General features: G+C 39.1%; 1 protein-coding gene and 2 pseudogenes across 1 annotated transcript; 1 reads left to right on the forward strand and 2 right to left on the reverse strand.

Moving 5' to 3' along the window:
- Positions 1 to 1699: 1699 nt before the first annotated feature.
- On the reverse strand, positions 1700 to 2941 carry LOC148109340 (uncharacterized; annotated as a pseudogene).
- SPRY2 (sprouty RTK signaling antagonist 2) lies at positions 2494 to 7290 on the forward strand. The gene is made up of 2 exons (XM_045811064.2): positions 2494 to 2632; positions 5490 to 7290. Exon 2 carries the CDS (start codon positions 5541 to 5543, stop codon positions 6486 to 6488), a length of 948 nt encoding a protein of 315 aa, XP_045667020.2. The 5' UTR covers positions 2494 to 2632; positions 5490 to 5540; the 3' UTR covers positions 6489 to 7290.
- A 14912-nt stretch (positions 7291 to 22202) lies between these two features.
- LOC123800986 (glyceraldehyde-3-phosphate dehydrogenase pseudogene) lies at positions 22203 to 59682 on the reverse strand (annotated as a pseudogene).
- Positions 59683 to 72089: the final 12407 nt, after the last annotated feature.

Genomic DNA, 72089 nt, shown 5'->3' on the forward strand with positions numbered 1-72089 from the left:
GCAACTTGGTTTTGGCCCCCAACTCCTTCCTATTGGTAAAAGCTAGAGTTCTTTCAAACCTGGGTACCTCATCTCGTATTCCACACGGAAGGTATCCCAGGAGATGGTACGAAAAGCTATCTGTTTCTTATTCATTTTGAAGCAGCCGACCTAATACACGATTTAGACCGCAACCTCCCTCCCCTGCCCCCGTCCAGTACTAGGTAAGAAGATTGCACTGGCCCCAGCCCCAGCCGCAGCACCAGCCCCAGTCCCAGCCCGGCGCCGAACAGGCGCCCCCTGGTGGCCAGATGACCCATAAGCGCAGCAGCGCCTACGTTCACCCCGAGGCTTAAAAGACTTGGGCTTTGGGCGAGCTGCCCGGGCCGTGGAGGCCCGGTCGTCCCATGCCCTCAGCCCTGGGGACACGGCGGAGCGGGCCGACGCAGCCTCGTCCACCCGCACCGAGGGGTGGGGGGTGGGGGGTGGGGGACGTAGGCCAGCACCCGGAAATAACGCATGCCACTTCCCCTGCCATCTCTTGTTCCAAACCCAGGGCGAGTGGGGAGAGCCCTAGAGAAACATGGAGAAGGCAGGACGAGAGCGCAGCGCGGCGGGGAGCGCGCCCGGGACATTCTAGAGCTAGAGCTCGAGGGAAGGCAGCGACTGCCAGGGCAGCTGCAAACGGATGTGAGCTGGAGCTGGACCCGGGGAATCAAGCACTATTTCGAGAACTCTAACCCCGCACGAGGGCAGGTGCTATTCGGGAGATTTGACCGTACTTCCCTGTAAAGTAAAAACATTCTGTAAATTATTAGAATCCAATATCAGGAGTGGGGGGGGGTAATTTCCCACCGTTGCTCCCACGTGCAAGCACGTTTCTTAGTAAATGAACGGCAGTCAGAGCAGTGCATATCTATGCATTTTCTATCTTTATATTTCTACTTTTTTAAGTGGGAAAATGCAGACCGCTTTCAAAGCGTACAATAGGAGCTTTTTCGGAAATGTTCTAGGTGACAAGGGGGAGTCAGAAATGAAGGATGACTTCTGGTTAAGTGAAGGAAATCTGCAGTGAAACAGTGAGCCCCCTACCATTTCAGAAGCCGTCATGTCGACCTTGAGTTATCGTGTATGTGTTATTAACTAATTTTAAAAAGGCATAGACTGTAGAATTTCCTTCAGCTATTGAGTCAAACAAAATAGATCCTCAAAAAACCTCCATCTATAGCTAACTCTCCTTTAAAAAAAAAATCTAATATTAAACTAAAAACTACAGAGCGACACAATCAAACGCAAATCTCGGTCAGAGCATAAAGTACTTGAAACCCGAATCTGCATTCCGTTCCTCTCGTACACGGCTCTGAGGTGGGGGAGGCGGTTTGTGCTGGTGCCTGGTGTATAATCGGGTTAATCCAGTAGACAAAGAATAAACCAATAGCCCTCCCACCTCACTTCCCGCTCCCCTTCCCCTCCCCCCTCTCCTCTCCCCGTCGCCCCCTCGAGGGGGAACAGAAAAGGGGAGAGGTGGGCTTGAAATGGATTCCGAATAAACTCTTAAAACCTACAACTTGTTTTAATGCTAACACTGCGTGGCCCGGATTAGTTTTCAATGTTCATTCCCTTTTCCCAATGGCAAGGAGAAAGTTCCATAAGTCAGTCCGAGCCTAAGGCTCGTCCTCATGGCCTCTGGGGAAACCTTAAGGTCAGTGTTTCCTTGAAACTAGATAAACTGACCCCGCCGTGCCCAGCCCGGCCCCGCGGGCGCCCCGCGTGACGGCGCCCGGGCGGCAGGACCGGCCCCGGGACGCGCGGGGCGGCGCGGTTGCCCTTTTGAATGCCTCCTGCGGCTCGGAGCGCTGGCGGGCGCTGAAGTGTGAGTGAATGTAGCCCCGCGGAGCCAATGAGCTGGGACCGGATGCGATATATCCTCTGGGACAACAACTGCTCTGTTCCGCCTCGGATCCACATGACGCCATTTACTGCTGCCGCGGCCGCCGCAGAGCTCCCTGCCTCCGGAAAGGCGAGGGCGCAGGCCAACGGCGAGCCCCCCCGGCCGGGCCCCAGACCCTCCTCCTCCTCCTCCTCCACCTCCTCCTCCGCACCCACCACCCCCGCCTCGGCCTCGCCGCCGCGCCTCCACAACGCCCAGTCTGCACCGCTGAGAGCCGCGCGGCGCAGCGCGAGCGGAGGAGAGGGGCCGGCGGAGCGCGCAGCGCCCAGGCCCCCGCGCCCGCCCGGCCCGGCCCGTGCCCCCGCGCCGCCTCCGCTGCGACGCGGCCGGGGCCGCACGACTTGGCCATCTGGCTTTAGATTTTCTCTAAGGCGGTTTTCTTTTTCTCCTTCGCTCGTCTACCAGGAAAAGAGACTAACCGTTGGCGCTTCGGCCTCCAGTTCATTGAGAAAAAGGAAATACTCCGCGTGCGTTTCTAGAAGGGGGGTCGCCCCCAGCCCCGAACCCCGGAGTGTTCATCGGCTGGGGACTTGGCTCCGGATTTTCCTCTCCTTTTTTCCTCCCGCCGATTGCTCGGAACTTGGACTGAAGCAGAGTTTGGAAAGAAGGGGCGAAAAGTTTGCATCGGGACTGGATTTTATTTGCACATCGCTGGAAGACGAGAATCCAACGGAGAGGGGTTGGTGCAAAGCCGCGATCACGGTGAGGCACGTTTGGCTCTTCCCCTCCTGGCGTCTTGGCCGGCGCGTTGTGGGCAACATGGAGTAGGTGCAGCAGGACCAGGAGTGGGGTCTGTCTCTCCTCAGGCCTCCCTTTCTCTAACCCCGCAGGTTCCCCGTGGGGATCCAGGGAGCTGCCTGTGGAGCTGCCTTGCCCCGGGCTCGGCCTGCCTCGGCGGGGGCTGCAGTGCGCGCCTGGTACGGTGTCCCCAGCCCCGGGACCCCACGCGCCCCCGCTCTGGGGGGTTGGGGTGGCGGACTCCTTGTCGCGGGTCGGCTGCTGGCCCTGCATTGGCGGCGAATTCGGCGCTGAGAGCGGGAGAGGGAGGGGGAACACTTTGTATTTTCCAGGTCCCCGTTGTAGGCGCCCGCATTTCTAACCTGTTCTTCTCCGGGAAGGCAAGTCCTGGGTGAGACTGTCCCGAGGCAGGGGCGCCAGCGGGACCGAGGGCGCGCGGGTCGCTCGCCTCATGGGGGCAGCGAGACCCCGCGGGTGAAAAATGGGCAGGGTGCCGGGTACAGAGGCGAGCCGGTGCGGGTGGAAGCGTCGCCCTACCGGGCGCCGCGTCTGCGGTTCGGAAGTGCAGCTCTCTCTTTTTTCCGTTCTCTGTGGTCGGCCTGGGTCACGCTTTTTTTATTTTTGGAAGCTTGGGCTGACCTAGCACAGGAAGAAAGTCATCAAGCGGTCGCGATCGTTTTCCATTACCTGAAAATAGGTGGCAAGAGGGTGGTTTTTTTTTAATTTCCTTTGATTCGCTGATCTACTTTTTTGTTGCTGCTCCTGCCTTGAATTCGGAAATTGTGTGTTTTTACAAAGCGGTTTCTGTGTTTGCCCCACCCTTGTGCTGAAGTCCTTTCCCCTTAATCCTTAGTCTGATCACACACTGTTCTTAATGGGGGTTTCTAAGCACTTTCGGGGTGGGGAATGGGGAAGCATGGGGGGTGGGCGGCGGGAACTGCGAAGGAGGCTAGGAATGGACAGCAATTATTTTTGTTTGAAAAAAAAAAATTCCCCCCCAACCCCCAAAGATGCTACTTTCCACTGCAAGCAAATCTTCGCGGAAAGTTTCCAGCCCAGGGATCTGCGTCCTGCACGCCTGGCTTGTGCAGTGGGGCCCTGGGAATTGCCCTTCCTTTAAAAAGCAATTTTCCTTTCGCTTTTTCTCTCCACCCAAAAGGAGATGGGGTGTGCAGGTTGCAGGCAATGACCCTTCGGTCAGTGCATGGTGGAGTCGCCCAGTGTGCGTGGGTTAGACCTCTGTCCGGGCGGTGTGTCTAAGGCATGGCTTTCGGCGTCAGAGCTTGAATCCTGTGCCCGACATCTGAGGGCCTTTGCCAGAACGCCCTGCGGTGGGCTGCGTGACCTCTGCCTGGGGGTGGAGTGGGCTCCCTCTTGTAGCTGGAAGGCAGTTCTCTGGGGTGGAGTATATTTTAGCCGGGAGGTAGGGAGGGGGAAGTGTGCTCTAGCGTTTCAGGCACGTCCCCTTCGGAGGCGCCCGCACCCCCCCCCCCCCTTCTAGTCAGTCTTGGGATTGTGTGCAGCGGGAGGGCAGCTTGGCCCCTGGGCTGTGTCAGTCTCCCCGGAGAAAAGTCCCCTGGGGCTCCGACTGTGTCCCACCTGCTGGGGACGGTGTTGGGACGCAGATAGAGCCGATAAACGGAGTGAAAGCAAAGACAACGTTGTCTTGTCTGCCTTTCTGTTGGAAGTTGGAAGTGAGATCCGGTTTCCAGTTCTGCCTTGTTCCGAATTGGGAGGTGTGTCACCTGCCTGTGTTTTTCTTATAAAAATCGAAGACTGGATAAAAGCACACTCTTGCCCGTTTTTGTTCACTGTAGACTTGGCAAAGGGGATGATAGTTTTGAAATTTATAGAGGGATTGCAATTTAAGCGATTACATGTCAGAATGATAGATTTGAGACGTGACACGAATTTTTGAAACACTTCCTGTTATCCCCAGTTTAGGTTCTGAACTATTTAGTTTTTGGAAACGGGCAAAGCAATTAAGATTTTTGACATAATTTATTTTTAAAACAGGGAAAACAGTCTTTTAGCTACAGAATTAAAGATGCCTTCTCAGGCTATCAAGCTGTAAAATATTTGATCCACAAGTTGTTGAGAAGTTGAAAATAAGTTCCTGTCTTCTTGTTGCTGGTTGTTCTTGTGTTCCTGGCACCTAACAGGATTTGAATGGCTTTGTTTTTAATTTATAACTTTTGCTACTTTATAGTTAATAATGCATGACTGTTGTAAAATTTATAACTTCCTGGGGGGGGCGAATATTTGCTTTTTGGCAAGTCGCATTCATTCTATGGTCTTCTAAAAAGTTGCATGGTTGTGGCTAAATTAGAGTTACAGGTATTTGATGTAAAAGCAGACAAAGTAAGAACCAAGAATTTCTAGGCTGCATTTATTGATGTTTAAGGCAAAAATGACCACGACAAAGTTAAACCTATCTCAGATTTTGAAAATGTATTCAACTTTCGCATCTGTTGGCAGCAAAGATGTGTTCTAACGTTATTTTCTTGAAATCTTTACCTTGAACCTGAACCTTGCAGTTTTAGGTTTATTTGAATAGGATGTCATTACTTAGGTGATTGAGACAAAGATTAGCTTTGTGTCACTACACATCGCAAGATTAAAGAATTGTCAGTCCCCGGTCATAATTTTTACTTTTTGGTATGGCATCGGATCATATGGTTATTCTAATACCCTTCCATCGCCACTCCATTTCAAATCCTGTTTCTCTGGGGGAGTGGAAAGTGAAGAGTTAATTCAGGTGGGCGGAGAGTGGGAAGTATCCTGGAGTGTAAACCCAGCTCTTTCCTCTTGGTTTCTGCAGGAATTCAGATGTGTTCTAAGCCCGCTGGAGTGACCACACTTCCCAGACCTGATGGAGGCCAGAGCTCAGAGTGGCAGCGGGTCGCAGTCCTTGCTGCAGGCACCCCGTGACGTTGGCAGGCAGCGTGGGGAGCCCGACCCCAGAGATGCCCTCACCCAGCAGGTACACGTGTTGTCTCTGGATCAGATCAGAGCCATCCGAAACACCAATGAGTACACAGAGGGGCCTACTGTGGTCCCGAGACCTGGGCTCAAGCCTGCTCCTCGCCCCTCCACTCAGCACAAACATGAGAGGCTCCACGGTCTGCCCGAGCACCGCCAGCCTCCCCGGCTCCAGCACCCACAGGTCCATTCTTCTGCACGAGCCCCTCTGTCCAGGTCCATCAGCACAGTCAGCTCGGGGTCTCGGAGCAGTACAAGGACAAGTACCAGCAGCAGTTCCTCTGAACAGAGACTGTTAGGACCATCTTTCTCCTCGGGGCCTGTTGCTGATGGGATAATCCGTGTGCAGCCCAAATCGGAGCTCAAGCCAGGTGAGCTTAAGCCCCTGAGCAAGGAAGATTTGGGCCTGCATGCCTACAGGTGTGAGGACTGTGGCAAGTGCAAGTGTAAGGAGTGCACCTACCCCAGGCCTCTGCCATCAGACTGGATCTGCGACAAGCAGTGCCTTTGCTCAGCCCAAAACGTGATTGACTATGGGACTTGTGTGTGCTGTGTGAAAGGTCTCTTCTATCACTGTTCTAATGATGACGAGGACAACTGTGCTGACAACCCATGTTCTTGCAGCCAGTCTCACTGTTGTACACGTTGGTCTGCCATGGGCGTCATGTCCCTTTTTTTGCCTTGTTTATGGTGTTACCTTCCAGCCAAGGGTTGCCTTAAATTGTGCCAGGGGTGTTATGACCGGGTTAACAGGCCTGGATGCCGCTGTAAAAACTCAAACACAGTTTGCTGCAAAGTTCCCACTGTCCCACCCAGGAACTTTGAAAAACCAACATAGCACCATTTATCAGGAATATGACAGTGATAAGGATTGTTCCTTTTTTTTTTTAACACATATGCAACCAACTAAACAGTTATAATCTTGGCACTGTTCATAGAGGGTTGGGATATCCTTTGCTGTTTGCAGTGAAATGCTTTTTGTCCATGTGCCATTTTAACTGATATGCTTGTTAGAACTCAGCTAATGGAGCTCAGAGTATGGGGTACAGAATCCGGGGACCCACGTGTTGCATAAGCTAAAGCAACAGACACTCCTAGGCAAAGTTTTTGTTTGTGAATAGTACTTGCAAAATTTGTAAATTAGCAAATGACTTTTTTTCCATTGTTTTCTCCAGAGATAATGTGCTATATTTTTGTATATACAATAATATTTGCAACTGTGAAAAACAAGTGGTGCCGTACTATATGGCACAGTCACAAAATATTATACTAATATGTTGTACATTCGGAAGAATGTGAATCAATCAGTATGTTTTTAGATTGTATTTTGCCTTACAGAAAGCCTTTATTGTAAGACTCTGATTTCCCTTTGGACTTCATGTATATTGTACAGTTACAGTAAAATTCAACCTTTATTTTCTAATTTTTTCAACATATTGTTTAGTGTAAAGAATATTTATTTGAAGTTTTATTATTTTATAAAGAAGAATATTTATTTTAAGAGGCATCTTACAAATTTTGCCCCTTTTATGAGGATGTGCTAGTTGCTGCAAATGAGGGGTTACAGATGCATATGTTCAATATAAAATAGAAAATATATTAACGTTTGAAATTAAACTGAACTGTTTTGTCTTATTTTACCTTTTCTTTTTGTTTGTTTTGTGTTTTTTTGAAGTGAAAAAAACCCACATTTTATGTTAAGACTAGCATTTCAATGAAATAGTTTGACTTATCTACAATGATCACTTATCTACAGTGATTTTTTTTTTTTCCCTAGATCATTCTAGCAATCGGGAGGGAAATAACTGAGCATTTGACTCGGTTGTATTAATCCTGAGATCATTGTTCCTCTTCTTCCCTTTTACAGATCTGTTGGCTTTCTTCTGTATGTTTAAAAAAAAAAAAAATCTTCAACTAATTCTTTCTGGAGACTTCCCTAAAAGATTAACAATTGGATTTTTTTCTTTACATATGGAATTAAGTATGAAGAATAGCCATGAGGCTAATTCAAGACCAGAAAAACGAGTTTAGTTCAACATTTATTGAATGTCCTCTGTGTCAGGTATATCAATGCTTGTAGCTGAGGCAAAAATGTTTTGACTTTAGCTGATTATGGCTGTTTTTTCCAGCCTATATGGTTTTAGACTTATCACCATGATGCCAAAAGTTTCTTGTGTTAGAAAAGACATGAAAATTATAACTTGTTTTAATTCAGGTGTTGGATATCATAAAATCTCATCCTATATTGGCCTAATAATTGAAGCCCAAGGAAGCCAATTGAGAGGCCCTGTCTTATTTAATCAGATTATCCAGAAAATTGTTCAATTCCACTTTGGGAAAAAGACACAATAAAGCAAAAAGCCAGTGTGTTTGCATTTGTCTTTTGGGAGCAAATACACAGTAAGCTGCTGCAGCCCATCTTGACAAATACTAGGTCTTCTTACTTGTAATAAGTCACTGCATTAATTAGTCACTTTGTGGATGATGATTTTTTTCTTTGGAAGCACAACCTCTTGCTGCCAAGAATCACCGGAAGTCTAGAAAATGATTTACCTATCATTGTTTAAATCTTGTTCCCTGTTCTGAGGCTCCTTCTCTTAAGAGGTCTTATCCTAGTACAGGTTGTCTTCTGTTTTGTTTTTTTAAAATTAGCTTTCAAGGTAATATACGGCCTCTTAAACCAAGACATTGCTCTAAGGAACTTCAAAGTCCTCTAAACTTTCTCCAAAAAACAATGTTAAATTAATTTAGAAATTATTTATTCTACTTTCAACTTTGGAATACTGAGCATTGCAATTCTAATACTCTTAGATTTATTCCTGATGCTCTACGAGAAGTTAATGTCGGAAAGCAACATTCATTGTACAGTTGTCAGGATTTGTAAAGCACAAAAATTTTGACTAATTAGCTTTATTCCTCAACAACTGCCCTAGGCACGGATTGGATGTATTCAGTATAGAAATTGCAAGTCATTTTTTTCAGCATACGAGCAGCTTTCCAAGTGTTTCTGTAGACGCTGTATCAAATGCAGTGGGGTGTTTATTGAAGAAGTACGTTAAGAACCCTCCCCCGTGGTTATTCCGATTTGTATGGTGTGGCCTAGGAATTTGTATTTTTAAAAAAATCACTCCACTAGGCATGTATAGTTTGAGAACTACTGACCTACGAATTGATTCCTAATTTAGCGTTTTTTTAATAGAATGGATGTAAAGCATAATTGACTAGTTTGTGGAACATATTAATAACCAACTAAAGTTAGGTTTGTGTAAGTGTATAAGTCCTGATGAAAATTATTTAAAGATAAATAGGAAAATTGGATTCCTCAAAAAGCTTCCAATGACACTTAAATGTTTAGTATATATACCAGTATAAAATTCATTTTCAGAATATGGAAAATTAAGTGTTCATATCTAAACAGACTGAAAACAGCTGGTACTCTTGAGTATGTGAAAGAGTTTTTTAAATGTTCCAGGTCATCTCACTGAGATGGAGGAATCACCAGTTCAGGTTTTTAATCTCTATAAAGTTCATGAAGATTCATATATAAATACAATGAGTTTATAATCCAGTGGCCATTATTTTGATATCATGATAGGTTAAAAGTAGAATGATACAGCAAACGTGTCAATTGATTGCTAAGCATCTAGGGAGATCTGAGCTATATTTTCTGGTTTCTTGCCCCCCCCCCTTTTTTTAAGAAACCTGTACATTCTCTATATTGAGATTCATTTAAGAATGATAACATGATTGTTGTTAGTTAAAACATTCATTTATGTGTATGGAAGAGGAGATTTTTTTTAAGGCCCTGTCAAATTTCTATCCTGTTGGAACATGCTGTGGGAATTGTCCGTGAAAGAAAGCCAAAACCAAGTGCAGGAACTCCCAGCCAAACTTTTGGCATAACTTCTTTCTCCAATACACTTTGTCTCAAAGATCACTTGTCTCCAGGATGTGTAAGTTAAGATATTGATGATGCCAGATAAATGAATTTGATCTTTGCACAGTGTTGTGAGGTGACTGATGGGCAGTTGATGGGTTTGGTGTAATTTATTAACTCGAGCAGATAGGTCAAACTTTTCAAAGGTTTAATGGGTTTAGAGTTTCACTTGCATTTATATCCACAATGGGCCATTTGCCTCCCTCTCTTAAGTGTGCACAAGGACCAGATACAGGTGCAAAAGTCTCAACTTTGAAAACTGGTTAAACTGTAGATCAAAACCAGTTTGTCATCTTGTGCAGTAGTCTTCACGCTATTTTAGTAAAGAAAAATAAAAATAGGGCATTAACTTGTTATATCAATATTGTTTCAATATTGGTTTGCAATACTCATTAAGGCGAAAGTTACGTTAATTTCTATTTTAAACAAGACAAGTTGCCTTATTTCTCTGTGACATACCAAGGCTGGGCTCCATCAATTGAAGACAAGAGCAGAATTTTAAAACAAGGCCTAACTGATGAGAGCGATGTTATACATCTGGAATATTTAATCACTGGTTTGGTCATTCATGGGAGGATAAAGCTGTCAGACTATATTCATCCTATACTTGGATTTTATTTGGGTGTCACAGCACCACCCTGCTTACGTCATGAGACAACCATGTGAGTAATGAGAGAGAGAATGTGAACACCACTAATGATAGTGCACCTCTGGTCAAAATTAAACTTGAAATATTCACTTGAGAGTCAAAAAAAGAAAAAAGGGAAGACAAACACAGCAAATAAAAGATTAGCACTGAAATTTATCCATGGCTAGCAAATGTTTCACATTTTTATCTAAAACTGCATTTTGATTGACCTGAAGAATTTTTAAGAGCCAGGCTTATTTGGCAACTAACTTTTTTTTTTTTCTTTTTTTTGAATAAACCGTTAAGGGAAATTAGAATGAAGCCTGTCACCTAGGCCTCTGGTTTGGCTAGAGGAGGCATGTAAGACTTCAGCATACCTTAAAGGAGTTTATTTCTCAAAACAATTCTAATGCACAAAGAAGAATAAATAATTTGGCTCAATGCAAGGACCCACTTGGAATGGAATTTGGGCACCAAAATAATTTGGCATTTCTGTTCATTTGAATGTCTACTCTTCACAAATCACAGGGCTAGTCGATGCAATACAAAAGGGAAGCATTAGCGGCTTTAATGTGAGACAGGACTTTCTCGTAGCAAAGGCGCAAGGAGCTATTAAGAGTACAGAAATTGGAAAAACACTGATGGTTCTCAACAGGGGGCTTGGTTGCATCTTTGCAATGGTTAGAGCTACTGAAATGCCAGAGTTTGCTAAGACAGATGCAACAGAATCAATGTTACTTAACAAACAAAACTATGTTCACCATGTTCATACCCTAATTCCTAAATGAAACGTGGCAATATTCGATTAATATTTAAACAGCTATATCTTGCTATGTTTATTCTTAATTTTAAGAGTCATGATTCACTAAAACCCTTCCCTAAAAAAAAACAGGGATAAAAAAATACATTTTTAAGATACACAACTAAGAACTAGGTTGATACGATTCATCAATTCTTGTTCTTCCAGTGTTTTCCCGAAATTTACCTCTTGTCATTAACCCATATTTTTAGCTTGCTTTGGTACCCAGAGAAGGATACACTCGTGAAAAACAAATTTTGGGTAATCAAGCAGAGGAAAAGAAAAATAAAGGTGTCTACCATAGTGTGAAGGGAAGTGGGTGAGCTTTGGAACAATTCTGCCCTTGCCAAAAAACAATCCCTGAGACCTGGCTGCTCAGGTTCCCGTGACTCTCAAAGCCTAGATGACTGTCTCTAGCACTCAAGTTAATCCACCTTATATATTTTGAAATGGGTTTGTGCTCCAAATCGCATCTGGTTTATTGACTTGCATTAATAGGGTTTACAGTCAAGCAGGGCTCTGGTAAATACCACATTTGCATCAACTCTCATTACTCCCAAGTTCTTCATAGGCTCCGTGCACTCTTTGTAGCCCAAACCTGGTTTTCTTGCTTAAAAGTAGGCACAAAGTAGCCCTAATATCTAGCTGCTCATACCAGAAAACTGTTCCTGAGACTCATGTTGGAAAGTCATCTTTATAAGTTCAGAACAGCATTTTAGGATGCAGATCTGTTGGTCACTGTGAACATTATAAAGCCTGGTGACCAAGAGGCCTGGCACGGGTCAAGCAGTAACACATACAGAGCCTTGGGATACACAGTATGTTGGCAAGCTAATGACTAGGATGTCCCAAGGAATGTCTGTCTCTGACCTGTCCCTCTGCTGGTGAGGAACCGTCCAGGGGCAGGAGTGACCACATGGCCAACATCTGCATTCAGGTCTAGATGTCACCTGGATTCTGACCTACACAATTAGGATATGGCCTCGCTGACTTAGATCCAAACATTCATCAACACTATACCTTTACACTTTAACTTCGGGAATGGATTCTTTTACAGGCGATTGGTCTGATTGTGGTCATCTGTGAAAAGGCACAAGAAAAGAACCCAGTAGTGTGTCTTCTGGGCCTCTGCCCTGCCACATGAGCAATCAAAACTATGGGCCCAGCACGCAATGACTTGGTCCTGAGTTAATGTTTATTGTGCATCTTCAATATAAAGGACATTACAGTTAAGTGGGGGAGAAAAGCATTCACTGGTTCTGTGTCAGTGAACTAGTGAATTAAGAATGATGCTCATAGGCCCTTCAGAAGCTAATAATGGAGGACTTAGATTCTAAGTCATAGCAAATCACTGGTAGCATTGCCGATGTGCTGTCCTGGGCAATTCGATCCCTCAAGGGATATTTGGCAAGGTCTAGAGACATTGTTGGTTTTCAATACTGGCGGGTGGGAGGGAGGCACTACCGGCATGCTGCAGGTAGAGTCCAGGGATGCTGCTAAACAATTAACAATGTCCAAAAAAGAATTATTTAGCCCCAAATGCCAATAATGCTGATTTTCAGAAATCCTGCAATAGCGGAAGCTGGGGGAGTGGTGGAAGAATGTAATATATCCTCTGACACATGGCAAGGAAAGCTGTCAGCTGTGTGAGGGAGGGTGAGGTCAAAGGACATGGGGAAATTGCTGGCACCAAAACTTTGGAATTTCCATTCTGAGTGCTAAGCCTCTGAAATTCTTCTAATGGAAAAATGTCCTACATTTGTAAATATCTATGTATGTGCAATATACCTACTTTTCTGTAATACTTGAAGTTCCTGGACTTTGGAGATAAGCCCCTCTGCAAATGCCCTCCTCTGTTACTTATTAGCTGTGCAGCCACAGGCAAGTTACTTAACTTCCCCAAGCCTAATGTCTTCTCTGAGAGATAGTAACTCTTGACACAAAGGTTGTTGTGAAAGTTGAAGAGATACGTGTAAAATATTAACCCTTGGAGATTGGTACAAAGTAAGTACTAAAGAAGTATTTACTATTATTTTGTATTTCCGTTGATTTTTTTTTTTTTAACCTCAGGCACAATGTTAAATCCTGGAGATATAAGACAATATCTCCTGCCCTGGTAGAACTTGTCTGTAGGACAACGAAACAAATATTTACTCTAGAGTATAATACATGTGATAACAGACTGAAAATACATATGTAGAGGAAGTGATTAACTCTCTCTTGGGTGTGGTATGTGCGATCAGGAAAGTTTCTCAGAGGCAGTAATGTCTGCAAAGGAACTTGAATGGTTCTCTAAAACTGAGGCAGTAGGTAAGGAGTCCACAGACAGCCAGGTGTGAAAGAGGAAGGGACTCTTTCTTAAATGTAAAAGAAGAAATAAGAATGGACATGAAGCCAAATGGATTGATAAATTTCAGATAAATGGTTCTTTATAAGAGATTTTATTCCTGAAAATTAGCTTCTAATAAATATGTATGTATATACGTGTATGTGTATATATACATGTACTCAGGATGCACATCTTTAGAATTTATTGATGTTGTAATTGTTTCGGACATTTCTTAATGGACATAAATTTGTTTCAAGTAGCAAACTTAGTTAACTCTCCCATAAAATTCACAAGATCACTTTGTCACCAAAAAAAAAACCACACTAAATGAAAACCCTACTTTAGGATGATTCTGTAAATGAAATCATTAGTTAAACTACTCTGGTTTTAATTAATATGTGGTATGAATACTATCTTTTATCTGAAGCTATTTGAAAGCTCTTGGAGAAAAGGTAGATTATCAATCATTTTAAATAATACACTAGTTTAAAAAAGATGTTGGGTGGTTAAGATTAAAGATCTTTTCAGAAGCCCCTTCTTTCTAGACGTATCTTTGATTGTTACTAGGTACTACCATGTTATTTTCTTCCCACCTACCTAGGTAGTTGACAAATTGAAGCATACATTTAAAATAAACTTGTACTGAAAAAAGACACGAGTAAGTCCCTTTGTAAAGGAATGAAAGTTTTCATATAACAAATTAATAATTAAGCTAGAAGTCTGAAATGAAAGTTTATGAAACTATTATTGTTAGATATTAGCCACCTCTAAGATATTAAAAATGTAAATTTCATATGGCTTAATAGGAAGGACATTGGCCATGTATCTTAGTGAGTTGCTTAACCTCTCTGTGGCTCAGTTTCTTCCCTGCAAATAGTAGGTAATAATATATACTTCATAAGTGGCCTGACAGTGAAATGAGGTACTACCCTTTAAATAAAGTACCTTGTTAATGGGAACTGTTAAATAGTTATTGTTAATAATGTAGTTATATGTTCAATATACTGTAACTTCTCCATAGAGAATGTATGCATGCATATATGTGTGTGTATCTGCATCCATGTGTTTCTGTGCACATATAGACTTTTGCAGGATTACTGTTGAAACAAATACCTATGTCAACAGATTTATATACTTTTGTTTTATCCAATGTTAATTTACTTTGAGAACGCTATCAGAAAGAGGAACTTCTAGGAATTTATTCATAGTCCCAAGTACTATATCTTTACATCGACAACATCATGATTGGATTTATGGCAATGCTACCAATTTAGGTGTTGTTTTGGGGGGAGAGGGGTAAAGGAGGTGAGGCTAGTGGTAGTTGTCCATTTGGGGAGAGCCCAGAACTGGCATATAGGAGATACTCAATGAAGATTGTTGATGAGTGAATGACTGAATGAACTCAAAGGAAAATAAAGGTATACTGAAGCTGTCTAAGAAAGAGAAGGTATGAATAATAATACGTGGTAAAATGTAAATATCAATTGAATGGTCTAGATATAGTATAGCTTTTCAATTCTACAATGAACATTTGTATGCTTATTCATGCATCTCTGAAACCAGGGTGCATCTTACAATGAATGATGTTTTACTGTTGTCGTTAGCTAGATAGCAGTCATGACATACTTATCATTCAGTTTGCAGGGCTTAACTTTGATCATTGCTACTCCTATTAGTCTACTCCAACTGAGTTAATATGCATTGTTGATTCCACACATGTTGAATTGTTGTTTAAAATATCTTCATGAAACAGCATAGCAACAAAAAGTTATGTACCCAGAAAGCAAGGATATTAAGTATCGTGTTATTGGGCTTAAATTTAATAGTAAGGAAAAATATTTGTTACTGGAGAAATTATTGTGGATCAAACTTTTCTTGCAAAAAACAAGTGCTTTATAGGACCTTAGAAATGGAGAAGCCCAAAGTACATGAATAGATGAGAGAAATTTCAAAGCGATGCTAATATGATCAATTTATGTATCTCAGCAGTCTAACAGTAAGATTTTGTCATGAATTTTTCAGCAGTACATTCACTTTTTTCTTGGTTCAAAAATATTGGTGTTTGTTACAATTCATGGTGTCTTAAATTTTCAATCTGGTAGCAATTTGAGATATTTACAGAAATGAGCAGTGTTCAACCACGGTACTGAGGACAGATGAAATTTTGCCTGGCTCTTGAAACAAATATGTACTGAAGAGGTGTTCTGGAAAACCAAAAATCAGGATTGAGGAAATCCTGTTCAGGGGAGAGAGAATGGATGGGTCTGGCTGAAATGCACATTCATGTACGGGAGAAGTGATAATGAAGACTGGAAACAGATTTGGCCTCAACTCTGAGGAATCTGAGTGTCAAACTAAAGAACCTGGATTTTATCCTAACATGTCTTCCAAAATCTATTTTTGGCCATCCCATAACATTTTCCAATTGACAGTAAAAATGATCCTTCAAAAGTGTGTTGTAAACATTTTGATCCCTCTTTAAACAGATGTGATGACTTCCTTTTGCTCTTTGAACAAAGTTCCAGTTCTTTCAAGACCCTGAAAGATCTGGTTCTTCCCACTCTGATACCTATCCCTCTGCCGCTTTATACCCTAGCCACAGGGTTCACCTTCTCTCTTTTTTCTGACATCAGTTTCTTTCCTTCCCTCCACACACCTTTCACAAATAGTATTTCCTTTACATGGAATCTTTTCTGTCCTTAACCCTCATCCTACATCCATTCACCTGGGAAACGCTTCCTCTTCCTCTAAGATATACTGAAAATGATACCTCCCAGGGAAGCTCCTTCTAACTCCTAATCTAGATAACATTCCCTCATAATTAGCTGTCATATTATTCAGTCTTTTTCTTTCATAGAACATAATGCAAATGTAGCTATATAATTATCTGTGCGATTATTTGTTGACTATTTCTCTCCATTAGACCTTTTTTATTTGGTTTACAGCTAGGTTTCCTGGGCTGAGCCCAGCACCTGGCATGCAGGAAGTGCTCAATAAGTATTTTTTGAGAAATGAATGAATGAATTCAATAGAGAGTAAAGATATACTGATGGTTTCTAAGAAAGGAAAGATATAAAGAAGTAGTCATTTTGGAAAATTCTACTGATTATTTTAGGTGGAATAAATTACATGAGTAAGAATTTAGTTGAAGGAAAACTTGGGACTTCCTCCTTTCATGGCTATTTGTGGGGGCAGCTGTGCTAAGTTACTGCTCTTCCTTACTTACACAACCATCCTTCTACTGAACTCATTGTCAAGTTTTTAAAGACAGAAATGAAGGGAGCAGTGGGTAGAGCATGTGACTTTTGACCTCAGGGTCGTGAGTTCAAGTCCCATGTTGGGCATGGAGCCTACTTAAAAAAAAAAAGAGAGAGAGAGAGAGAGAGATGAAGATTTCTTTCTGTCTGTCTTATCACATACCTGGCACAAAATAGGTGTCTCTAAATATCATTCAAATGAATTTTTTTAGGTTTATTTTTTTTAGTAATCTCTACATTCAGGTGGGGCTCAAACCCTGGATCTGAGATCAAGAGTCATCTGCTCTTATGACTGAGTGGGCCAGGCGCCCCCTGAAGGGGATTTTATTAACACAGCCCAACCATTACAGAGATGAGTCATTGCGATTTTAGATGTATACATTTCTTACTCTAGATGCTCAGGACTCTTCAAAACAATTTTTTTCCCTTAGCTGCGCAGCTTCCGCATCTATTTCATGAGCCCAAACAGAAATATGGACTAGGCTTTCCTAGTGCCAATGAGTTAGATTACAGAATTGGAGAGTTTTATCCTTTTTTTGAACCTTCAGTAGTAGTCAAATAGAACCAGCAACAATTTCCCTCGATAGCCCTTCCCGGCCCCAGAGCAGTCAACTAGCCTGAAGTGAAAGTATCCTCAAATGCCATGAAGACACACACCACGTCTAACAGAGATACACTTATAAACATAAAACGAAAAGGAAAAAAGAAAGAAAAAAAGCAGCGTTTTGAATTTCGGATCATCCTGGGTAGGACTTTTCTAACTTAACTGTGTCCACTGTTAAAATGCAGGTTCCAAACAGGAGATCAAGGCCAGGATCGGAGATTCTGCCTTCTCACGAGCTCCTAGTGATGCTAGTTGTACACATCCTGCAGGTCTGCTCTTCACCCTTGGACACGGTATTAGTCAGGGTTGTCCGGAGAGACAGACTCAATAGGATACACACACACCCCGCACACACCGGCATGGATTGAGATTTATTTTAAGGAACTCACTAGTGACTATGGAGGCTGGCAAGTCCAAAATCTGCAAGATGGGCCAGCAGGCTGGAGACCCAGGGAAGAGCCAGTATTACAGTCCAAAGTCAAAGGCATCTGCTCTTAGAATTCCTTCTTTCTTTTTTGGAGGAGGTCAGCCCTTGGAGGCCATTCATGATTAGATGAGGCTCACCCACATTATGGAGGGCATACTACTTCACTCAATATCTGATGATTTAAGTGTTAATCCCATCCAGATTACACCCTCCAGACACACCCAAAATAATGTTTGGCCAAACATCTGGACACTGTGGCCCTGACAAGATGATGCATAAAATTAACCATCACAAGCAGCAAGGATCTAGGGAAACACTCGGTTCTTAATTAAAATAGCTATGGCTGATTGTCTTTGCCTTTAGAGAGAGAGAGAGCATGCAGGCGGAGGGACCGAGGGAGAAGGAGAGAGAATCCTCAAGCAGACTCTCCTCTGAGCACTGAGCGTGAAGCCTGAGGCAGGGACTCAATCCCAGGCCCCCGAGATCACCACCTGAGTCAAAATCAAGAGCCGGCCACTTACCCAACTGAGCCACTCAGGTGCCCCACAAAAGAACAAGTTAACGTCTAAACAACCTATGAGAACTTTGGTGGGTCTCTAGGGAAGCACCAAAACATTATTTTGTTGCGATATAAACGTGACAGTCAAAATCACTGACTTTGGAACTTGAGAGATGGCATCTCACGCGGGGGCCTCCCCTTGCTGGCTGGCTGGCCGTGGGTGGTTACTTTTTACTCCGAGCATCAACTTACTCACATATAAAGAAGGATTAAGACAATCCTTTTTGTGAATTGTTTTATTATTAAAACTATGCTAGATCACCATTGTCTTCTTTAAGTTTCTGGAAGTTGGAGAGGCCAAGGGATATTGTATCCCCGTATCTGGCATGGGCCCTAGATTTACAGCATTTGCAGCACGAACACGTGCCAATAAACAAAGCACTTAATACGTGACAGCTCTGGATGTTAGGGAGCCACCTCACTTCCTTTGCAGGGTTAAGTAGGATACAAATAAAACCATTTTAAATTAAATATCATTATGTGCCAACACACCCTACCTTCGTTGTTTTTTTTTTTTTTTCCCCTTGAGTTCTAGACCCAAACCTTAATATGGAGATTAGGGCCACATCTGTGCAAAACACAGCGATCATTACATTTTATTGAACAGAACCCTACTGTTGACCTGTTGCTTTCACATACAGTATCTCATTTTGATTTTTGATCCTCACAGCTAACCCCGGGTGGCTTGTAGGACAGATATTCATAGTACTATTCTACGTAAGAAGAAATTGGAGTTTCTGCAGATCAGAGAATTGTTCCAAATCATACAGGAAGCAAGTGAAAACATCTTTACGCCCAAATTTTGATTCCAAGTATCATGTTCTGATCATATCTGAGTTATTTCTTCCTATCAGTGCTTGCAGAGAAACATCTCCTGGATGCATTCTGGGGGTACCTGGGTGGCTCAGTCATCTGACTTGATTTCAGCTCAGGTCATCATCTCAGAGTCATGGGGTCAAGCCCTGTGCTGGGCTCAGCGCTCACCAGGGAGCAAAATTGGGATTCTCTCTTCCTCTCCCTTGTCCCTTCCCCTCTCTCTTTCTCTCTTAAAAAAAAAGAGACAGCCAGCGAGAGAGGGAACACAAGCAGGGGGAGTGGGAGAGGAAGAAGCAGGCTCATAGCAGAGGAGCCTGATGTGGGGCTCGATCCCATAACACTGGGATCACGCCCTGAGCCAAAGGCAGATGCTTAACCGCTGTGCCACCCAGGCACCCCACAATTGTGACTGTTCTAATCAGACTCATCTAAAAATGGAGAAAGTGCTATGGATTTAAAAACGAAAACACTAAATTCCATACTCTATTTGAAGTTGATAGATATGCTAACTAAAGTTTGCCGAAGGAATGTACTGGAGTTATAACTGGAGGCTTCCAAAATTCTAGGATATTTACTACTGAGTTATTTTTTTTCTCCCCTGTAGAAGATGAAAAGACGTTGACCTACTGAGTGTGGCAGATCCATTTTTATTGTTTTAATTTGTTGCCAGAACAATCTCATACATTTTTAAACTCTAAGATTCAGATCTGCAAATGTGCTTATTCAAAAGAACAGAAGAAACTAAACTTTTTCCAAGTTCAACAGATTTGCAGGTACATTTAAATACATATAATTATCTGCTAGTCTTTTCACCCCTCCCCCATCTGCCCAAAAAACAAGTCTTTCTTAGGACTTCAAGTTTATTTTTTTACAAGAAAAGTCCTTGTGCATACATTGAAGAGAGAGATGAGGCAAGGATTTGGCTTAAAAGGGCCAAACCTTCCCTTAGTTACCTGATGAAATCCTTGCCACCAAGCCTAAACTTTAAGTAGCAATTTAAACAGTAAATAAATTCTGCTAATGGTTATTAGATTGGTAGTTGGAGAGGTTCATAGAGGGAGTAATTCTAATTAAACAGAGAACACTGAAGAAAGTTGAAACGTTTCAAGAGCAGATTTTGTCTCCCATGCCTCATTAGGATTATAAAATCAGCTTCTAAAGTGAGGACAACCTTTCAAAACACTGCTTTTTTGCTATAAAGAGGTTGTATAACCTTCATTTCCAAATTTTGCATTTCTTTTCAGCAGCAAAGGGTATTTTTATTGCACAAATCCAATTAAAACCATGCTAAATCACCACGTCCTATTTTAAGTTAACAATAACTTATCTCCTGCTTAGATACATAAAAAGGCTGACTTCAGCCATTGTAGCAAAAAGTAAGCATTCCCAGTGGTTCTTATATAGGGCCTGGAGGAGTGGGGGGTCGGGCTGATTCACCTTCCTCTTCACCTCGTCCTCTGTACCCAGAGCTCACCCATCTTGTAGCCCACTAAGTATAACTGGTAAATAAAAATAGATGAAAATGGTGGTAGAGTCACTAAGTAATTGATTTGGTCTGCCTGATGGTCAGTCTTATCAATTCCAAGTTTAATTGCATGATTCATGAAGTTAAAACAAAATGGATGAGGTGCCTGGCTGTCTCAGTCGATTGAGCCTCAGACTCTTGGTTTTGGCTCAGGTCAAGATCTCAGGGTCATGAGATCGAGCCCTGCATTGGGCTCTACGCTCAGCTTAAAGTCTGCCTGTCCCTCTTCCTCTGCTCTTCCCCTTGCTCACATGGTTTCTCTCTCTTGAAAATTAATAAATAAAATCTTTTTAAAAATGGCGACTGAGTTTTGTGGTCATAATAAACTATGGAAGTTTACAGATAAAAACTGTGTACTTGCATTTGTTGTGTCCCTTCTCCGCTACTATAAGTGAGTTAATATAGCTCGATAGCCCTGCCTGGAATCTTTGACCCATGTTTGTTCAGCAAACATGAGAGCATATAGGAGAGACTGTAGTGTATTCCTTTTCTAATGTAGTGTAATCATAATCATTGAAAAGAAAGGCTTAGACGCTGAGGAAGAAATCACTTCCCAAATTTTCGAAGTAGCTTGCTAGGGGATCTCTCTGAGTGTGGAAGATACAGGAAAAACCCCTGTGTTACTCTCCGCTCTGAGTGTCAGGTAATGAACCTACCAGGTATCACAGCCAGAAGGAGGACCAAGTGCCTAGCTTGATCTTCCTCCTGCCTTCACTCAGTTACTCCCCACTCTGGTTGCTCCGTGAAGAACCAGAACAAATCATACTATAGTTTTGTCATAGATTTTGGGAACATCATCAAGGTAGGTTGATCCATTGCAGGGATATACACGCCGGTAGGGAGCACACCTATAGCTAAGATTCCTGTGAGTCATCTTATTTATTAGTTTATTTGCTTATTTTACTAAGGGAGTAATTCCCTACAAAAATACACAGTCCATTTGTTTATTTTACTTATTCATTGGTACAGTGTCCCAGAAAGAGCATGAGCTTTTGAGTCTGCAATACCCTAATTTGACCCCTACTCTGCCAGAAGAAAACCATGTAACCTTGGGTATTGTAACCTCTCTGCATTTCTTCATTCTTGTTGAGGAAAAAAGTAATACTTACTTCTCACATTTTATAAGAATTCATGATAAGGTTGGTGCATTTCCAAGCATAGCACCTAGCTCATGTGGGTGGTAGATGAGCGTTCTTTAACCATGGTTTTGGTGTTTCAGCTTTAGATTTGTAGTTAAGCAAGACCGAGAGGCTGAATAGTGTGAATAATTCTCTTCCTACAATAGTGCCCTTCTTATCCTGCTCACAAGGAAGGAATGCAGTGAAAGTCAATTCCCTTTTGAGGAGTCACGTTGTTTCTCTTTCCTGGGGTGACCAGCATTCCCAGGAGTTGCTCATGTGTCGGGAAGGCAGGTGCACTAAACTCTGGATGCATCCCTGGATGCTGCTTTTGAGACACTAGGATGTAGGCATTATCTGAGGCATAATCACGTGGTAAAGATTCTCCCAGTTCAACCAACCCTAAGGTCCTGCAGAGTCTGCCAAATATAATTGATGGGAACCCTTCCCTTTTGTAACCACTCTATTCTATGCCCTTAGGGACAATACACCTACACCAAGGGTCAGGACCTTATCTTGGACCTTGAAAAGGAGTTCTGGGGATCTAGCACAATCAGATCCACTTGCGATACATGCAAAGCAAGGGCAGTATGGAGTCCTGAACCACCAGGTGGACGTAATTCATCCTACAGCCAACCGAAAACGAAGCTGCAGTAACCACACTAGCTTTCTGTTGCCTTGCACCCTCCCATATACTTTGATCCGCCGCCATGAATGCAGTCTACCAAAATAACAGGAGCCAAGGAGTAACTACATAACACGTCCTAGAGTGTGTCCTTTCCCAAGATCATTATATTGCTTGTATGATTCCAGATTTACTTCCCCCCACCCTCACTCTTTTTATCACCTGTAAGAGTTGAAGCTTGTGAGTATAAGCTGCTCTTTGAAAGAGAATGATAAGGATGTTGTAGGTCATGGAAACTTGGAGTTTCATGAAGTAGTTCAGCAGAGACATCCTACAGACAAAATCCCAGGGCAACAAGAGTGCCTTATAAAACAGAACTATTTTTTAATTGCTTGATTGCCCAAAGAAAGGCTTTGTTCATCTGTATAATACAATAAGTTACTGGCAGTAAATATTCTGTGCAAAGCACAGAATATTGGTTGTGAAGCTATCACTCTACAAAAGGCATTTGTAGTATATTCCTCATAAATCAGAATATGCGGAGTAAATGGAGCAACAGTGAGGAGAACCGGATTCTCATCCTGATTCTGTCACTATGTAACAGCAGACAAGTCATATAATTCATTTTGCCTCCTGTGAAGCAGGAGAACTGGATTAATATTACATGGTCACCAAAATCCTTTACCGAAATAATCGGTTCTGATTTGAGCAAATATAGAAATTGGGAATAGCTAAACTCTTGCACTGTTTTCCTGTCTAGTCACCAAGAAGCAATTCGCCTTCAATTTTTTTAACCACTCACAGCATCCCCAAAGTGTACTCTCAACCTGTGTTATCCAGAAACACAGTAAACTAAATTTTCAACACAGAATGCATGGCTATCCTATAGATGCATTGCACTGGATTTATATATGCCATAAATAATAAAAATAAAGGCAGGCTGATTGTCATTATAAGGGACATTTGCTCAAATGAATAACTCTTGCTTAGAGAATATATTTCTTTTAAATAAAATGCTACTCTACTGCTTGAAAGTGGCAATTTTCAAGAGGTATCAAAATTGTTTCTCTCATCAGTAAGCGGTTTCTTGTTTTTCTTTTGTTTTTGCTTTTACTGAAACTAATATTTCTGCCCAGATTTCTTCTTTTAGCCTGAAAGGTCTAGAGTAGTCTCTAGAGTGGGGCAGGAGCTCCTCAGGTGTGTCCAATGAACTACTGGTGTGTAAAAAAACCCACACCTTTAACTTTAAAAATACTAACAATTACTCTTTCTTAATACTTCATATAGGGATACACACTAGTGACTTGAAAAGTCTCATCCAAGTGTCAGACATTCCCTTCACGCTTGGTGAGCAGGGTCCTGAGGGAGGGTGGAACTGCTGGTACTTTGCTTTTAGCATGCACTGACATATGGCAGTCGTGTGCTCTAGGTTAAATGCACTTGCCCACCATATTATCCAGTTTAAACTCCAAACTGAGTTAGAGAAAAACTTACAGCATGACTTGGAGGAGGCCTTTTATTATCTACAGGATTTTGGGAAAGTGTCTCAGGTTTCTTATCTGTACATTGGGGATAATAATAGTATCTGATACATATACTTTTTGTGAGTATTAAATGTGTATGTATTTGTGTTTGTGTGAGTGCCCTTTAAAAAGTGTTTGGCAAATAGTATGCACAATGATAATGTGTTAGACATTCATTCATTCATTCATTCATTCGTGTTGTTACTACAACATTTCCCAAACTTTGTTCCAATATATTTTTCTGGAAAAGTGTCTGTATAAATTTGAGCAGTGCTGCGTACTCCTCTTTTCTTGGAGATTTGCAAAACAAATTACTATGTTAATAGTTTTGAGACTTCCTGAAGTAGAGGAACCTGTTTGATTTTATTTAATTCTTCATTTTTCAGATGCATTTTGCCCCAGAAGCCATTTTTTTTTTAAAGGGACACATGAATATATCTCAAAATAGAGTTTGGAAAAAAATGCCTTTCTTATCATTTATGTCTTGTTTTAATACTGTTCTGCTACCTATACGTCATGAAGATTAAAGTTCTAATGGGTTGATACCAACCCTCAGTGTCTAAGATCCATGCTCAGAGGACACTCATGTACATGAGTTCTGACTCTGATCATAGCACCTCTCTTTAGGGTAATGGTTCACGGAAATCAAAAATATATCAGGACAAGTCACTCAAATAGTGGTACAGTGGATACCCTAATAAGAAAGAAAGGAAAAAAGAAAAAGGAAGGAAGGAAGGAAGGAAGGAAGGAAGGAAGGAAGGAAGGAAGGAAGAAAGAAAGAAAGAAAGAAAGAAAGAAAGAAAGAAAGAAAGAAAGAAAGAAAGAGAGAGAGAGAGAGAGAGAGAGAGAGAGAAAGAAAGAAAGAAAGAAAGAAAGAAAGAAAGAAAGAAAGAAAGAAAGAAAGAAAAGGAGAGAGGAAGAGAGGAAGAAAGAGAGGAGAGAGGAAAGAAAGAAAGAAAGAAAGAAAGAAAGAAAGAAAGAAAGAAAGAAAGAAAAGAAAAGAAAAGAAAAGAAAGAAGACACTAAAATAATAATGGTGATGATGATGATAGTAGCGGTGGCAGGAGCAGCACAGTGGCTCATTTGGGAGGTGAGGGGGGGATTCTAATCTCATTGGACTCAATTCTTAGGCTGTTAAAATAAACGAACTTACACATCCCCTGACCTCTCTTTTATAGAGCATGAATCAGGTATGAACATTGCTGAACACAAATTTAGCAACAGTCTCTCCAGGGACAGTTTGCAAAATACAGTACACCGCTGTTAACTCTCTCAGAAGAATGAATTTCCATTTCCGTCTCTGGTGCTTAAAGTTAAAGTAAGCCCAGTAGAATCCTCATTCCCCTTCCCTCATGGGAAAGTCACATTTCCTTCCAATCTCCTGTAAAAACTTTTCTAAACAACTGTCGACATTAGCTCGTGAAACTTCTAAACCTTCCGGCAAATAGCAGAGGACATGGGGAAGCTTTCGAACATCCTTATTTAAAATGTCACTGGAATCTTTCCCAGTTCTTTCTGTTCTTTTTTTTGTGTGTGTGGTTTTTTTTTTTTTTTTTTTTGATAACATTCCCTTGGAAATTCACAATGAAAATCATTTTAATATTAGTGTTTCTGAAAAAAATATGTGTAATAGTTGATGTGAAAAACAAAATAAATGAAGAACCTCTTTAAATTGCTTTAAGAAAACTTAATAGCCTTAAATAAACAGAACTATTTCCAGGAATAACAACAATTCTTAGAGGTATTTTTTTTTCTCCTTTTTAAAAAATAAAATAAAGCATAAAACTGTGTTTCATAAATCACCAAGATGTGTAAATAAAAGAAGCTATGTAACTTCCTGGATTAGAAAAAAAAGTCTTTTTAAAACTTAATTTATCTATTTGTAAGAATAGATACAGCATATCTGAAGTATAAATAATTATGAAGTCACAAATAATTTATTCCTCAGAGTGGTGATTTCCAAATTTTGAACAATTTCCAAATTTTCAACACTGTAAATAATATATAATTGAAGACTCTTTTCTTTAAGTTACAGGGATGATGAAAGGTATTTTTCTTCTTAAATGCTGCCATAACTAGTTTATAAATTTGCTCAAGTTAAAAGCCAGAGATTTCATAATTAGATGATTAATGAGTTTGTTTCTTTAGTTCATGGGTCAGATAGGGGTCTGAGTTAAAGATTTCCTAGGGTTTATGAAAAAGAAAATGCATCCTTCCATCTCCTTTTCTGCCTAAGAAAACTTAAGACACCCCTCCCTGTTTCCCAAACACAGTGGTCATTTGGAGATCTGGCTTGGAAAAGGTCAGAGCCTCTTATTTTCCCATAGAGAGCCTTCTGTAAGCTTCCTTCCTGAAACTCAGACCTGATCACATAACTCTCCAGCTGAAATTCAGCCACACCAATACAACCTCTATAACCTTTACAAGTTGACCCTTTCTATATCCAGCTACTGCACAACGTCTCTCCTTCCTCCTGCCACCAACCCCACCACTCCCACCACGCCCACCCTCCCCGCCCCGCCCCACTGTCCCGACTTTACCCTTTCCAAGTACATTCCAAGTTCCTAAACTGACCTTCATCAACTACTATTAAAAACTGTTTTCTAAGCCTGGAATTCCCATCTTCCCTTATGCTCCTCAGCTGTACCTTAAATCCCACTGTGAATCCCACCCACTCTAAGATGCCTTTTGTGATGCCCTTAGTCAGAAATAAACTCTGCTTTCCTTAAACCCCACAGCACCTGTTAGACCACTGGTATACCTTTGATTTTTCCAGGATTCTAGGCTGTTTCATTACCTCCTCTTACCACAGATTCTCTCCCTGGGTCAAGTCACCTATCCTCATAGTATTAGCTACTATTGAAATAAAACGGATTCCAAAATTTACATTTTTAGCTCCAAACATCGAGCTCCTTTCCTCTGAGCATCCCAGTTAAAAGCTGTTCCTTAGGGACACCTGGCTGGCTCAGTCACAGAATGTGCTACTCTTGATCTCGGAGTTGTGGGTTCAACCCCCATGATGGGTGTACAGATTACTTTAAAAAAATAAAACCTTTTACGACACAATAGTGACAAACCCTGCTCCTTGGCCTGCATGCCCTGTATTGAATGTTATTATCTGCCTAGTCACTGGAGCTATATTCCAAAATCACCTTGACTTATGTCTCTTCCTTATCCTTCACATTCAATAGGTGTCCAAGTCTGGTCAAGGTGGCTCCAGTGGCAACAAATGGCTCCAGTATCTGCTACCTTTATTCCACTCCCATGGTCAAACACCAGACTTTGTTCATTTCTTGCCTGGAATATTACACTGAGCTCCTGGCTTGTTTTCTCTTTCCAGTTATCCCTTGTCTGTTTTGCCTTTCACTTATTGTTAGTTATCTTTCTGAAACAACAATGTCACTGAGAAGGTCTATCAAAGACAGGTAGAATTCAAGACCTGGATATACAAGTAAGGTTTTGCAACTAATTGTATATCCTTGGGAGAGATACATATCTCTTTAAGCTTCAGGTTTTTCAAGGGCCAATGGAATAAAAATGGTACCCATCTCATAGGATTTTTGTAATAACTGAGCAGTATAATGCACATAAAGCTTTCAAAACAAAATTCATTCTCAAAAATACGCTGCCAAAATGCTTCAAATATGAGCTCCTATTATACTATTATCATCATTATCCTCACTATCATAATGGCTAAACTCCTCCATGTTGAAAGGGTGAATTATTAACCATCATTAAATAAAAAAAGATCTTTATTAAATAAATAAACTAATAAGAAGCAGGTTGCTTGCAAGTCAATGCCTGCAATTTGGAACATCTGCTCTTAGAACTCATAGTTGAAACTACTATTTATTCTTTGTCCATAGTATTTTAATTTGTTGTTAGTCCCCTCCCAATGGGCTGCACACAAGCCTCTTTTAGCTATACTGATAGCTGCTCCTATGACCTCCAAAGTAAATTCAACACATGTCAAGAACTCTATGTTTTAGGGCCCATCAATTCAAATATAAATTCCAAATTTGATGAAGTGAATTCAACTCTTTTGCTGTGGTGGGGTAAGGACCCTCAGAGCATTTAATGTTTATTACTCTGCTGCCTTAAAAATCTAAGTTCTTCATTACCGTATTCAAAAAGTCAAGACACTTCATGATCTGGCTTCATTGTACGTGTCTAGAGTTATCTCTCTCCAATACCCCAATTACACTCCCCAGTGCAAACACACTTTAACATGTCAGCTATACTTGTAAGATCATGTTTTCTTAACTTAATGTCTTGCCTTATGAGCCTTATGAGCCCAGAATCCTCTTCTTCCCTTGCTTTGCCTAGTAACACATTGTCTTTTTCACCTAGATCCATCTTAAATGTTATTTGTACAATAAAACCATTCCCATGACTGATTTCCCTATCCATCCACAACTTTCTTTTGGACTCTCATGCACCATTTTATTAATCACATACATAAATACATCACATCACAGTGTAGTTAACTTTATGTATCTGAGTGTCCCCTGGGTAGACCATTAGCCTCTTGAGGATCACTAATCTTTGAGCAAATAACGTCTAGGATAGCACCTCGTATATATAGATACTAACTGGATGTTTGTTGAATGAAATAAATACTGTAGTGATGCTTAGTACCTCTTTTATAAATTGACTTGAAGCTACTTCCAACCAAGTTTGCCCAACTAGATTGTCAGTTTCTAGATGGCAAAGACCATATCTTACTCTTTGTATTTCTCAGAGGGCCTATAGCATTTTCACCATAGTGGGTGTTCAACTTATTTAGATTAGTGGCTTAATAGCAATTGTTTTGACAATTTGGGGATGGTTAATTGTCAAAGATTTGAACAGATAAATGGGTATACCCAAGGTGGGTGGTATAAGAATGGTAAAGAAGATAAACGAAATACCTAGTTTCACAATCCACTAACCTGTACAGAGAATGAGGAAACTCTTGGCCCCATCTGGCAGAGTCAGTATACTCCCTTTTTGAGCGTTCAAAACATCTAACTCATGTGCTAGGCCCAGTGAAGGAAATAGGCATAATCTTCCCTTCCTACCTCACCCTCACCCCAGTAATATACCTTTAAAGACCTCAGCACTTCTATTTCTTCATTGGATATACAAGTTAGCAATTCAATTTTACAATACACAGGGTATTTCAAAGTAGTTTAATTCAATTTAATATAGATGGGGGAAAACCAATGACACTGCAAGCAAAGAACGCAGTTTTTACTGAGTTGGGGTTATTTATTAAACAATCTGAAGATCTGGATAAAATTAATGCTCTTCTAAGAAAATGTGAATTAGCAAGATTTATTCAAGGAGAGTGAAATATGAATAGATGGGCAACCACAGAGGCAACTGGAAAAGGTTGCTAAAAATTTATACCTGAAAGAATGTCAGGTACCAGTAGATTTATAGGCTATTCTATCTATACCATAATTATAAGAAATCGTCATTCCTATATTATTGAAACTATTCCAGGGCACACAAAGTGTTCTGGGGAGTAAAGGAATAAAGTTTTTCAATAAATTTTATGAAGATAGCAAAATAGTAATATTCAACTAGACAAAGATGTCTCACAAAAGAAAAACATAGATCAAACTCATTTTTAGATATGAATGCAAAAATCTTCAAAATAATATTAGAGAATTAAATGAGGTGATTGATTAAACCAAATGAATCATTATCACACAAGTTTTCTGCCCAGAATTCAAGATTAGGTCAATGTGTTTTAAAGGACTAGAGCATGTGACTATTTTGATATTTATGAAAAAGGGATTTAGTAAAATTTAATACTCATTTATAATAACAAATTTAATTGAGAGTCAAAAGAAATTTCCTTAATAAAGAGTATATACCTAAACAAATTATAAGTATCAGAATGAAAAAATGAAATCTTAGAAAATTTCCACATAATTAGAAACATATCAAGGATACCATCTACATCCATTTGTTCTTTCAGTGATTATTTGTTAAGTGCCTACTATGTGGCTAGCTCTGGAGATTCAGGGGTGAATTGAAAACCTCTGCCTTCATGGAGCTTACACTCAAGAGAAGAAGACAATAAATAAGAAAAATAAAATGTATATTAGAAAAAAAAATGTATATGAGATAGTGATAAGTACTCCGAAGAAAAATAAAGCCATGAAGGGTTGCAGGAAGTGCTGGAGGGTATAATGGTTACAGTTTTAGAGAAGTGAGACAAAGAAGGCCTTACAGAGAAGGTAGCATTGAAGTAAAGACCTATAGGAAGTGAGGGAAAAGATCACAGATATTTGGAGGAAGAAGCCCTAAGTAGAGTGAAGAAATGAAAGGCCATGAAGAGGAGAAGAGAGGTTGAAGCAGGATGAACTACAGGAGGAGCTGAAAAAGACTGAGCTAGGGAGACAGTGAGGACAGATCATACAGTGAGTGCCTTGTAATTCCTAGAGCGGACTTTGAGGGGAGCTTTTGCAGGGTTTTGAGTGGAGAAGTGACAAGAAATTGGAAGAGAAGCATTCATGTGTTGTACACAGACCACACAGGGTCAAGGGCAGAAGAAATTAGACCATTTGGAAGCCTATTGCAATAGTGCAAGGGAGAGATGGAAATGGTTTGAACTTAGGGTGGTCACAGTGGAAGTATATGTGATCCAATTCTATTTTGGAGGTTGAGCTACAGGATTTCCTAATAGACCAGACGTGTGGTATGAGAGAAAGGAAGGAGTGAAGAACCTCTGCCAGATTCCTGGCCATAGCAACCAAAAAAATAGAGGTACCCTAATTAAAAAAATACAGGTACTTCGAGATAGAAAAGAATGAAAGAGAACCAGGATTGAGAGGAAATACTCAAAGTTTAGTTTTGTACATACTAAGAATGAGATATCTATTAGATTCCATGGGGGAGATATTGAGAAGGTGGTGGAGTATAGGATCATGTGGCTTAGAGGAAAGGTCTCTGTTAGACATATACTTGGGGTCATTGACATGGAGATTGTAGTTAGTCATGAGACTGGGTGAATGACTGAAGGTAAACAGTCCTGGGAGGCATTCTGTTGTTTATTGGTAGAGATGAGGGGAAAGAACAAGCGAAAGAGACTGAGAAGGAGGAGCCAGAGACAGAGGAGGAAAACTAGGACAGTGTGGTGTTTTGTAAACCTAGGAAAGAAATTATTTCAAGAAGCTAAGGAATAATCTGTAGGGTCAAATGTTGCAGATGGGACAAAGAAGAGAAAGTTTGGGAACTGACCACTGGATTCAACAATGTGTTGGTTACTAATGATGTTGACTAGAGCAGTTTGTGGTAGAATGTTGGGTTTAAAGAGAAAATGGGAATAAAAACAATGGAAGTTGTGGGCATAGATAAAAGCAGCTTGCTGAAAAGGGAAGGAAAGAAATGCATTGGTAACTAGAGGGAGAATTTGGGTCCAGAAAGGTTTGCTACTGACAATGACTCAGTTGAGAGGAAAAGTTGTTGAGGCATGGCAAAGGACTTCTAGATCATTTTTCATAAGCAATGAAAGGGATTTAGAAAATAAGAAAAGATGCTGACCCTAGTTGGGAACAGGGACAGATTATTCAAAGAATTGGGAGAAAAGGTAAAGAATGATGGTGCCAGACACAGGTGTGTAGTTTGTAGAAATTTATGGACGTTATACCCTGATTACTTCTCTTGTTTCAAAGAAATATGAAACAAATTACCAGCTGAGAGTGAGGATGGAGAAGTAGTTTTTGTTAAAGTTTGAAGAGAAGGAAAAGTTATGAAAGAATCATCTGGTCTCCTAGGTAATAAAAAGTGAACATTGCTGGGCAGCACTGAGTCTACTGCATGTTAGTAATCATGCATTTTGTGAGACTAGCCAGCAAAGCAAGGATTTATGTTTTTCTCCAGCTCTGTCAGGATGTGCTGGTGCAAAAAAGAGAGTAGGTGAAGGGCTGTATTCAACCATGTTTATGGTTTAGTTCGGTGAGCACAAAAATTGAAAAAGGGGCAAAGGAATTAAAGTTGTATGCAATTGTAACAATTGACCCAGAATTTAAGCTGAGTAAGAAGGAAAATGAATACTAGAGGGACATAGATGTCCTGAATTAAAGTTGACTACAAATTCTTTGCTACTCTGTCTTTTGAGCAGTGGAATTAAACCCCTTCCTCTACCATATTGAATCTGAGCTGGCACAGGTGGTAGAAGTGGAATTCTAGGACTCATGACAGTCCCAGGGCAACTTCCAACCTGTAGTCAGCAACAACTGACTTGGGCGTCCAACCTAGTCGAGTGTAAGATGATCGTGGCCCTAGTCTACCTGCAACTGCATCCAAGACCACAAGTTAGAACTGCCCAGCTGAGCCAAATCTAACCAAAGAATGATGAGAGTGAAATTTTGTTTTAGACCAAAAAATTAGGTATAGTGAGAAGGTGGTGGGATCAATGGATTGTTTATCCCTGTGAGGGTGGAAGGATTGCTGAGGTTGGAGTACTAGAGGAAAAAAAATTGGAAAGGTTATGGCTTCGTAGTTGAATATATGAAATTGACATTACAGAGCATTTCAGTTATTGGAAATGACAAGGTATAGAAAGCACCAACCATAGAAATGTAATACTAGTCACAAATGAAATTTAAAATGTTCTAGGAGCCACATTTCAAAAAGTTAAAAAAAAAAAAAAGTATTTACCTGTATAACACATTTTAATTTGGACTAGCCACATTTCAAGTGTTTAATAGCCACATGTGGCTAGTGGCTATTATGTTGCACGGTATAGGCCTAGAATAAGACCTCGGGGACTAGGTGGCTGAGTAGGGTAGAAGCAATAGATTAGACAAATCGAAAATTATGAAAAAAGTAACTTTGGAGAGAGAATGGGATGTAAATATCCTATTAACAACAGCAGGAAAAATTGGTCATTAACCTAATAAAAATATATAAAATCTATATGAAGAAAACTATAAAAGTATATTAAAATATTCTAAAAGTAGATTTTTTTAAGAAATGAAGCTACTGTACTTATGAATGAGAAAACTAAATATTTTTAAACATGTTTTCTTCATGAAATATTTGTCAATTTCTTTCCATCCTGATAAAAATGTCATTTTGTTAGAGTTTTGTGCATTAATCCTAATATGTACACAAAATTAACAAAAAAAAGTTTTGACACAGCATGTAATGAGAGGAATTTGCTTTGCCAGATATAAATTATGCCATATAAATAAGATAATTAACTCTGCTGATATTAGTGCAGTAATAAAGACAAGGTCAACAAAGCAGAACAGAATACAAAAATAGGCCATGCATGTATGAGTATTTATACTATATACATGGGAAGAAAAACAACAACAACAAGCCCCTCTTCCTCTATCCTCTTAGGTTCAATAACTACGGCCTGTAAATTAAACTGACAAAAGACAGATGAAGAGGGGAAAAAGTATACAGATTTTATTTGATGGTAGTATTTTAATTATTACATTGATGGAGGCCTTCACAGGAAAGAAGTGAAGACCCAAAGAGGCTTATATACCATTTTAATAAAGGGTGATAAATTTGTGCAGAAGATAAAGCAAAGGGGGTTTGGGCTTGAAGGGGTGGTAAATTATGGGAAGGTAAACTCATAGGGCGAACTAAAAGAACATAAGAGTTATTTTAGTAAGGTTTATTTGTGCAGACCCATCTCAGTGATTCTTCTGTATCTCCAGTGATAATGGTTGTGTTTCCTCCTCCTGGTAGGGAAAGAGGAGGGGGTAAACCTTTACAAAGGGAAGTCTGTGCCCTAGTTTAGGCAGATACAGTCAGAGCTCATTTTTATTGCACTTCACAGATATGGTGTTTGGTTGTTTTTTGTTTGTTTGTTTTGTTTTGTTTTACCAAATGAAGGTTTGTGGCAATTGTGCATTGAGCAAGTCTACTGGCGCCATTTTCCAACAGTGTTTGTACACTTTGTATCTCTGTATCACATTTCGGTAATTCTCACAATATTTCAACATTCTCATTACTGTTATATTTGTTATGGTGACTTGTGATCAGTGATCTTTAATGCTATTATTGTAATTGTTTTAGGATGCCATGAACCACACCACGTAAGACAGCAAACCTAATCAATAAACGTTGTGTATATCCTGACTGGTTCACCAATTGGCCATTCCCTCATCTCTCTCCCTCCCCATTCCCCAAGAGACAACAATATTGAACTTAGGCCAGTTAATAACAATGCAATGACTTTTAAGAGTTCAAGTGAAAGGAAGAATCCCACATCTCTCACTTTAAATCCAAAGCTAGAAATGATTAAACTTAGTGAAAAAGGCATGTTGAAAGCTGAGATAGGCCAAAAGGTAGGCCCCTTTTGCCAAATAGTTAGCCGAGTTGTAAACATAGAGGAAAAGTTCTTAAAGGAAATTAAAAGTGCTACTCCAGTGAACACACAGATGATAAGAGAGCAAAACCGCCTTATTGCTGATATGGAGAAAACTAGTGGTCTGGACAGATCAAACCAGCCACAACATTTCCTTAAACCAAAGCAATAGACTTTATCTACACAAAACAAGACAAACAAACATGTACACCTTAACATACCAACAGCAACCAAGAAATGTTACTGTGGCATGGTGAGAGAAGGCCCTGTGCAATGCCAGCAAGACCCAGGGGGAATTAAACCAGCAGAATCCAGTAAATGGGGACAGCACACTGGAACTGGGGAAAGGGATTCCAAACATCTCGGGAATTTCACACTGAACCAAGAGTGAGGGGCTCGAGCTCCAGATGGAATCATCTACCAGCTCAAGCTGACCTACTAAGCCCTGGGCTGGAAAGCAAATTAGATCAGGAGCTCAACCCAAAAGGAACAGAGCTCAGAACTGAAAGAGAATTTACCCACAGCCCTTAAAACAAAGACAGTGAACTTAAAGGGTTTGCAGGGTACCACACCTGTGTTTCTCATGTCCCAGAAGCCACCAGAAGTCTCTATCGGTCCCACTGTTGCCACCAAATCTATTAAACATACATTGAACTGAGTAAATTTAGAGATCAAATTGGCTTTATTCAACAATTCATAAATTGGGGAGCATCTCATCTAGTACAAGAAAAGAGCTCTGCCAAGCTGTAGAAAAGGAAAGGTTTTTAAAGGTGGAAAGGGATGGAAAAAGAATGCATTGTTTCAGGCAAAGTCACCTTGCTAAGGGGCATGGAAGGGCTCTATCAGGCAGGTTAGCTCACTAGCGCTGATCAGGTAATTCATGTGCACTGGTTAAAGGTTATATTCCCGTGGGTTTGAAACTACAGTTAGGCTAGGTATTATGTCTTGGTTTGCTGACGTGGGGTTTAGCACAAGTGACTCCACTTTGGATCTGCTGTCTCCTTTTTAACATGTGGTATTCTTAAACTTCTAAATATTCATTTAAGCACTAATACTGTAAACAGTATGAGAAAGGGAAGACCAAAAATTGCATCTATCTTGAGAAATAAGAGGAAAAGAGGAACAAAGTCATGCATTGGCTTTACTTAGAAGTGTCATAAAACAAAACTGTCAAAATGTTTTGTGGTCTCACTTCCCCTTCTATGAAATGGAAACATTGTGGATATAATTCCACAACACATGTAATGACTCAGTCCATGCATGCCCACCACCCTACACATGTGCCCATCTCCTAGCCACCCCTGCTCAATACCATCATATAAATGCCCACTTTAAATATAAATGACCATTCTGGATTTACAAACCCTCTCTCTGCTTTAAGGACACGTATCTTCTTCTGCAATTATAACTTGTTTGTCTAAACTAGTCTTACCCAAAACTGAAGAGATGAGCACGTGTCTGGTTGCAGGGCACACAACACAAATTAAAGGTATTTAATAAATAATTATAGTACACAATTTATGATCTTTATCAGCATTAAAGCAAAGATGGGTCTCTCCAAATTAGGAAATACACTCTTAAATAAAACAAACAAATAAAAATTAGCTCTAAGTGATAATGTGCTGTTGTAGAGCCTGAGTTTATTTGTTAAGCTATGCACTTACTTCGGGGTCCCTTGATTGTTTTCTAATAAGACTCCAAGACAGCTTCCAACTCTCTAGCTCTGCTTCTAACTGCTGAGGTAACATCATGCTTAAACACTTACACTTCAGTTTGAGAATGTGTATGCACATTGCTGGTTGCCTCTCTTAAAGTATTGATTTCGGGACAAACACATTTTGGGGTATCCAAAGCTTTGCAATCTAGGAAAGACTTGCTCGGCCATCGATCTCATAATTATTACAAAAAGCTGTGGCGAGTCTCCTCCGTTGATTGCTAGATAAGGTAGAGCTAATTAGAAAATAAGATTCAAGCTTCCAGCCAAACTCACCTCCCAAGTCAAAACCCAGCCAAGTGTAAATGCAGTAAAACATGATTTGCATTGAGCTGAAAGTAGTGACCAAAGGGTGGGGGGGGCAAGGGAAGGAAATGCACTAGTCAGCTAATGTGGACCTCTTTTTTTTTTTAATAAAAAGTCAGCTACTAAATTATTCAATGTCACAGGCTCGCTACCGTTTTTGTTTTTGCTTTTTGTCAGACATAAGGCCCTAGTGAAACCAATATCTAATTTTATCATTATACCTTATAAAAGGAAACTCGATACCTTTTTTTTTTTTTTTAACCCGGGAACTCTTGATTGCAAAGCTCTATTATTTGGTGAGGGGTAGTTTCTAGAAGGCAAAGAGTTAAAGACGTCACTTTAAATGACAAAAGCTAAACACTTTACCCCACTTTCAGTCTCTCATCTATTCATCCTTTTCATTGTGTACGATTTCAGCTTTCTAAGCTCTTCAACTACCTGCCCCTAATTTGTATTCCCAGGGAGAGGCCTGGCTGGTTATTTTGCATTTGTGTGCTAATGTTGCGGAGCTTCCTTCCCTGGGGGAGGGGAGAGGAGGAAACCGCAGAGCTGGATGGGGGTGGAAGAGAAGGTGCAGGCTTGGCCCAGGGAGGCATGCTGAATTTTAACCTTGAATGCCTCGTACAGAGCTCCTAACAAAGTCTTCCCGATTTTGAGAAATAGCACACCGTATTCAAGTCCTGTGTATACACACACTGGAACGAAATGTGAGCCAAAAGTGAAATATGGATTTGGAAAATTATTTAGTTATTATAATAATAACTCAAGGATAATAATGGGCAAGACCTTTCAAGCATATCGACGCTTCAGGAGAACTTTTATAAGTCACGAAAGAGATAGACTTCACTGTTCTTGGTGGGAAAAAAGGAAAGAAGGAGAATGGCAAATATTTCATCAAAATAAAGGCAGAGCATTTTTTTCTGAATTATTAATAGACTATGGAAAACAAAATGTTGACAGAAAATCATTTTAATTAAAATCATATCAGACATTTTTGGAGTTTACAAATATTAATGCCCTAATTTATTTCAACCCACGGTTTCATTGTTTCTGAGGGCACATCGGTTAGACTAAATGAATTAAATACTTCTGATCTGCTATTTGTAAAGCAAAATAACAGTGTACTCTCATATTTGTAATGGAGTAAATAGCAGTGCAAAAAGACAGCTCCATAATGAATAATTAGTACATGTATTCTAGCTTTTAATTAACTAAAGGGGGTGCCGAAACACCCACTGGAGAAGTGGCTGTGACCCACGATGGAAGTGTACTTACTAACCAGCAAGTTAGGGGAAATTTTCATTTTTCTACCAGCTTTATCCAAATTCAGAATTCTAATAAAGGCATAGAGTACCACTGCCTTTGCCCGATCAGTATTGTTAGAGGTCGTTTTGTGTACCTTTTTTGTAAGAGAGTAAATCATATCATTCAACATAAAAACAAATTTAAGATGCAATCCTGACAATGTTATCTGAGGGAAACTGCAAAAGAATCTTGGGGGAAAAAAGCCATTAGTTACAGGATATCACAAATCAGCGAACAGAATTCTGGGGGTACAGATCAGAAACCAGAGATCAGTGTTCAAACTTGGCGTCTAACAGAGGATCCTCAAATAATCGTCTGACTCTGTGACTTGGCCTTGAACTCTCTGTCTCAGTGCTTTTATTTCTCACATTAGGTTAACTGTAAAAGGTAGAATAACAAAAATGTTTTAAAAAAATTTAAATAGCTTAAAAAATATCAAAAAGGGGGAATATTGTCTTTCTTCTACTAGTACAAATAGTTATTGGTTGATTTACTTCCATGTTCTCTGTAGTTTTACTGATTTAACATAGTAATATTTACCCTCCATGCTGTGTTCATTTTCATCCTGGGAACACACTTAATGGACTAATCTTGCAATCCCAGCGAGTTATACGTGACAAATACAGGAATTCACAAAAAATTAAAACAAATAATGCTTAGGTCTCAAGTTTCTGGTTAACCTGACAAACATAGTTGTCAAAAACACAAGAAAGAAATGTGTTACTTCTCTGATCATCCTAGCGTGCCCTGGGATGAGAGGCTATGCAAAACTCTAAAATGGATTTTCCCCGTCAGATCAAGCCAAGTATCTGCCATTTGGTCCTTTCCTCCACTGAATCAACTAAAAACTGACCAATCTCTTCATTCGTTATGTATTCCATTATTTATTCAGTAAATACTTGTTAACGCATTTTTGCCAGACACTATGTCAGGAAGATCTATAATTTTATGGCATTGCAAACAAGTAGAAAAGGCACATGTGTCATACTATTACAGACTAAGTAATAAGCAACCCAGCAGGTGTGTGCCCAAGAAACTATGGAAGTTTACAGGATAGATAAGGAAAGAGCAAAAACAAAACAAAGCAAGACTCTGGAGGTAACAGAAAAAGTTTGACAAAGAACATTCTGCAGCTAGCAGCCCAGACATTCCAATATGCAAATTCTGATTCCTGGGAACGTACAATCTCCCAAGAATAAAGATATAAGACAAATGAGCAAGGATATAGATAACTGTTTTCATCAGAGTAATTGTTAGATTTGTAGGTGACCGTCTTAGAAACAATTTGAATCACTTGAAGTGCTTTCATGAAATGAGCTATTTTCTAACGCCTCTTTTGGTTGGCATTGAACTAACACAACAAAGTTTGTTCCCATGTACGTCTAAAGCCTCATCCTCAAGAGAATATGGCTATCAGAGAGTGTTTATGGTAATAATCATGGATCCTCAAACCACATGTTGAAGTTACTGTCCTTTAACGAGGAGAAAAACACTTATGTGAATATTTTAAATTACAATTTGAGGTATATTAATAAATAGAACAACCATGTGCAATGCTTTTTTGTCCACTTTTCTATCCCCGTAGCAAGGTTCCATCTTACATTAACTTTGTTACACAAATATAGTGACCTTTCAAATACATTCCCACTTCTTTTCTCTTTCCCACTATCTTCTATCCTTCTCACTGCTACCTGCGTTATCTTTAAAAATAACAAAAACAACAGTCTCCTCTTCCCAGGACCTCAGTGGGATCCCTGCTTTTTATAAAATCAATCCCCTTGCACTGATGAGCCTTCCCAGCCTTAATCCACCTGTCTCCCAGCCACCTCCTGGAAGATCAAGTCCTGTCCTCACTGATAATCCCTTTTCTTTCATGACTTTGAACAAGTGCTTTTCCTCACTGAAAATGCAGCTCCCTACATTTTCCCCTCTATCATGTCACTTCTACGAGGCTTTCCCTAACTCCCTCGCCTAGTTAGTTGTGGTTTCCTCATACTTCAAACACAACGCTATCAGAAAATTAATTTACAGGATTGCCAATACTTGCTTACACGTGTGAGATTAAAAACAACAAAAACCAGAACCTATTATCCCATCTTTTTTTCCAGGTTCCAAGCACAGAGATTTAAAAGCTCTTGGAATTTTTTGAGTATAGGAATGACATTTGTTATTCATAAGGAGCCCCTTTCACCATATCTGAATATATGTTAATGAAGTGATTCAAGGTGGGCCTTTAGTTTTAAGGGAGGGGCTGACCACACCAGAAAGACCAAGTAAGTGATTCAAATACTGGAACCCACAGCCTTACCTTGAAACTCCAGGGAGAGGAGAGGGAATGGAGATTGAATTCAATCATGTGGCTGGTGACTTGATCAATCATACCTAATGAAACCTCGATAAAAACCCTGGGCGTCCAAACTTAGTACAGCTTCCTGCTTGGTGAACACATGGATGCACTATGAGTGTGCCACACTGTTTACAAATACAACACATGGATGCACTATGAGTGTGCCATGATCCTGCCGCACTGTTTACCATAGCAGCTGCACTAGTTCACGTTCCCACTAGCAACACGCATGGCTCCAATTGCTCCACATCCTTGCCAAGACTTGTTGCTGTTGTTGTTGTTGTTATTATTATTGTTATTATTATTATTTTAATCATAGCCATTCTAGCAGGTGTGAAAAGGTATCTCATTGTAGTTTTGATTTGCATTTCCTTAATGATTACTGGTGTTGATCATCCTTGCATGTGCTCATTGGCCTTTTGTATATCTTCTTTAGAAATTGCCTATTCGAATTATTTGCCCATTTTCAAATTGGGTTGTCTTTTTGTTATTGAATTGTGGGAATTCTTTATATAGTCTAGATATGAAACCCTTATATTTTCTACCTTTCCATGGGTGACCTTTTTTTTTTTTTTTTAAAAGATTTTATTTTTTTATTTGAGAGCGAGAGAGAGAGCATGAGCTGGATGAAGGGGCAGAGGGAGAAGCAGACTCTGCTAAGCAGGGAGCCCAATGTGGGGCTCAATCCCAGGACCCTGGGATCATAATCTGAGCTGAAGGCAGATGCCTAACCAACTGAGCCACCCGGGCGCCCCCATGGGTGATCTTTGAACTCTCTTGTCATGTGAACATTTGGTGTTATGTTTAAGAAACTATTACCAAATCCAAGGCCAAAAAGATTTGTACCAATGTTTTCTTTTAAGAGTTTTGCAATTTTAGTTCTTAAATTTGTTTCTAATTCATTTTGAGTTCATTTTTTTTTAATATGGTATAAGGATCCAACTTCTTTTTAAATTTTTTTTCAGGTAGATATCCAGTTTTCCCAGCACCATTTGTTGAAAGTATTGTTCTTTCCCCATTAAGTTGTCATCATTGTTGAAAATCAATTGATAATTGAAATGAGGGGCTAATTTCTGGGCTCTCAATTCTATTCTATTGGTCTGTTTATCCTTAAGCCATTACCATACCATTTTGATTACTATAGTTTGTAGTAAGTTTAAAAATTGGGAAATGTGAGCTCTTCAACTTTATTCTTTTGTTTTCAAGATTGTTTTGACTATTCTGAGTCTGTTGAAATTCCACATGAATTTTAGGATGTATTTTTCCATTTCTGCAAAAACAGCACTGGGATTTTGATAGGTATTGTACCGAGTTTGTATATTTCTTTGGATAATATTCTCATCTTAACAATACTAAGCCTTCTAATCCATTAAACACTAGATGTCTTTCCATTTATGTATATTCACTTTAATTTCTTTCACTAATGTTTTATAGTTTTCAGTGTACTAATCTTTTTTTTTTTTTTTTTTTTAAGATTTTCTTTATTTATTTGACAGAGAGAGACAGCCAGCAAGAGAGGGAACACAGGCAGGGAGAGTGGGAGAGGAAGAAGCAGGCTCCCAGCAGAGGAGCCTGATGTGGGGCTCGTTCCCAGAACGCTGGGATCACGCCCTGAGCTGAAGGCAGACGCTTAACAACTGAGCCACCCAGGCGCCCCTCAGTGTACTAGTCTTGATCCCTGTTGGTTAAATTTATTCCTGAGTATTTTATTCTTTTTTGATGTTATTGTATATGGAATGTTTTCAAAATTTTTCTTTTTGGATTGTTCACTGCTGGTTTATAGAAATGCAAAGGATTTTGCATTTGATTTTGTATCCTTTAACTTTGCTGAATTTATTAGCTTCACTTTTTTTTGGTGTGTGGATTCTTTGGGTTTTCCAAAAGTAAGATTAAGTCATCTACACACAAAAATACTTTTGCTTCCTTTTCAATTTGCAGGTCTTTCACTTATTTTTCTTGCCTTATTGTTCTGGTAGGTGTATAATTTTAAGAATAATTGTTATATCTTCTTGATGGCTTGTATCTTTTATCAGTATATAATGTCATTCTTTATCGCTTAAGTTTTTTTTTTTTTTAAGTAATCTCTACACACAATGAGGGGCTTGAACTTACAACCCTGAGATCAAGAGTTGCATGCTCTATCAACCGAGGCAGCCAGGTGTCCCATTTGTCTCTTAATCTTTTTGATTTATTTTTTTTTAAGATTTTATTTATTTATTCGACAGAGATAGAGACAGCCAGTGAGAGAGGGAACACAAGCAGGGGGAGTGGGAGAGGAAGAAGCAGGCTCATAGCGGAGGAGCCTGATGCGGGGCTCGATCCCATAACGCTGGGATCACGCCCTGAGCCAAAGGCAGATGCTTAACCACTGTGCCACCCAGGCGCCCCAATCTTTTTGATTTAAAGTCTGTTTTGCCTGATAATAATATAGCAACCCCTACTCTGCTTTGGTTACTATATGCATGAAATACTTTTTTACATTTTTTTTTCCTTTTGAAAATTTATTTTTTATAATTTAAAAATTTTGGGGGCACCTGGTGGCTCAGTCATTAAGCGTCTGCCTTCAGCTCAGGTCATGATCGCAACGTTCTGGGACTGAGCCTGCATTGGGCTCCCTGCTCAGCGGGAAGACTGCTTCTCCCTCTCCCACTCCCCTTGCTTGTGTTCCCTCTCTTGCTGCCTCTCTCTCTGTCAAATAAAGAAATAAAATCTTAAAAAAAATTAAATAAAAATAAAAAAATTTAAGTAAGCTCTGTGCCTAAAGTGGGGCTTGAACTCATGACCCTGAGATCAAGAGTCCCACGCTCCACTGACTGAGTCAGCCAGGTGCCCCTCTTTTACTTTCAGCCTCTTTGTGTCTTTGTATCTAAAGTGAGTCTCTTAGAAATAGAAAATCTTTTTTTAAATAAAATATTCTGCCAATTTCTGTCTTTTAATTGGAGAGCTTAACCTATGTACATCTAAAGTAATTTCCTGATAAGGAAGGGCTTACTTCTACCATTTAGTTCTTCATCTTCTGTATATGTGTTTTTTAATTCAATTCCTCTATTAATGACTTTTTTGTGGTTAATTTTTTGTAATGTGTCATTTTATTCTTTTCCTTTGTTTTCTGTTTTTTGTTGTTATTTTCTTAGTGATTACCTTGGGAATTACAATTAACATCTTAAATTTATAACAATCTATTTTGACTAATACCAACTTAGTTTCAATAGTATGAAACACTCTAACCTTACATGTCTCTGCCCACTCCCTTTATATTATTATTGTAACAGATTACATGTTACTATGTTGTGTGGCTGTTTATAATCATTTATAATCATTGTTTTACACATTTGGCTTTTAAGTCATAAAAGAAAAAAGAGAAGTCACAAACCAAAAATAAAGTGATATAGGCTTTTATATTTATCCATCTAGCTATCTTTATCACTGTTCTTTATTTTGTCACATAGCTTCTAGTTATTGTCCTCTATCCTTTCATTTCAGCCTGAAAGACTCCCTTTAGCATTTCTTTTAGGGCAGTCCACTGGTAATAAACTCCCTTAATTTGTTTATCTGAGAATGTCTTAATTTCTCCTTTATTCTTGAAGGATAGTATTGCCAGATACGGAATTCTCAGTTAGTGGTGTATTTTCTTTCAGTAGTTTAAGTAATGTTATTACACTGTTTTATGGCCTCCATGATTTCTGATGGAAAATCAGCTGCTAATTTTATTTATGATCCCTTGTACATGATGAATCCCTTTTCTCTTGCCACTTTCAAGATTCTCTTTTTGGTTCTGTCTTTTAACAGTTTGGCTATAATTGATGTCTTGATGTGGATCTCTTTGAATTTAATCCTGTTCAGAATTTGTTCAGTTTTTTGAATGCATAGATGAATGTCTTGTATCACATTTGAGAAGTTTCAGTTTTTATTTCTTCAAATATTTTTTCTTCCTGTCTTTCTTTTCTCCTTCTAAGACTTTCATGATGCATATGTTGGCATATTTGATTGTGTCCTACAGGTTTTGTTCATTTTTCTTTATTCTTTTTCCTTTCTGACTCCTCAGACTGGATAATTTCAATTTCCTTATCTTCAAGTTTTCTTCTGCTTGTTCATATCTCCTGTCAAACCTCTCTAGTGGATTTTTTATTTCAGCTATTGTACTTTTCTGCTCCAGAATATCTCTTTGGTTTCATCTTATAATTTCTATCTCTTTATTGACATTCTCCATTTGTTTATACATTGTTTTCCTGATTTTCTGCAGTTCTTTGTCCATGCCTTCCTTTAAATTAAGCATATTTAAGACAGTTGACTAGACTAGTCTTTGACTAGTAATTCCAATATCTGAGCTTTCTCAGGGATAGTTTCTGTCAAATTGTATTATATTATAATTATAATTATTATTACTATTATTGTGAATGAGCCATGTTTTCTTGTTTATTTGTACACACTGTAATTTTTTGTTGAGGACTGGACAGATTGAGTATTATAATGTGGTAAGTCTGGAAATCAAATTCTCTTCCTCCTCAGCGATTACTTTTGCTCCTTGTTAAGGGCTGTGGTTGTCCATTTGTACAGTGACTCTTCTTATTTTTGCAAGGTTTGTATTCCTTGTTATGTGACCACAGAATGAATGAATATATATATAAATTATATATATAAAATCTTCCAGTAGAATCAGTTGCCAGATACTTCACTGCAGTCCGAGGGGACAAAACAAATATAAGTATCTGGACTTGTCCCTCAGGGAACTGCCAGATCTTCTAAAACATATAATCCTAAATATGTGAAAGATAATGTCCTTACTGCCCACTTTAGAATTGGTCAGTTGCTCTGGGCTACCATCCCCTTGTCTGAGCGGGGCTGAGGAATGAGGGAGATAGCTGGTTCATAAAGTCATTCTCTACCAAAGTTCAACAGCTTCTCCCTTTATCAAGTACTCCTCTGGTTGTAGTGTCTGATCATGTTCCCAAGTCTCAAAATAAGTGATCCCAATAGGTTTTTGTTTCCAGTCTAATTTATTATTCTTTTGGTGACGGGATTAACCTTTGGGGCTTCCTGGTTTGCTATTTTTCATGACATTGCTCAATGTATAGCATCTTAAATGTGCGTTTTACCATAATCTTAGGGTGAGTAGATCAATTTAATTGGTATATATGGTGTGTGTTTTTGTGTATGTGTTTCCGTGTGTGAATTTCCCCAAATACCTTACCTTTTAAATTTCTAACACTTTAAAAAAAGATTATTTTTAAGTAAACTCTACACCCATCATGGGGCTTGAACTCACAATCCCAAGATCAAGAGTCATATGCTCTACTGACTGAGCCAGCCAGGTAACCCCTCACACTTTTTATAGACCAATTCATCTGAGAATCTTCAAATCTGTAAGTTTTAGTAAAATTTACAATAAATTCTTCTTGTAAACATTGAGTGTTATTAATTTGCTTAACCATTATTGAAAGAAGTCATTTAACTGGATAGTATAGATATATTTCCTTTTATAAATCTTTCTTCATAAGTAGAAACAATAAGCTTTGTCATCATTTTAGTTTGGTTATACTGTGGTTTGAAGCAGTCAAACTGTTAATGCAGTTAAAATATACGTCAATCTTTATACTGATGCAGGCTAAAGGATTTCCTGTTTAGCACTCATTACCTATGCGATCTTATCAGCTACCTGTGGGAATTTTGTAGTGAGTACCAGATTTATTCATTTCTAGATAGCTATAAACAGATGTATCTGGTTTAGAACTGTATATGTGTATTGAAAGCATATAACAGATTTTGATAGATTGGGGGCTAGAGTTAACAAATTTTTATTCAGTACTGTTTGTGTGTTAAAGCAAAAATATGCCAATGTTTGGCTTATTGTGCCCTTAGACCTTGGGGAGATGATCTTATGTGCTTTAATGTGTGATGTGGAAGGAACAGAGGCAGATATGAAGAAAAAATCTGTCTTATAATCATAAACAGGATTGGGCTCAGGTGTTTTAGCAAATGAGAAAGAAGTGGCTTTGAAATTATAATGACTCACATGTCACCCTGGTGAAAATTCTTATACCTCATTGCAGCATGTGTTGGAGGACAAAATAGGATATATATATATTTACATGTAAACCAATAGTTTGGTTATAAAGCCCTTATTATTTGTTTGCACTATGATAAGGACTGAAAGAAGTTTCATTTTATAGCTCCTGCTGTTAACTCATTTACTCAATTATTCAATCATTCATTAAAAATTTATTAAGAGCCTATTGTGTTTCAGGCATTAGGGATACAAAGATGAATACAATATGGTCCTTGAAACTTCTAAATTAGTTGGGAGCACAAAGTGGCACAAATGAAACAATTAGCTAATATGAGAGTATTGAAGCCTGACTTAGAAGTTGTGCCTTTTATGTGTGAGCTAGAGCTTAACGCCAAAGGAATCTATCCTTTATATAGGCAAAGCCTGAGCCATTTATAAATGACTAAAAGAGGTGAATGCTTCAGCATTTTCTAGAAAAAATAAAATGAAATCTGTCTTGCTCATTAAGCCTAAATTTGCCTGATGCCTTATAGAAGCTACGCAAAGAGAAAGGTCTCATACCCTGGAAAAGACAGGTGACTGAACAGGATGGAATCACTGGGAACAGAATTCTCTGACTTGGTTATTTTCATTAGGGTATCTCTGAAATCAGGGGAAAATAAGTTACTTAATCCTCTCTGTCTTTTCCTGGGCAAGTAGATTCAGTAGCAGCTGTTACTCATCATGCCAGGTGCAAATATCTATAAATGAAATTATTATACAAGTGTCATGACTTTGTTCTTCTCCTTGTTCATGTGAGTGCATAAGAACCAGGCTCTAGTGTGAAGAAGGCTTCCCAAAGGAGAAAGGCTTGATGAGAATGTGGGAAACCAAGCAGGGTGAGCAAGGTGTTCACCTGTGTGGTAGCCTGGTATCAGTGTTACTGCCCAGGAAGAGTTTCAAATTGGGCTAGCCAGCTTGTTTACCTCCAGTAGGGTGATGATAGCATCTACATGGTGATGGTAGTTGGGTGGGGGTGGGGGTGGGAGTGGGGAGGATGGTCAGCTTGGTGTAAGGTGTAGAGTCCAAGCAAAGTAACGAAATTTTCCATATGGAGAAAAGTCCTGATGTGGTTTTGGAGCTGAAGCAGGTGAGGAGAGCTTCTACATTGGGGGTGTTCCAGAGGGGGTATTATACCATAACAGGGGTTATAGTGATGATAGGATTTTTGTTTCATACATATGGATAAAGTGAGATAGGTTCTTACTTTCTGACAAGGAAGTTACAAATAATGAAAGGGGAAAATTACAATTAACCCTGTGATGTTGGATTGGAATAGGAGGTATTGGTATGGACTCATGGATTTCAATGTAGAGAGATATATAGAGAAATAAAAATTGATGTTAATGTGTATATATATACATACATATATTCCCTAGTTCTGTGAAAGGACTTGAGGATAATATCCCACTAGCAATACATACATCTAGCACCAAACTCTGGGCTTCTAAATATCATTCTCTACACAAAGAAACCAGAGAGCTGTGAAGAAATAGCTGATTCTAAGACCTTTTTTTCAGAAAGCAATTATACCAGAAAGTAAGGAAGTGATAAAAAAATAATAATAATACATCAGATGAAAGGATACGGAAGCTAGCCTTCACGGCCTCCCATTGGCCAAAATAAAGATAAAAATACACATTGATAGTAATGGATTATAAGTCATTGAATAAAGTAGAAATGTATGAGATGATACTGATATAATAAATGAATAAACTGAGAAGTGAATGAGGAATAGGATATTTCCTACCTTGTAATAATCTTCCCCACAAAATACTTTTAATTGTAAAGGAACAAAAATAAACTTATAGCAGGAAAATCCGTCAGATACCATCTTTTTTTTTTTTTTTTTTTTTTAAGATTTTATTTATTTGACAGAGATAGAGACAGCCAGCGAGAGAGGGAACACAAGCAGGGGGAGTGGGAAAGGAAGAAGTAGGCTCATAGCGGAGGAGCCTGATGTGGGGCTCGATCCCATAACACCGGGATCTCGCCCTAAGCTGAAGGCAGACGCTTAACGACTGCGCCACCCAGGCGCCCCCGTCAGATACCATCTTTTTTTTTTTTTTTATTAATAATGATTTTTTATTATATTATGTTAGTCACCATACAGTACATCCCCGCGTCAGATACCATCTTGATCAAGAGATTAAAGTGAACATCCTTGCATGTCACTAGATAAGGTGCAATTACTTTGTGATATGCCCATCAAAAATGCACAACTTGAATATAATGAAGAAGAAACAACAGCAAAACAGAAGTTGAGGGCTATTCTACAAAATAAGTGGCCTAGAATTTTCAAAAGTCTTGATAATTAAGCAAAGACTGAAGAACTTTTCCAGAATGAAGATTAAAGAGACATGACCTGTAAGTGAAATGTGTAATTCTGAACTGGATCCATTTTCATAAGGAGATTGTTGGGTCAACTGGCTAGTATTAAATGGGGTCTGAGGATTAGACGGTGCTAATGTGCCAAGGTTAACTTCTTAATTTTGATGACTGTATTGTGCTTATGTGAGAAAATGTCCCATTTGTAGGAAATATACACCTAGTATTGGGTGGTGATGAGATTACTAATTCTCAAGCAGTTCAGGGAAAAAAATTCCTTGTTTTGTACCTGCAACTCCTAAATATGCTTGAAATTCAAAATAAAAACATATTTTACTTTATTAAAAATAAGATCTGGGACTCTGTTGTCAGGTTTCTTTGTTTCATACCCCAGCTTCTGCTGTATGAGCTTGGTTAAATCCTGTAAACTCTCAGCTGCTGTTGCTTCCTCTGGGAAAGGCATATCATAATAGTAACTTCTTAAAAGGGTCATTTTAAAATTTCAATGAAAAATGGGGTGCCTGGGTGGCTCAGTCCTTAAGCCTTTGGCTCAGGGCCTGATCCCAGGGTCTTGGGATCAAGCCCCGCATCGGACTCCCTGCTCAGCAGGACGCCTGCTCCTCCCTCTCACACTCCCCCTGTTTGTGTTCCCTCTCTCACTGTCTCTCTTTCTCTCTCTGTCAAATAAATAAATAAAATCTTAAAAAAATAAATAAATAAAATTTCAATGAAAAAGGACTTCACATAGTCTCTGGTTCTTATGAATTATTTTTCTTAATTAGAGGTTATTTTCCTTACTCAGTTTTATGGAATAAAATAAAGGGCTTAATTAGTTCATGTATAAATCACTACAAATTAGAATGCATGTAGAGTTCAATTTTTCATATTAAAGAGTGAAGCATTATACATTCTTTAGTCACTTAATAAAGAATCTCATCTTTCATCTTCAATTTTGGATCCAAGAACATGTTTTGGTTCAAATCCACCAGATGAATAATATAATTTAGTTTAACCATATTATAGTTTCATGTACTCTAAATGCCTCTATAATAACAATGTTGGATGCCACCAAGTTCCAGTTATGGAAATGCCCATGTATAAATACACATACACTTTTACTGCCAGAAATATTCAAGCCTTATGGATGTCACAGTGGCAGAAACTGTGTTCAAATCAACAACAATAGATGACAAAATAAATGTTCAAATTTGTAAGTTTGCACTTGCAACTGAGAAAATCCAAGGTACTGAGGAGGAGGAAAGATGTCCTTGGATTTTATGTTTGTTTTTGTTTTGCTGCCCTGACAAATTACCAGAAGCCTGGCCTAAGACAAAATCCATTTATTATTTCACAGTGCCACAGATACGGATTTGGGCTTGTATCAATGGGCTTGGCTTGATTCTTTGCTCAGGGTATCACAAGGCTGAAATCAGTTTTCTCCTGGGCTGGATCCTTATTGGAGGCTCTGGGGGAAAATTCCCTCCTAAGCTTGTTTAGATTGTTGGTGAAATCTAGTTCCTAGCACATAGAGATAGGACTGAGGTTCCTGTTTCCTTGATGGGTATTGTCTGGAAGTTATCCTGAACTCTTTTGAACCACCCACATCCCTTCTTATGTAGCTCCTTCCATCTTCAAAACAACTTGGTGCGTCCTTTACACTTTGAATCTCTCTAATTTTCTCTTCTGTCACATCTAGAGAAAGTCCTTTCCTTTTAAAGGGCTTGTATGGTTAGATCAGGCCCACCTGGATAATCTTTTTTTTTAGGCCAATGTTGCCATATAACATAACACAATCATGGGGGTGACATAGCATCCCAGTCACAGGCTCCAGTGACTAGGGTGTGGAATCTTGAGGGCCAACCCTAGAAATTCAGCCTACTGACTAAGATTTACATATGGGGGTGGGAGGGAGGGGGACAAATAATTCATTATTCTGTAAGATGATATTTAATTTTTTATGGCAATTTAGAGGCATATTTTCTTGAAGTGTTGCTGCATAGGTATATAAACATAAATGATAAGAGGAAAAAATTGAATCACTAGGAAGAGAATCTTCCTCAATGTTACTTCTCTTGTGTATAAGTACAACATAAGTAATTTTGAGGACATTTGAAATTATATACTCTGCATATATATATATATATATATATACATATACACACACACACACACACATACACACATGCTTCTACAGACAATACAAAATTATTTCAATTTTAACTTAGAAATTTAGGTTTAGTTAAAATAGAACTACACAGTATTAAATACTTAATGTCTTTCTTTCACACCTTCTCTGGTTCCCATTCTTAACTACCAAGTTGGCTAATTATTATCTACATAGATATAAAAGTCAGTGGAGGAAAAGAAAGATGGTTTACTGGAGGCGGTTTTAAGATGACTCTAGAGTTACTGTCATCACAGTTGTCCATACCAATTTTGTCTTTATTGTCACAATGACTAATGTTTCAGCGAATTGTATATTAGAAAGTGGAAAATGATAACGACTCAACCGGGCAATTACAGATGCATGGAGCAGCATAAACAGCGGCCCTTAATATGAACAATAACCTGCATGTCTAGGGGCCTTCGTGCGCGCACCCCCAAGAGTGCCTGAACCTGGCCAGCCCCTCCCCCATGGTACTATAGCTCAGAGGCTTGGCTTAGGTGGGGTTGGAAATGCCCTAGAATGGCTCTTTGTTGATTTTCCCTCGTGCTAGAGCCTAGTGTTGCTGTGAAGCAAAGTGCTATTGAATTTGCTCACTCAGGCAGAACACTCAACAGGAAGGAAGGAAGCAGCCATTCTTTCTGGTCCTATTGTCTGACCACCCGGCTTAAGCAATCAAACAGCTCTGTGGCCATAGCTGGATGCTTACAAGCCTGTCATGGTTTTTTTTTTTTTCTTTTACTCCTGGTGGGCACTGGGGAAGGGGGGCAGGGATGGATAGAAACTGGCTCTTTATGGTTTTCACTTATTTTTGATGATTTGATGACATCTTTTCATGACTCACTCTCAGGTACCCATTTTCTAACAGCAAAGTTTGTAAAGAGAGTGGATGAGTGTATGTTTTGGAAGTGGAGTAAAGATAGCAATACAATGGGCTTTCTCTACGGATGTATTCTGAAAGTGGGAAGAAGTAAACATTTTACATCACTAATATATTTTGAGATTAGTCATCTTTTTTTTTGAGATTAGTCATCATGTTTGAATAAGTTTTCAATGTGCTGCCAACTTCATGTCTTTAGACAAGTCGTTTGTCCTCTGTGCTTCGGTTTTCTTTTTTAATTACTAGAATAAGGATAACAACCCAAACTTGCTTATTTCACATGGATCATATAATAGCCAAATGTGTGAAAAAGTGCTTAGAAAATATTCCATTATCCTAAAATATAACATTAGGATTCTCCTGAGGAAAAGAATGCCACATTTAAAATAAATAACTGAGATGAGGAAGAAAACTTAATAAATTTTGTCATTGACATATGTTTCTAAATTATTGACAGCTACCTTTAAAATTTGAAAAGTTTCTCCCAAAACCGATAGCCTTGGGATTGCCATAAAGAAGTGGTTAGTAGAAATCTACACTTGGCACCGTACTTCTATGCATAATTCTCAATTTCTAAGTGCAGTTTTAAAATTCATTAAAGGGCCAAAACTTCATATGATTATTCATCTTTTACATATGAATTTCAGGGGAAATGAAAATTTAAAAATCAAATATAATTTGAAAAGTAATTATAGTTAAATTTCGTGAGGGAAATGGTACCTTCATTAACATGAGCTTTAAATTTAATTTCTTTTTTCTTTTTTCTTTTTTTTTTTTTTCTTGATAAGAATCCTAAGTAACTATAATGATTACAGTTATTCAGAAGTCATGAGGAGTTTAAATTACCCTGGGTTATTTGGGGACTTTCTGATACTTTCTGAGGAAACCATGCCATAATCTTTCAGAAGTAATCCCTTTTAACATTAAGTGGGAGAATGGCAGTGGCTTTTGAGGTGTGAGGCAGTCATCAAGACTAGATGATATCCTCTAAGGAACACAGTCAAGGAAATAGTCTCATTTGATTTGAATGGATTTTTCCCTTTTAGGGGCCAAATGTCAGGGGAAATCTGTGGCTCGCTTGTTAGTCTAGAATTGGAGGGTCTAGAGCAGAGTTCAGAAGGGCACAGTGAGATAGCGCCTGCTGGTTTTGGCGCCTCCCCTCTTTGATTTGCCACTTTCATAAGATAAGCAATGACGCCAGGCTCTCTTGGCTATGCCCACTATTCTTCACATTATCAATTCAGTATTTGGCACCATCCATGTAATTTCCCCAAGTAGAAGTCAAAGGCAGGTGTTCCGGAAAAAATGAAGGACTCTTGAGTGGAGAATCTGTTTTACCTTCTCCTTAAGGACATCCGGGCTATCAGAACAGTGAAGGGAGCTCATTGAAACCAGGACAGCCTTATAGAGATTAAAAGAGACAATAATTCCTCAAATGTAGGTTAGGCTTAGATATTCCCTGGAGCTATGATTTATAAGGGGGCTTAGAGAGCATACAACTCTCGAAAACTGATTTACCCCATTAATCTGGTGTCAAAACTTGATCATTTTGAGGTTATTCCCTTGGTTTATCATTCCTCTGGGTTAGGTCACTTCTTTTTCAGAATGAATATGCTTTCCAGGCTCTCTTTCTTAGGGGTGAGTTGATGTGAAAACACCAGAGCCTGCAGGGTAATGAAAGAAAGTTGAGCTGAAAAAGGAGAAAGGTTACCACAGAGAAGGGAGAGGCGTTGAAAAAGAGATTTTTTTTTTTTTTTTAAGCAAGTTCCATGCCCGACATGGGGCTCAAACTCAACACCCCTAAATCAAGAGTTGCATGCTCTACTGACTGAACCCACCATGCACTGCAAGAGGTTTAAGATGCATTACAACGTGCCTGGAGAGGAGCAAACTGATTCTAAGTAACTTGTCCACCAGAACAAAGTGTAATATTTTTTAAAGGAAATAAAAAAGCTACCATGTAAAATTCACAATGCCCAGAATTCAACACCAACCACAAAAATTACTATGCACACAAAGAAGTAGACAAATGTGATCTACGGCCCGGAAAAAAAACGGGCAATAGAAAGAGACCCCGAATGGCAGACATAGTAGAATTAACAGATGATATTAAAGCGGCTCAGGGATTAGAAAGGAAAGCACAAGCATAATGAAGACAATGATGGAAGATATAATGAGAAGCAAATGGAAATTTAGCTAAAAGTATAACATCTTACATAAAAATTTCACTGCATATCATATGATAAAGAAGAAATTATCATTGAACTTGAAATATACCATTAGAACTACAGAAAATAAAACACAAGGGACTCCTGGTTTGCAGTTTCTTATGTAAGGAGCTTGGATGTCACCACTCCATCTTAACAAGTGAAAAACTGAAGACACTGAAACATCAACAACTCTTCTTAGATCCTTCAGAGAAGTGAGTTTCCAGGACAGACCACCACCCCAAAATTAGAGACACAGGTATTTTCAGAGAATTACAAAGTATCAGATCAGAAATGCACAAGCAGAAATCTAATCAGGAAGGAGATTGATTTTATTAGATACTACTCTACATGGTTTGCATTTTTAGTACATATTATTTTAATTATTAATTAATCAATATTTTAATTCCAATATAGTTAACATATAGTATTATACTAGTTTCAGGTGTAAAGTATACTGATTGAACGACTTTATACATTTCTCAGGGCTCATCATGGTAAGTGTATTCTTAAGCCCCTTCACCTGTTTCACCCAACCCCCCCACCCACCTCCCTTCTGGTAACCATCAGTGTGTTCTCTATAGTTAAGAAGCTGGGGTTTTTGTTTTGTTTTGTTTTGTTTTTTGGTTCGTTTTGGTTTGCCTCATTTTTCCTTTGTTCGTTTGTTTCTTAAACTCCACATACGAGTGAAATTATATATGAGGGTATTTGTCCTTCTCTGACTTACTTCACTTACCACTCTACCCTGTTCATCTATGTTGGTGCATAAGGCAATATTTCATTCTTTTTTATGGCTGAATAATATTGCATTATCTCTCTCTCTCTCTCTCTTTATCCATTCATCTATCCATAGACACCTGGGTGGCTTCCACGGTTTGGCTATTGTAAATAATGTTGCAAAATACACAGGCGTGCATATATCCCTTCGAGGTTAGTGTGTTTGTGGTTTTCTTGGGTAAATACCCAGTAGTGTGATTACTGAACAGAGGCACAGTCCTATTTTTAGTTTTTAAGGATCCTCTATACTGTTTTCCACAGTAGCTGCACCAGTTTGCATTCCCACCAATAGTACAGAAGTATTCCTTTTTCTCCATAGCCTTACCAACACTTGTTGTTTCTTGTGTATTTGAGTTTAGCCATTCTGAGAGATGTGAGGTGGTATCTCTTTGTGGTTTTTGATTTGCATTTCCCTGACAACTGTGCCACTGAGCATCTTTTCATGTGTCTGTTGCCCATCTGCATGTCTTCTTTGGAGAAATGTCTGCTCATGTCTTCTGCCCATTTTTAATTGGATTATCGTTCATTTTCCAGTATTGACTTGGATAAGTTCTTTATGTATTTTGTATACTAACCGTTTATTGAATATGTCATTTGAAAGTATATTCTCCCATTCAATAGGTTGTGTTTTAGTTTTGTTAACTATTTCCTTAGCTATGTAGAAGCTTTTTTTTTTTTTTTTTTAATGTAGCCTCAATAGTTTATTTTTGCTTTTGTTTCCCTTGCCTCAGGAGACCTACCTAGAAAAACGTTACTATGGCCAATGTCTGTGCTGTCTTCTAGGATTTTTATAGTTTCAGGTTTCACATTTAGGTCCTTAATCCCTTTTGAGTTTATTTCTGTGTATGATGTAGAAAGTGGTCCAGCTTCATTCTTTTGCATGTAGCTGTCCAGTTTCCCTAACACCATTTGTTAAAGAGATTTTTCCCCATATTCTTGCCTTCTTTGTTGAAGATTAGTTAACCATATAATCATGGGTTTATTTCTGGGCTCTCTATTCTGTTCTATTGATCTAAGTGTCTATTTTTGTGCCAGTCCCATACTGTTTTGATTACTACAGTTTTGTAGTATAATATGAAATTTGGGGTGGGATATCCTCTAGTTTTGTTCTTCCTTTTCAAGATTGCTTTAGCTATTTAGGGTCTTTTGTGGTTCCATATAAATTTTAGGATTGTTCTAGTTCTTTCAAAAATGCTATTGGTAGCTCGATGGGCATATGCATTTAAATCTGTAGATTGCTTTGGGTAATATGGACATTTTAAAAATTTGTTCTTCCAGTCCATGAGAATGAAATATCTTTCCATTTGTTTGTGTCATCTTCAGTTTCTTTCACCAATATTTTATACTTTTCAGAGTATAGGTCTTTCACCTCTTTGGTTAAATCTATTCCTAGGTATTTTTTTTCATTCCTAGGTATTGTATTATTTTTGGTACAATTGTAAATGGGATTTTTTCTTAACTTCTTTTTCTGCTACTTTATTATTAATGTATAGAAATGCAACAGATTTCTGTATATTGATTTTGTATCCTGCAACCTTACTGAACTTACTGAATTCATTTATCAGGTCTTGTAATTTTCTTGGTGGGGTATTTAGAGTTTTCTATATATAGTATCATGTCATCTGTAAATAGTAAAAGCTTTACTTCTTCTTTACCAATCTAGATGCCTTTTATTTTTTTCTCTTGTCTGATTGCTGTGGCCAGGACTTCCAGTACTATGTTGAATAAAAGTGGTGAGAATGGATATCCTTGTCTTGTTTCTGATCTTGGGGGGAAAATCTCTCAGTTCTTCACCAATGAGTATGATGTTAGCTGTGGGTTTTTCATATATGGCCTTTATTATGCAGAGGTTTGTTCCCCCTAACCTACTTTGTTGAGGGTTTTTTTTTTTTTTTAACATGAATAGATGTTATACTTTGTCAAATGATTTTTCTGCATCTGTGGAAATGATCATATGTTTTTTTCTCTTTTCTCTTGTTGATGTGATGTATCATGTTGATTGATTTGTGAATACTGAGCCACACTTGCATCTCAGGAATAAATCCCACTAGACCGTGGTGAATGATTATTTTAATGTATTGTTGGATTCCATTTGCTAATATTTTTCTGAGGCTTTTTGCATCTATGTTCATCAGAGATATTGGGCTGGAGTGTCTTTATTTTGTTTTGGTATCAGGGTCATGCTGGCCTCATAGAATGAATTTGGAAGCTTTCCTTCCTTTTCTATTTTTTAAAAAAAAAATAGTTTGAGAAGAACAGGTATTAGCTCCTCTTTAAATGTTTTGCGGGATTCATCTGTGAAGCCATCTGCTCCTGGACTTTTGATTGTTGGGAACTTTTTGATTACTGATTCAATTTTATTGCTGGTAATCAGTCTATTCCAATTTTCTGTGTCTTCCTGATTCAGTCTTGGGAGTTTATATATTTCTAGGAATTTATCCATTTCTTTCAGGTTGTCCAATTTGTTGGCATATGATTTTTTATAATATTCTCTTATAATCCTTTGTATTCCTGTGATGTCAGTTGTTGTTTCTCCTCTTTCATCTCTGATTTTGTTTGAGTCCTCTCTCTCTCTCTCTTTTTCTTTGGGTAAGTCTGGCTGAAAGTTTATCAATTTTGTTGATCTTTTCAAAGAACCAGCTCCTAGTTTCACTGATCTGTTCTATTGTGTTTTTTTTTTTTTAGCTTTATTGCATTTATTTCTGCTCTAATCTTTATTATATCCTTCTTTCTACTGGTTTGGGTTTTGTTTGTTGTTCTTTTTCTAACTCCTTCTGGTTTAAGATTATGTTGTTTATTTGAGATTTTTCTTGCTTCTTGAGATAGGCACCCTTCTGTTGTGACGGAGCTGCTTTTACCTTCACTTCAGTTGTCTGCAATGGTCTTTCTTTGCCTGTTGTGGGCATGGTTTTGTCCTTATGTTGTTAGTGGGCCAATCTGGTGCCACACTGGGCTTGAGTTGAGTCAGGCCAGGCATTTGCCAGAGATGCAGTAGCACCAAACTGCAGGTGCTTTCCCTGTGTTGTGCCCTGAGAAGCTTCCATTGGTCAGTGCAGCCTGCGGTCAGACCAGCTGTCTGTTCTGTACCCACTACTGGGGCTACAATGAGAGTGGTGCTCCCTGTCAGGGCTGCTTACACACTGCCTGGCTTGTGGCATCAATTTGGATGGGCTCTGGTCAAGAGCATATTGGAGGGGGTAGGACTACAAGAGAACATGTGGGTGGGGCGCACAGTTAGCAAATTAGGCACAGCACTAGTTCCTACAGGTGTCTGTGTGTCTAGGCTGGGGGAGAGGGGAGAGAAATGGTGCCTGTCAACGCCTTTGTTCTTGGAGAAGTCTCCCAATGATCCCTGGTCACCTACCATAGGCTCTGAGATTAGTTAACAAATCATCCTCAGGTGTTTTTCAAACTGTTGCTTCTGTACTGTATCTCTGTGGGGCTATTTGTTATCTCTTTAAGCATAGGGACTTCACCCTCTTGGCTGTCCCAGAACCAAGCTCACTGATTTTTAAAGTTCCAGGTGTGAAGCCCAGCTGATTGTAATAATTCCAGAAATTAGGGGTGCCTGGGTGGCTCAGTCAGTTAAGCAACTGACTCTTCATTTCAGCTCCGGTCGTGATCTCAGAGTCTTGGGATCAAGCCCTGTATTGGGTGGGCTCCATACTCAGCAGGGAGTCTGTTTGAGGATTCTCTCTGTCCTTGTCCCTCTGCCCCTGCCTGTGCTTGCTTGCTCTCTCTAAAATAAATAAATAAATCTTAAAAAATAAAAAAGAATTCAAGAAATTAGGACCCTCTTCTTTTCAAAGCCAATGTCATGGGGATTTGTCCTCTCTGTGGTGGTTCCCTATGCCTGGGGTCCTGATGCAAGGGTCCTTTTCTCTCCGCATGCTGTGCCCACAGTGTCACTCCCTTCCACAGACAGTACTGCTGGTTTTTTTAGCTCACAACTTTCTCTGCTCTTCCTACTCTCTTCAAGGTGGCCTCCTCTCTACATTTAGCTGTGGAGAGTCTATTCTGCCAGTCTTCATTTCACCATCTGGGTTATTTACACAATATGGATGTTGTCTAGTTGCATCCCTGGGTTGAGTTGAGTTTAGGGTCCTCCTACTCCACCATCTTCCCCTGAAGTTCTGAATGCTCTTTTAATATATATATATATATATATATATATATATATATATATATATATATATATATATATATATATATATATATTTTTTTTTAAATTAGCTACCTAACATGATATAGTTTTTTGGGGGGGTGCTGAGTACAGCATACTTTATTGATGATACATGACAAGGTGGGGCTCCTCAAACTCCTCCCCTTCTTCAGGGTGTCTGGGATGAAATCTGTGGAGGTCAGGAGATTCTCAGTGTGTTGGGGAATTAGTTGGGGCAAGGACTCCCCAGCAACTGAGGGTCTCTCTCTTCTTGATTTTGCTGTGGCTGGTGGTCCAGGGGGCTTGTACTCCTTGGAGGCCACATGGACTGTAAGGTCCACCATCTGGTTGCTGTAGCCAAATTCATTGTGATACCAGGAAATTCATTTGACAATGTGGTCATTGAGAGCAATGCCAGCCCCAGCATCGAAGGTGGAAGTGTGGGTGTCACTGTTAAAGTCACAGGAGACAACCTGGTCCTCAGTGTAGCTCAGGATTCCCTTGAGGGGACCCTCTGATGCTTGCTTCACCACCTTCTTGATGTCATCATATTTGACAGCTTTCTCCAGGCAGCAGGTCAGATCTATAACTGACATATTAGGGGTAAGGACATGGAAGGCCATGCCAGTGAGCTTCCCATTCAGCTCAGGGATAACCTTGCCTACAGCCTTGGCAGTGCCAGTACAGAAGCAAGGATGATGCTCTGGGCAGCCCCTTAGCCATCATGTCAAGGCCCCTCACATAGGAGCCGTCCATGGTGTTCTGGGTGTTGCTGATGGCATGGACTGTGGTCATGAGTCCCTCCACAATGCTGAAGTTGTCGTGGATGACCTTGGTCAGAGGTGCCAAGCAGTTCATGGTGCAGGATAGATTGCTGACAATCTTGAGGGAGTTGTCATACTTGTCATGGTTCGTGACCATTACAAACATGGGGGCATCAGCAGAAGGGGCAGAGATGATGACCCTCTTGGCCCCACACTTCAAGTGAGCCCCAGCCTTCTCCACAGTAATGAAGACCCCAGTGGACTCCACAACATACTCAGCAGCAGCATCACCCCATTTGATGTTGAGGGGATCTCGCTTCTAGAAGATGGAAATGGGCTTTCCATTGATGACAAGTTTCCTGTTCTCAGCCTTGACTGTGCCATGGAATTTGCCATGGGTGGAATCATACTGGAACATGTAAACCATGTAGTTGAGGTTAATGAAGGGGTCAATGATGGCGACGATATTGACTTTGCCAGAGTTCGAACAGCCCTGGTGACTAGGCACACAATACGGCCAAATCTATTTACTCCGACCTTCACCATCGTGTCTCAGGGATGCAGCTGGCACTGCACCAGAAGTTGCAGCTGTCTGTCAAATGGGGAGGAGTGAAGAGCCCTAACATGATTTTTAAAGTTAAATAAAATATGCAGAGCCCTCTGCTACAGCACCAAGTCAAATCTCTTTCTCTCTAGCAACAGTTGAAGTAGTTCAAGAATTGTTTTGTTTAAGCTGCAAAACTCTAGTTTTCTCATCTGTACCCTCCCGTTATTGCCCTCTAGATGCACAAAATGTCAATGTTCCTTCAAAGAGTGCATTGAGGATTGGATGTAGTGATCTGGATAGGATTGTTCTACTGTGCCAAGGACAGCAAACATCCTCCTCTGTGGATGTGGAGACCACAGATCAATTCAGCAGCCCAATTGAGGGCAATTTGTGAATCTCTTATGATTTGGCAATTCCATTTCTACTGAATTGTTCTTTACAGCCACTTTGCACATGATTCACAGGAAGCCTGTTTTCAACTTATAAAACTCTTAATATGAATTGCTTTCATCTTCCATTTAAGTTTCAAAATAGAAAAAATTTAAAGAATAGAAAAAATTAAATACTTTTAGCTATTTCTCCTTATTAGTTATCTTTACACCATCTCCCCTAAGCAAAACTTTTGCCTGGGGGCAGAAATAAATTAAAATAAAGTAAATTAGATTAAAACATTGGATTGGCTGCTTTAACAGAGTTAAAAAAGAAAGAGTCCGACTGCTCCGACATCCAGTTGCCTCCCCCATGTAAAACCCCAAGGTGGTGTGTAGCTCAGGGGAATAGAGTGCTCTGATCCATGAAGTCATATAAACATCCTCTGACCTCCAGCAGTAACTTCAACAATCTCTTCACTGGCGTTCTAACATCTCTCATCTCCTTGACTTTTTCCTCTGCTCCTTTCCTCTATCCCCATTACTAGTGACTTTCTGCAACCAGTTTCTGTGCTCTGGCCCCCATGTTGCAGATCAATGCTGGAAAGTTATGAGAAAGTGTTGACTGATCTGTCAAAATTTCTTTTCTCCTCTTAAAAAACCTTTTATTAACAGTTTCTCTTCTATGACTATAATTTTCCTGTTTTATACCTCTCCCATAAGCCCTTTTTTTTCATTTGTACATTTTATTTATTTTTAATTTAAATTCAATTCATTAACATGTAATGTTTTATTAGTTTCAGAGGTAGAGGTCAGTTATTCATCAGTCTTACACAATACCCAGTGCTCATTATATCACGTGCCTTCCTTAATATCTCTCACCCAGTTACCCCATCCCCCACACCCTCCCCTCCAGCAACCCTTATTTTGTTTCCTATGATTGAGTCTCTTATGGTTTGTCTCCCTCTCTGATTTCCTCTTGTTTTATTTTTTCCTCTCTTCCCCTGTGATCCTTTGTTTTGTTTCTTAAATTCCACATACTTGTCCTATAACCTTTTAGTCTATAATCCTGTTCTCCACCCTGTTGGCTGTCACTGAACATGTGTAATTTGTACCTGTTTCTGAAATTCCAATAATTTTCAAATTTTGTTCCTCCTTAGTTTTTCCCTTTCTGACTTCCAGTCTGTCAATCCATTGAATGTTATTACTAATTAAGGAAACACCATAATTTTTCTACTCTTCCTCCCACAAACTTGCACATATATACGGAGACTACAACACTCAACAGGATTTCCCACTAATGGAGGATAGTTGGAAGAAAGGCAGACAGGGGCAAGGGGCCCCTGTCCTAAGAGGAAACTACCCCTAAAAGGAAAAAGACCTCATCTTATTATTCTACACTACCCCAAAATAAGCCCTCTACCCTTTCCCATGTAAACAACTATCTGGTAGATAGATGAGCATGTTGACCAAAACCTGATTGGGTGACAGGTGCATGGAGGGTTAATCAGATTAAAACAGCCCACCAACAATCTCATGAAAACCCCTAGATTTAAATGCCTGACTCCTTTGCCTTGCTTTGGGACACTGAAGGGCCACCCAGCTCCAAAACACCAGGTAGGATTGGCTGAGGTCTCTGTCACCACTCTTCCCTGGTTCCATTTCTCCTTTTGCTGGGTCCTGATTTCCTCACTCTTACAAGTGTTTTTCTCTCATGTACTTTCCAACAAACCTCCTACATGGAGATATATACCTTAGAATCTGTTATCTTGAGAATGCAGCCTAAAACAAATACTGGGTTACAATCCTAACCAGGTGAGAAATACACATTCCTTTGCTGGTATAATCGTTTGAGAAAGGACAATTTGCCATAATTCAACTTTGACAGCTGGAAAAACCAGATTAGATTTTATTTTTAAGAATCACCACCATTAATTTACTCACTTATTCATTTATTGTCTTATTCATTTACTCCTCTAAGTCTTGTTGACTGCCTACTATGAGCCAGACTCCATGCCAGTAAAATAGCCAAATAAATGAGAAAGTCCAATGCTGCTTATTAAATAATAGGATATCAGTACTCTTCCAGAAGAAACTACTAATAGCTTCCCTCCAAATTTAATGCTGCCAAAGTAGTTATAATTATTTGTTTCTCCTAATTCCACAGGGAATAGAGTCTTCCATTAAAATGAGCTGCTGTTAAGAAAACTTTATCAAGGATATATAATCTAGACAAACCTAGGGAGAGACAAAATCATAAGCACAAAGGACAATAATTATTAGAGTATTACTCTGGCATATTTGTTCACTGTTATCACCAGAACTAAACTTGGACATCACAGAATTTTATTCTGGTATCGGGAAAAAGAAGAAAATTATTTTAACAAATGATTTTGTATTTTTGTATAATGTATCCACATTAAAAATACTTGATTATGACAAATTTCAAACATACACAAAAATTGATAGGGAAACATAAGCAATCTTCCTGTTACCTTCAACCATCTTCCTTTGTGGTCAATCTTGTTTCATCTATACCCATAACTGCTTCCCCTCCTCTCATATTATTTTGATGCAAATCTCAGCCATTGTATCTTTACATCTGTGTTTCTGTGTATCTCTGTAAAAAGTAAGGACTCCTAAACCCAACATTCAGAATAAAGTGACCTGTCTGCAGAAGTAAGATATAGTGAGAGGATTGCTAAGGAATTGCCCAGAAGAGTTAGAAATTTTCCATATCCAACCAACATGTTAATGAATGGGGGCTGTAGGTACTGAGTGCCAAGAGGTTGCAGGTTCCAGGTGGTAGGTGCTTATGTCAGCCCCCGTGAGAACTTTGGCTACTACCTGTAGTAAGATAGGAAGATATGAAGGGTTTTAAGCAGAGCAGGGATAGAACATCACTCTCATAATTTTAAAAGGATTACTCTGGATGCTGCTGTGTTGAAAATGGACTGTAGAGGTTCTGGAGCAGGAACAGAGAGACCAGTTAGGATGAAGTTTCTCACAATCTATTGTGCATATAAATCACAGGGAATCTTGTTAAAAGGCAGATTATGTTTCACTAGATCAAGAATGAGGACTGAGATTCTGCATTTCTAACAGGCTTCCCGGTGATGGCCATGCTCATGGTATACACACCAAACGTTGTTTGCCAAGAAGTTAAGAGATTATTACACACATCCAAGTGTTAGATAACGTAGCTCAAAGTGGTAGGGGTGGAAAGTAGTGGGGTTGTAAGAAATGATGGGATGGTAGGTTTAATTTTAAAATGTAACTAAGAGGATTTCCTGGTGGTTTGGATATGAGGCATGAGAAAAGACAAGTCAAAGCTCTTTCCAAAGTTTTTAGCTTGAGACAACTGGAGGGGTGGGGAAACATGGAGGAGGAGCGTTTTGGCAGGAAATAAGAAATAGGAATTTTGACATTTTACTCTTAAGATACCTGTTAAACCCACAAAGGATGAAGATGGGTAGATGATTGGATACATGAGGCTGAAGTTCAGGGAAGTGGTTAAGATTGCAGCTGAAATTTTTGGGTCTCTGTATAGTATTTAATGTCACAAGAATGAAGATCAGTTAGAGAATGAGTGCAGACAGAAATAAAGAGAGTCTTGGGGCACTTGGGTGGTGCAGTCGTTAAGTGTCTGCCTTCAGCTCAGGGCATGATCCCAGTGTTCTGGAATCGAGCCCCACATCAGGCTCTTCCGCTGGGAGCCTGCTTCTTCCTCTCCCACTCCCCCTGCTTGTGTTCCCTCTCTCGCTGGCTGTCTCTCTCTGTCAAATAAATAAATAAAATCTTAAAAAAAAAAAAAAAGAAAGAAAGAGAGTCTAGGAATGAGCCTTGGGACCATCTGACATTTCAGGGTTAGAAAGATGAAGATAAACTAGCAAAAGAAACTAAGAAAATGCAGCCCTGAATTAGGAGAACCAAGACAATGTGTGTCCTGGAAAATAGTGACAAAAGTGAAATCAGTAATACTACAGTGAGACTAACAAATATAACATCATTAGGCACAGATATAGGATGCCCCATAAATTTACATTTAATTTTGAGCATTTTAAATTGAGATTGAAATTTCAAGTCATGCAGCTGTCTCAGGAAGAGTTTAGGAAGGAGGGACTCTACTTTGTAAAGCTGACATAATATCTATACAGCATATCATTGGTATTGAATTGTTCACTGAAACAACTAGACTTCAGGAAATAATTGGCTTGCATTTTCTTCTTATCTTGAAGAGACTGTTTACATTAAATAGTTATTTTGGCATTATACATAACTTAGAAAACATATTTGTCCCATCAGGAAACGTAACTTTTTATTGTTGGGTATTACATGATGTTTTAGTACTGATCACCTGGGATCTCTCTTGAATTCTACTGTGTGACCTTTGTCCCATCATCTGCCTCAGTTTCCTCACTACTAGGAGAAATTAATCCCTATCTTACCTAGGTCACAGAAATAACAATGACATAAGATAACAGGCTTCTATGGAGATATCAGTATTATAGGATGTGTTTATGGAAATAATAGTAATAAAAGAATCTCCTTTACCCAGCTTCTCAGTTGAGGTGATTCATAAGTATGTCTTATGAAATTTGTATTTTTTCCAAAGTTATATGAAGGGCTCACAGGTGACTATCTTGAAGTTATTTTACCATTACTTAATCAACTTGACCCATGTGAATGCTAATTTCACATGGTGCAAGCTAATTCTTCAGAGTCTTTGATAGTAGGAAAGAGAAGATATTTGATATTCTAGAGTCAGCTGTTTTTTCCATCATATTTCTAACATAACAAATAATAATATTTCTATTGTGTTCAATATGGGAAGCCTCCATGTTTTGTTTCCATATCCAGAAACAAACTCTCTCCACTTCTGCCCCTAAGTCTATAAAATTCCATTTTAGGGCTCAAGATTTATCATAGAAAGATGGAAAACGAAAGAAGGAAGAGGTGAGAAGAAGCACTAGCATCATAAAGGCATTTTTCCCTCCCTTTTTCTTCCTTCCTTGCTCATCACCTCTCTTCCAACCTTTTTTTAAAACAAACAAAATTAGCTCTATGTGTTCCAGACTAACAATGGTAAGTTGCAAGAAATAATTGGTGTATCAGTCAGGAAGAGCTAGGTTATGGTGCAGAAACAAACAATTCTCCAAATCCCTGTAACTCAGCAGAAAATAACATTTCCCTCCATCATTATTCTACATGTTTGAGCTATTTTTCAGGGGCCTTTACTCATGGTAATCACTCTGGGATTCAGATTAGTGAAAATGCCATCCTGCTAAGAGCTTCCATGATTATTAAGGCAATGAAAGGGATTCTGAGAATCATACTTGAACACTAAAAATTTTTTTATGGAAATAACAGAGACTACCTTTGCACACATTTCTTTGACTAAAGAAGTCATGTACTTGTTCCTAAGTTACCATGTGCCAAGAAGGATGAGCATTAGATGGCCCATGTGTGACCACCACTCCTATTTGATGAGGGGGTGGGGTAACAATAATAGTTCTTACCTCACAGATCATTGTGAGGATTTATATAAACATGGAAGCATAGAGTAAGTTCTAATATGTGAATTAAAATTAAAAAAATAATTCATACAATAAATTTCTTTTACAGAACTCACAACATACATGGAGACCATGATTGGTTAATATCTTCTCTGGGAGACTTAGGTGTAAAAAAGTAAAAAAGAAAAAAAAAGACAGGTTTTTCTCAGTGCGTTTCTTTTGCGCTGAATTATCTCAATAATTGTCTTAACTCCTCACTTTACTTAAGGAGTTCTTCCTAAAGCAAAGTTGTGGTTTGGCAAGTAGCCAATCATTTGGACATTAAAGGAGACAATTCAAGCCATTGCATTAAGTAGGATACCTGGAAATCTGTAGACCTGGCTGGAACTGCGAAGAACTACAAACCCTTTACGCATCTACACTTGATGGGTTAGACTGCTCTGTCTGGACCCTCTTGTCTTGCAACTTCCTTCTAATTAGATCCTTTTTTCCAGGTTATGCTAACCTGATGCACATGAGAAATAATGTGATCACAAAATACTCAAATCCTAGAAACGCTTGTTTTTTTTCTAAACTATATGAAATACAGAAGGGGATTCAGGCATATTATAAACATGGTGATTTGTAAAAACAAGCTAGAAAATAATAATTTTAATACATATAAAATCAAAGATGAATATAACCACATGTAGAAAACCAGTAAGAGTCTGATGGTAATAGAATTTTGCTATATCAAGAGGGGGAAAAACCATATTCTCAGGAACATTATTATTATTAGGTATTTTTTCCCAGAACCTAAAGAAGTTTATAGTAATGTATTTTATTCTCAGAAATTAATAAAAATAAATCGCACAATTCCCAGAAAATACAGTTTAAAAGCTGCCTTTACAGAAAGGAAATACTCGAATAGCAATTATAGCCAAAAGAAGAATTTGTTTCTTTGAGTGAAAAATAACACTGGAAAGTCAAAAAACTTTGATTTTTCTTTTTTAGATAAGGAGTATTTCTAACAATTTTTTGATAGGCTTGAAGAGCCTATGCAATTAAAAATTAAACTTTTTTTAAACAGAAGAAAGAGATCATTCTTTTTATTGTGCAAAGTTCTTCAATGATGGTAAGATTGGGAAAGAAGGTCAAATAGTGAACAAATATCATTTCACAGATATAATTTTTTATTACCAAAAATGAATGGACTGATCTAAATTCTTTCAGAAGACTGCCCTTTGAAAGACGTACATACAGCTGCTTCTCGTCTGTAAGAAGCTCCCCTTTTGAAGCAGAGAAAACTTTATTGTCCTCAAGATGGTGTGGTTTTTTCCTCCCCTAATAGTTCTTTTATTTCTTCCTTGCAATTGAAAATGCTAATTATTATAAGCTAACACACTCAGATTTTTATAAAAGCAGATTTAAATTCAAATCATATTGTTACGAAGCATTCTTTTACTCATTTTTCTCCTCCTTGTCCTCCATCTGCCCTTTATTCTATTTTCAATTCCTTTATTATTCACAGATCTTTTCATAGATTTCCGTCCTTCAGAAGATTATGGTCTTCCAATGTTAAACCACTTAAATCTGTCCTTCTAATGGAAATGTTTTTTTTTTCAGTGGTTAAGAAGCACATTGCTCCTGACACAACTGAGTTTAAAGTTTCTCCCTTGTTCTTTATGTAGCTTTTATTTTTCTCACTGTCCATGTTTTCCCTCAAATGCCATTTTACAGTTTGCTTTCAGAATAACATTGCCAATATTATAATACCTGTTATTTATATATTTTACAGCTTTATAAAGCACTTTCATTTCTTTTGTTTATTTATTACAATTTGCTTCTTCTAAATGTATTTGTTAAAACTTTTTTTTCATGTGGAAAATGAGTCATAAATGAAGCATAATATTGTTGTAGAACATCTATTGCCAGAAATAGTTTTCTTTAAACTACTTTCAGAATTATATTAATCCTGGAGTTTAAATCATTTCTGAAATATATTAATCCTGGAATTTAAAGCCATAAAGCATTAACTGTTATCATAATTTTTCATCCTAAAGTTACTTTAGATAATGGTATGTTTTCTTCTTTTTTCTTTTTTTCCTACAGACTGACTATTAGGGATATCACCAGTTTCAGTTTGGAAGAACAATGTCAAGACGTTAGCTTCTTTTTTTTTTTTTTTTTAAAGATTTTATTTATTTATTTGAGAGAGAGCAAAAGTGACCACAGAGGCAGAGGCAGAGGGAGAAGCGGACTCATTGCTGAGCGGAGAGCCCAATGCAGGGCTCAATCCCAGGACCCTGAGATCATGACCCTAGCCAAAGGCAGACGCCTAACCACAGAGCCACCCAGGCTCCCCCAGGATGTTAGCTTCTTTAAAAGATAAGCATTTCTTGGGGGATGTCTCTGGCTATACGTAGGTGATGGTCACACTGGATCGACTTTAAAGTGAATGCTAAAATTATGAATGGAATGGTAGTATTTTTTTTTTTTATTCCAGCAGGATAATCTTCTTAACACTAAAAAATACTATCTCTTTATTGAGGAAGTAAACTTAAAAAAAATTCTTATGAAAACAAGTTACTATAGTTTAATTTTCATTGAGAAAGCTGAACAAAGTAAATTTTAGTTTGTCCATAATAGTGAACAGAGCTTGTGATACTTCTTTTATTTCAGAGATTTGAGGAGAACATAGCTGAATTTGTTACACTGAAATCTCTCTTCAGATACTTCAGACACTGTGTCTACTATTAGAGATAGTGGGAGGTGGAATTAGCCATGATGGTGTGTTGGCCGTCGGATAGCACTTTTATGATCATTTTTCTAAGCACTTTCTCTTATTTTACCTTCCTAAGGATTTTCTGAAGTGGGTGCTGTGTAAGAAATTATGCTTAGCCTTAGCGGCTTAAACCATTTCTGAGGGTCTGGAATCTGGAAGCAGCTTATCTGGTTTGTTCTAGTTTGCTCAGGGTGTCTCTCTCAGAGGTTATGTCAAGACACTAGCTGGTGCTGTAGTCATCTCGAGTGCTGATCAGGTCGAAGGATCTAGCTGCAAGTTCACTCACATGGCTGTTAGCCTGCTTCGCTTCCTCACTGTCTGTTGGCCAGAGACTTTAGTTTCTTGCCATGAGCCTCCTCATAGGCTGATTTAATGTTAATGGCACGTGCAAGATGCCAGGTGAGAGAGACACAGAGAGACAAAGAAGAAGGAGGAGGAGGAGGAGGAGAAGAAGGAACATCATCTAAGAAGCTATAGTCTTTTTAATAACCCAGTCTCAGAAGGAACATACCATTACTTCTGTTGGATGCTACTGGTCACAGACCTGCCCTGGTACGATGTGACAGGGGCTATATATGAGTGCAAACTCCAACAGGTGAAGATCACTTGGAGGTCATCTGGGAGGGAGGCTGGCTACCACAACAGCCAATCAGACATTAGAAAGATAAACCACTGAGGCCCTGGGAAACAACTGCCTTGTTGTAGACCATACACATAATTTTGTGGCTTTGACTGTGGCGATAAATTTTCTACATGAGAAGCTCATGCTCTTCACAAGTTTTTTTTTTTCCCCTATAATCATTGGTTTCTATGAAGATAAAGAGATAGCAGTTAAAACATTAAGTTACTGGGGGTGCCTGGGTGGCACAGTCATTAAGCGTCTGCGTTTGGCTCAGGGCATGATCCCAGCGTTCTGGGATCAAGCCCCACGTCAGGCTCCTCTGCTAAGAGCCTGCTTCTTCCTCTCCCACTCCCCCTGCTCGTGTTCCCTCTCTCGCTGGCTGTCTCTCTCTGTCAAATAAATAAATAAAATCTTAAAAAAAAAAAACAAAACAAAACATTAAGTTACTGGATTCCATGAGACATTTTTCAATTTTTGACTGGCTGGTTTTTGAAACAAAGTGAGGCCTGCTGCACATGTGCCGTTGCTCAGCCAGACACTGAACTAGGACACCATTTAGATCGAAAATGTAATGCCTCCTGTTTAACTGTGGATCACACTCTCCTCCCTAATTTCATTTTATACGTGAGCCAAACCAGAATTGCATGATGGAAGATTGTGACTGCAAAGGCCCTTTATGTCATGAGCGCAGAGATATTTATGTTATAAGAGAGAGCAATGTGAATGGTGTCTTCGAGGAAGCTTAAATGTGGTTAATGTTTTTATCTACAAAGCACTAAGTGAAAAAAATATGTGGTAATTATCAGGAGAATTTTCTGATTCATTCAGTCAAGCCGTTAAAGAACAAGCTCCTATAACTCGGAACTTACTGTAACCAAATTGATCACTTAGTATTTCCATCGTAAGACTGCTATCGTCAACACATTGGGTTAGTCTCTGTACTTCCTGCTAATTATCGTTTATACCTAGCATGGCACTCGTGGTCCTCTGAAATTGAATATCTACCTCTCTCAACAGCTCCCATTCCTCAGTTCCTGTGATCCATGTTTGGTGATTCCTAACATTAAAAAGGTTTTCACGTATCTGTACTCCTTGCCATTTTCGTGCATGCGTTTACTCATCTGATAGATGCAAAGCAAATGTACTGTGCCAGGCACAGGGCTAGGTGATAGGAGACAAAGAGAAGAAGGCAGACCAGTTCCCTCCTATCGTGGGTTTCTTAATCTCTCTGTGGGAGATATTCCTGAAGAAATAATTATAGAAAAACTTACTAGATTATAATTTTTAAAAATTGTAGGTTGGAAGAAGATCAACGATTGCAACATTGTACAAGGAGGGGTGGTCTGACCTAATGCGCATGCGGGGAGTGCAGTTGACCCAGTCTTCCCTGAGGAGGTTTATAATGGCAAGAAGTTTACTTGAGGATCGACACAGGCAGACACTCAGGTCTGTTTAAGGTTGTTTTTTTTTTTGACATGTAATTAATTTACGTGGGAATTCCACAGCCAAGTGCAAAGTTACAGATATTATGTTGCTATCCTTCGAACATTACTGTAAGGGTTTAAGCACTGGCCTACTGTTTCACACAAATAGGTCAAAATAAAGCATGAAGTTAAGCACAGAGTTAAACATAACTTTATATACTTTGTTATTATAGTTAATGTACTTATTCATACATTTCATAAACTTTTGTTAAGTATCGTCTCATGGTAGCAAGAGAATGAACCTTGGAATCGGAGAGATTTGGGGTTGAAGCTTCACTTTGGCTTTACTGTTTTGGGGAAGAACCTGAGGCTCTTTGAGACTTAGTCTATTCATCTGTAAAATGGAGACAGGGATACATACTTTGAGAGCTGCTGAAATAACGTAGACGAAGTGTAGTTGATCCTTAGACAACATGGGTTTGAACTGCATGGATTCATTTACATGTGGATTTTTTTTTGATAAATACAGTAGAGCACTGTAAATGCATTTTCTCTTCTGATTTTCTTTTTTAAAGATTTTATTTATTTATTTATTTATTTATTTATTTATTTATTTATTTAAGAGAGTGAGAAAGAGAGAGAGGAAGCACGAGATGGGGGAGGATCAGAGGAGAAGCAGACTCCCCACTGAGCAGGGAACCTGATGTGGGCTCGATCCTGGGACTCTGGGATCATGACCCAAGCCGAAGGCAGACATTTAACTGACTGAGCCACCCAGGCACCCCCTTTCTGATTTTCTTAATAACATTTTCTTTCCTCCAGCTTACTTTAGTGAAAAATATATAACACATATAATATACAAAATATGTGCCAGTCAACACTTTATGTTATTGGTAAGTCTTTCAGTCAACAATAAGCTACTAGCAGTTAAGTTTTTAAGGAGTTGAAAGTGACACATGGATTTTCAACTGCACAGAGCTTGGCCCCCCAACCCCCACACTGTTGGAGTCAACTGTATATACCGGCAGCTGGGGCATTGCTGGTCCTCAATACACGGTGGCTACCATCATCATCATTATTATCGCTATTATTATTTGCCAGGGTGAAAAATAAACCAGATAAACTCGAACCATAGTACTTGTTCCATAATTCAATTGTGGAAATGCCATTAAAGTTTCAGCATCTTAATACAGAATTCTAGAACTACATTTGTAATTATCATTATCCCAGAATACTGGACTACTGTGTGCTCTGTAGAGAATGTGGTAATATATTCTCATTCAATAATTAGAGGTAGTGAAGAACCACAGGTTGTGCATAAAAGAAAAGGAAATGACTAAATAGCCTTGATTTTGGAAACTCGTATTTATGGTTATGCTAATGTATGTAATTAGAAACTACTTAGTGAAACCAGGAGCAGTGGGACTTGGTGGGGAGAAAGAGGTGGAGGCTTTAAGAACACTGTCAGCCCTGCTACAAATCTTGGCCTAGTGTGGGTGATAGACAGTGAGAGGTGGTAATCGGAGGAGTGGTGTGGGCAGATTGTGTTTTAGATGGCCTGCTGGGCGGGGGGGGGGGGGGGGGGGGGTTGCGGAGGGGTAGGGGGTAGGGGTGGTGGAAGTTGGAAGATGGCCTGAAGGAGAAGCAGAGGAGCTGGTGATAGATGCCTTAATAGGCTGGGTGAAATTTGCTGAGGAAATGGACTGGTGAGGAGATAACAAAGCATT

The sequence above is a fragment of the Ursus americanus genome, chromosome 10, assembly GCF_024610735.1.
Source record: "Ursus americanus isolate L20-20 chromosome 10, mUrsAme1.1.p, whole genome shotgun sequence".
NCBI lineage: Eukaryota > Metazoa > Chordata > Mammalia > Carnivora > Ursidae > Ursus > Ursus americanus.

Coding starts and splice junctions, on each gene's coding strand:
- SPRY2 (XM_045811064.2), top strand. CDS start 5,541: ATGGAGGCCAGAGCTCAGAGTGGCAGCGGGTCGCAGTCCTTGCTGCAG.